The sequence below is a fragment of the Squalius cephalus genome (genome assembly GCF_949319135.1).
Source record: "Squalius cephalus genome assembly, chromosome: 3".
NCBI classification, from domain to species: Eukaryota; Metazoa; Chordata; class Actinopteri; order Cypriniformes; family Leuciscidae; genus Squalius; species Squalius cephalus.
Genome location: NC_137124.1, coordinates 3,638,832 through 3,710,661, shown reverse-complemented (window position 1 = coordinate 3,710,661; position 71,830 = coordinate 3,638,832). Strand labels below are relative to the sequence as shown.

The 71,830-nt window shown below is 43.4% G+C and overlaps 6 protein-coding genes and 1 long non-coding RNA gene across 7 annotated transcripts; 2 read left to right on the top strand and 5 right to left on the bottom strand.

The window, feature by feature from the left end:
* Positions 1 to 45,164: 45,164 nt before the first annotated feature.
* Positions 45,165 to 49,180, top strand: LOC307156312 (Fc receptor-like protein 5; the record flags this gene model as incomplete). Its single annotated transcript, XM_079867603.1, has 7 exons — positions 45,165 to 45,171; positions 45,664 to 45,942; positions 46,041 to 46,325; positions 46,400 to 46,678; positions 46,767 to 47,034; positions 47,691 to 47,972; positions 49,066 to 49,180. The coding sequence occupies 7 exons, from the start codon at positions 45,165 to 45,167 to the stop codon at positions 49,178 to 49,180; spliced, it is 1,515 nt and encodes a 504-aa protein (XP_079723729.1).
* A 1,495-nt stretch (positions 49,181 to 50,675) lies between these two features.
* LOC307155364 (histone H2B-like) lies at positions 50,676 to 51,173 on the bottom strand. The gene has a single exon (XM_079865970.1). It carries the CDS (start codon positions 51,153 to 51,155, stop codon positions 50,781 to 50,783), a length of 375 nt encoding a protein of 124 aa, XP_079722096.1. The 5' UTR covers positions 51,156 to 51,173; the 3' UTR covers positions 50,676 to 50,780.
* A 1,354-nt stretch (positions 51,174 to 52,527) lies between these two features.
* LOC307155368 (histone H4) lies at positions 52,528 to 52,931 on the bottom strand. Its single transcript, XM_079865974.1, has one exon. It carries the CDS (start codon positions 52,910 to 52,912, stop codon positions 52,601 to 52,603), a length of 312 nt encoding a protein of 103 aa, XP_079722100.1. The 5' UTR covers positions 52,913 to 52,931; the 3' UTR covers positions 52,528 to 52,600.
* A 791-nt stretch (positions 52,932 to 53,722) lies between these two features.
* On the bottom strand, positions 53,723 to 54,133 carry LOC307155359 (histone H3.2-like; the record flags this gene model as incomplete). Its single annotated transcript, XM_079865965.1, has 1 exon — positions 53,723 to 54,133. One exon carries the CDS (start codon positions 54,131 to 54,133, stop codon positions 53,723 to 53,725), a length of 411 nt encoding a protein of 136 aa, XP_079722091.1.
* Positions 54,134 to 54,867: 734 nt separating this feature from the next.
* Positions 54,868 to 55,360, bottom strand: LOC307155360 (histone H2A-like; the record flags this gene model as incomplete). Its single annotated transcript, XM_079865966.1, has 1 exon — positions 54,868 to 55,360. One exon carries the CDS (start codon positions 55,358 to 55,360, stop codon positions 54,974 to 54,976), a length of 387 nt encoding a protein of 128 aa, XP_079722092.1. The 3' UTR covers positions 54,868 to 54,973.
* Positions 55,361 to 56,159: 799 nt separating this feature from the next.
* LOC307155355 (histone H1-like) lies at positions 56,160 to 56,812 on the bottom strand (the record flags this gene model as incomplete). The annotated part of the gene is made up of 1 exon (XM_079865961.1): positions 56,160 to 56,812. Exon 1 carries the CDS (start codon positions 56,784 to 56,786, stop codon positions 56,160 to 56,162), a length of 627 nt encoding a protein of 208 aa, XP_079722087.1. The 5' UTR covers positions 56,787 to 56,812.
* A 3,610-nt stretch (positions 56,813 to 60,422) lies between these two features.
* LOC307155379 lies at positions 60,423 to 63,810 on the top strand. Its single transcript, XR_013820500.1, has 3 exons — positions 60,423 to 60,521; positions 61,645 to 61,711; positions 63,734 to 63,810. It is a non-coding gene; the product is annotated as an uncharacterized lncRNA (long non-coding RNA).
* Positions 63,811 to 71,830: the final 8,020 nt, after the last annotated feature.

Here is a 71,830-nt window from a genome sequence, read left to right as displayed (position 1 = left end):
ATATTTACATATATGGAAATACATGAAAATATATGGCTTACACTTGATGCACGCACAGTCCACGCATCAAAAACCCAGTAAAGGCCATCACTGCCCTTAGGCCTCAACTACCATTCAAATGGCTTCCACCATGTCCATGTGCTCAAAGAGGAAGTGGGGTGACATTTAAAGGAAGTGGGGTGACATTTAAAGGAAGTGGGGTGACATTTAAAGGAAGTGGGGTGACAGATATATAACAGTCAGTATCACCCTCTACTGGCTCAGTTCCTTCAGAACAAGTATACTTCTCTCCGTGAACTTGGAACGGGCTATGAAGACAGGTAAGTGGTCTGTCCTATTCGAGGCTTGACGCTGGAGTGCTGTTGTGAGATGGGTTTAATGTGCTGGATAATGACTATACTGATTGGGAACAGGTGCTTGTGATCAATACTCAGGTGAGAGTGAACGTTGAGTGGTGGATGGGACCGAGCTTGATTGGTCCCTGACATCTAAAGATGAAGATTGTTGTTGCTAATTTAAGAAGAGAAGTCTGGATAACAGGGGATAAATTAATTCACTATTCAAACTAAAGATAACTTTAGAAATGCTCCTTTGATAACATTTATAAAACCGAGAATAGGAAATAAAGAGTGAAATAGGAGATTTCAAACTACAATACTTACAAAACACAACCTCACAAACAATAAGCATCAGCTTACTGATTTTCGACCCCAAGGGATAGGATCCTTTAACATCAACATTTATTTAAGTTTGTTGTTTTGACCAGGAACTGGAGGAGTTAAGTGCTTAAATAATAAAAACAATTTTAAAACGTCTCTTCAGCATTCTCTTCTTTTGGGGAGCAGGTTCTTCACTGGACTCAGACAGAGAGTGGAGGATACATATATCTCACAGCATTAGCAGGTTCTTCTCACAGCACTAGCAGGTTCTTCACTGACTCGGAGAGTGGAGGAAACATATAACTCACAGCATTAGCAGGCTCTTCACTCGCATTAGCAGGCCCTTCCAGCACTAGCAGGCTCTTCACCAGCTTCAGGCAGAGAGTGGAGGTCATGTGCAACTCACAGCATCAGCAGGCTCTTCACTAGCCTCGGGAAGAGAGAGGAATAAACATAATTCACAGCGTCCGCGTTCTCTTCTTCAGCGTTCTCTTCGCGTATCTCAGCACCTTCAGACAGAGAGAGGAATGAACATAATTCACAGCTTCCGCATTCTCTTCTTCAGCGAGCTCTTCGCGTGTCTCAGCACCTTCAGACAGAGAGAGGAATGAACATAATTCACAGCGTCCGCGTTCTCTTCTTCAGCGTTCTCTTCGCGTATCTCAGCACCTTCAGACAGAGAGAGGAATGAACATAATTCACAACTTCCGCGTTCTCTTCTTCAGCGTTCTCTTCGCGTTTCTCAGCACCTTCAAACAGAGAGAGGAATGAACATAATTCACAACTTCCGCGTTCTCTTCTTCAGTGAGCTCTTCGCGTATCTCAGCACCTTCAGACAGAGAGAGGAATGAACATAATTCACAACTTCCGCGTTCTCTTCTTCAGCGTTCTCTTCGCGTTTCTCAGCACCTTCAGACAGAGAGAGGAATGAACATAATTCACAGCGTCCGCGTTCTCTTCTTCAGCGTTCTCTTCGCGTATCTCAGCACCTTCAGACAGAGAGAGAAATGAACATAATTCACAACTTCCGCGTTCTCTTCTTCAGCGTTCTCTTCGCGTTTCTCAGCACCTTCAGACAGAGAGAGGAATGAACATAATTCACAGCGTCCGCGTTCTCTTCTTCAGCGTTCTCTTCGCGCATCTCAGCACCTTCAGACAGAGAGAGGAATGAACATAATTCACAGCGTCCGCGTTCTCTTCTTCAGCGTTCTCTTCGCGTATCTCAGCACCTTCAGACAGAGAGAGGAATGAACATAATTCACAACTTCCGCGTTCTCTTCTTCAGTGAGCTCTTCGCGTGTCTCAGCACCTTCAGACAGAGAGAGGAATGAACATAATTCACAGCTTCCGCGTTCTCTTCTTCAGCGTTCTCTTCGCGTATCTCAGCACCTTCAGACAGAGAGAGGAATGAACATAATTCACAGCGTCCGCGCTCTCCTCTCCAGCGTTCTCTTCGCGCATCTCAGCACCTTCAGACAGAGAGAGAAATGAACATAATTCACAGCGTCCGCGTTCTCTTCTTCAGCGTTCTCTTCGCGTATCTCAGCACCTTCAGACAGAGAGAGAAATGAACATAATTCACAGCGTCCGCGTTCTCTTCTTCAGCGAGCTCTTCGCGCATCTCAGCACCCCCAGACAGAGAGAGAAATGAACATAATTCACAGCGTCCGCGTTCTCTTCTTCAGCGTTCTCTTCGCGTTTCTCAGCACCTTCAAACAGAGAGAGGAATAAACATAATTCACAGCGTCCGCGTTCTCTTCTTCAGCATTCTCTTCGCGTATCTCAGCACCTTCAGACAGAGAGAGGAATGAACATAATTCACAACTTCCGCGTTCTCTTCTTCAGCGTTCTCTTCGCGTGTCTCAGCACCTTCAGACAGAGAGAGGAATGAACATAATTCACAGCTTCCGCGTTCTCTTCTTCAGCGAGCTCTTCGCGTGTCTCAGCACCTTCAGACAGAGAGAGGAATGAACATAATTCACAGCTTCCGCGTTCTCTTCTTCAGCGAGCTCTTCGCGTGTCTCAGCACCTTCAGACAGAGAGAGGAATGAACATAATTCACAGCTTCCGCGTTCTCTTCTTCAGCGAGCTCTTCGCGTATCTCAGCACCTTCAGACAGAGAGAGGAATGAACATAATTCACAGCTTCCGCGTTCTCTTCTTCAGCGAGCTCTTCGCGTGTCTCAGCACCTTCAAACAGAGAGAGGAATGAACATAATTCACAGCGTCCGCGTTCTCTTCTTCAGCGTTCTCTTCGCGTATCTCAGCGCACCTTCAGACAGAGAGAGGAATGAACATAATTCACAGCTTCCGCGTTCTCTTCTTCAGCGAGCTCTTCGCGTATCTCAGCACCTTCGGACAGAGAGAGGAATGAACATAATTCACAGCGTCCGCGTTCTCTTCTTCAGCGTTCTCTTCGCGTATCTCAGCACCTTCAGACAGAGAGAGGAATGAACATAATTCACAGCGTCCGCGTTCTCTTCTTCAGCGTTCTCTTCGCGTATCTCAGCACCTTCAGACAGAGAGAGGAATGAACATAATTCACAGCTTCCGCGTTCTCTTCTTCAGCGAGCTCTTCGCGTATCTCAGCACGGTGCAACCAAGGCTTCCGCCCGCAATCCAGCCGAAGTTTTCTCTGTCTCTCTCTTGCTCTCTCTCTCGCGGCCTCCCTCCGCATCAGCGGCCGCGGCCGCTCACGTGCTGCGCGCCTCACATCTCCTCGTGCCCTCCTCTCCTTCCTTCTCTCTTCAAAATGGCCTTTTATACTCAACTTTTGGGAGCATGTGCCCCAATCAGCACTCTAACTCCTCCCCCTCCACACCTGCCGCTCATTTCTTTTCTTTTTCTTTAATCACCCGGTGACAAAATGAACATCACTTAATATTAATACTTTTCGTTTGTTGTACTGTTGTATAAAGTCAATGTCACATTTGCAATCGTGTGGATATTCGTATATGTGATCAACATTAAACACAGGAACTCACACAGGGTATGTTTTTGTATCGAAGATTCTGCATAGAGATCGATTTTGAATCTTAAATCGATCTCTATGCACAGCCTGTGTCTATATTTGATCTTCATGCTAGTAAGTGGTAAATCCCCACTTGTCCAAAGGTACATGGTCGAGAACTGCAGTTTTAGCGATCTGTAAAACAAGGCAGCATAATCTGCACGCAATATGTCATATGCACGCTGCTTGTGTGAGTGCAGTCAGTTTTGACCGCAAAAGATTAGGTAATTTGATCGGATGTCATGTTATTTTAAGGTAGGCTAGAATTAAATGAACGGCAAAATTCAGCATTTTGTTCTCGCACCCCCTTCTGTCACCTCACGTACCCCAGTTTGAGAACCACTCCCTTAACCTATCTTTGTAAAGCGACCTTGGGTGTTGGACAGGAACTATATGTGGCAGGGCGGGGTTAGATCCCGCCCTAGTAAGTGTTGTAATCTAAGTGATGGGCGTGAGCGCCTATTGGCGGCCGTCCCTGGCCTATTTAAGGTGGAGTTCAGGCCACCTGGGTATGCGTCATTGTTACGATTGCCTCTGTTTGGGTGTGCGCGTAACTCTGCGGGAGGTATGTACCTAGCTGTTTGGTTAATGTTGCTGCTAGCGCACATGCACCAGTAAAGTGGTTATGTATCTGTTTTAGCCAGGTTATGGCTGGGACTGGTGTGACCTTGCTTTTTGGTGCAGGCTGTCTTTCACCACAGCTCGTGTATGATCGGATAGAGCAGCTGTACATTTGTGAGTTTCCTATCATGAACGAAGCTGTGAGTAACTGAGTTCTCTTACGAGAGGTCTCTCGTATTGCGTAAGGTTAGCTTACGCATCGGGAAAGTCTTCTTTCTTCGAGATCTGAAGCCAAAAAATTATCCTTAATTTTGTATACATTGTCAACGCAGTGCAGCAGCCGACAGACCTAGGCAGGCTGTATAAGCGTGCTCATTGGCTGCTCGGCGGCAACTGCTTAAGCCTATCGGTGAGCGCTCTGAACGCGGCAACCAATGAGGGCGCTTCGCGCCCTCCGCACCCTTCTAACCGTCAGAATGGGTGTGGCCAGCGTGTATATATTCAGCGCTCATAGGCTAAAATTCTGATTTTCTTGTCTTCAGCGACGCTCTTCGCATCGCTGGATCTTGAGAGCCGCCGCCGTTGAAACCAGCGACCAGCAAGCTTAGGACAGCGCCTGAAGAAGCCGGAAGTCTTCGCCGCCTTCAGCCATCCGTGCCTGCTACGCTATCCGGCGACATATCCTTTACATTATTACTGTTTCTGTGTGTACTCTAAAAGAGCACGAGGCGTTTTTGTAAAAACGCCTCGTTTTTGCGGCTCGTGCCGCGCCCTGCTCAGCAACGGAGACCGCCACCTCTCTGCGCTCTCCACCTGCGAAGAGCTTTCAATGTCGACCCTGCAGGGCTCGACTTGAAGCTTTCGACCAAGCTGTCGCTCCGCCTGTCCCTGCCGGGCCGCGCAATAAGAAGCGCCGCTCGCAGCGACCACCGGAGACTGTTGTGACTGAGGAGCTCGCCGGAACCTCTCCCTCGAGCTCTCTCTCGCCCTCTCCCTCCCGGCCGCTCAACCGCCGGCTCTGCCCGCGCCGCCGCCGCGTCAGGAGATGAGGCGAATGTGATAGATACCCGTACTCTCCCTCTGTTCGAGCCGTGCAACTACGCCGCTCACAAGGGATGGCAGAAGCGGACGGTCTCGGAGCGAGTTTCCTCTCCCTCTGTTCGAGCCGTGCAAACTGAGCCGCTCACGAGGGATGGCAGGAGCGGACGGTCTCGGAGCGAGTTTCCTCTTCCTCTGTTCGAGCCGCGCAAACTGCGCCGCTCACAAGGGATGGCAGGAGCGGACGGTCTTGGAGCTCTCTTTACGTTACAAGAAAGCTACTCCGTCCTCGCGCGTCACTCACCGGTGAAAGGGGAACAGAGTGTTTTCGTCCCGCCGTGGCCTGGACTATAACCTCCATTCTCACACATTTCTCAGTCCCCTCTTAAGTTCAGGCGACTGGAATTGTTACTATTGCAGTATACGAGCCTGTTATAAATACACGCTCGCCTGCAAGCAAACGCCGTCACAAGACATGATGACGCTAACCGAGTTCTAATGTATTCTCCCCTGTGGCTCAGTGGCGGAATCCTAGACTGTCAAGCTAGAGACCGGGGTTCGATCCCCGCTCTCGCGGCAGTTAAAGTTTATGCTGTTCGCTTCTCCGAGCTCGCGGCCAGTTTTTCTTACATACAGAAAACAAGCCCGCTCTCTCCCTCGTTGGGCCGCGCAGATTGCGCCGTTCAAGGGATGACAAAGCGGACGGTCACGAGCAGCGTTCAGCGTGCGCGCCTCACTCGCCGGCGAAAAGAGAAGAGAGTGTGTTAGTCTCGCTACGGCTGGACAACCGCCAATCCTCACACATTTCTCAGTCCCCTCTTAAGTTCAGGCGACTGGAAATATTACTATTGCAGTAAACGAGCCTGTTTTAAACACACGCACGCCTGCAAACAAACGCCGACGCGACACATGAGGTCGCTTTTTATATGCTCGCGCTAACTGAAAGCTTATGTGTTTTCCCCTGTGGCTCAGTGGCAGAATCATACGCTTTCATGCGAGAGATCCGCGTTCGATCCCAGCTCTCGGGGAAGATAAAAATTTATGCTGCTTGCTTCTCCGAGCTCGCGGCCAGTCTTTCTTACTTACAGAAAGCGAACCCGCCTCTCGCACCACACCTTCTCAGGGTGCTCGAGTATTTTTGAGCGTCTAAACACGAGAGAAGAAAAGACGGTTAAATCCCGCAGCCCTGCGGCTGGACCACCGTCGAAGCTTAACGCTGTCAGTCCCCGTTGCCACGGCTACTGCAGCTGTTTACCCCGCAGTCAACGAGCCGGTATCTACCCGCTCGCCTGCGCGCATCCGCCGTTCTCACGGCAACCCAGAAAAATTTCAAAAGAGCATATGTCTGGTTGCACGGCTGACGCCGTATGTGTTTCTAGTACAGTGAATGTGCCCACGTTCTGTGCTCACCCCTGTACACAAGCACTATACATCCCGTGTCTCTCACAGAGCCCACTCTCATGAAGCAGGCAAAAGCCGCTTTAGTGTTAAAAGTAGGTCACGTGTCCACTTCTCCGTGCCCACACCTACTCACTGCCCGCTCTGTCACACGGCCTCGCACGACCGGTCATGTTTTAAATGTAAGTCCTGTGCCCGCCCTCGAGCGCTCACACATACTAACTACATTTTCGCCCCGACGCCGACATCGCGCGTCGCGCCTCACACTATATGTTCCCCGTCCAAAGCCACCGGGACACTGTGTGTAAAACGGCCAGCTATCGCTACGTGCGATCCGCCGTATCTAACCACCAAGAGCGCGCGCGCCGCGCCCGCCCCTGAATGTAAGTCCTGTGCCCGCCCTCGAGCGCTCACACATACTAACGAACATTTTCGCCCCCGACGCCGCCATCGCGCGTCGCGCCTCACACTTTATGTTCCCCGTCTAAAGCCACCGGGACACTGTGTGTAAAACGGCCAGCTATCGCTGCGTGCGATCCGCCGTATCTAAGCACCAAGAGCGCGCGCGCCGCGCCCGCCCCTCCGTTTCGAGCTCTCGAGCCCGCGATGCGCGGCGATCGGAGCCCGGAGGCCATTCTGCCCCTGGCTGCACACGCAAAAGCGTGGGAAACTATTCCAGGCGCATCAGAACGGGTGCTAAGCACAGAAAAACAGGGCTATACTCTGCAGTTCGCTCGCCGCCCTCCGCGCTTTCAAGCGCGTATCGAGACCAGAGTGAATGGGGAAGTAGCACATCTACTTCGAGCAGAAATAGCTACACTTCTGTGCAAAAGGGCTATAGAACCGGTTTCCCCTTCCATGAGCGAGTCGGGCTTTTACAGCCGTTATTTCCTCGTTCCCAAGAAGGACGGAGCTCTCAGACCAATTTTGGATCTGAGACGTTTGAACAAGGCTCTTATGAGAAGACCGTTCAAAATGCTCACAACCAGACAAATTCTCGCGCAAATTCGCCCGAGGGACTGGTTTATATCTCTCGATCTAAAAGACGCGTGCTTTTCAGATCCTGATAATACCCCGTCACAGGCCATTCTTGAGATTCGCCTTCGACGGTCAGGTATATCAGTACACGGCCCGCCTGTCGACACAGCGCGCGCGCTGCATTCGACGCCTGGCCGCGTCCCTCCGGCCGGGCAGCACCGTACCTCTCAAAACATTTCAGAGGTTACTAGGTTGTATGGCCTCAGCCGCAGCAGTGCTTCGGCTGGGTCTTTTACGAATGCGCCCGCTACAACGCTGGCTGAATGCCCGAGTGCCTCACAGAGCATGGGCTTCCGGCGGTATCCGCATCAGAGTGACTCAGAGCTGCGTTTCAGCTCTGAAGCCCTGGTTAGCGGCCGACTGGTACCAGCGGGGAGTGACAATGGGAGCTATCTCACACCGCAAAGTTATCTCGACGGACGCTTCCACCTCAGGCTGGGGCGCTCTGTTCGAGGGCAAACCGGCTTTTGGCCTGTGGTCAGACCGGGAAAAATGCCTCCACATAAACTGTTTGGAGATGATAGCGGTCGAGAACACGCTCAGGCGCTTCCTCCCATTCATACGGGATCACCATGTGCTAGTCCGCTCGGACAACACGTCCGTGGTATCCTATGTGAACCGACAGGGCGGTGTCAGATCCAGGAATCTGTGCAGGCTGACAGAACGCCTTCTCGTGTGGGCTTACCGCTCGCTGCGCTCGCTGAGAGCCGCGCACGTGCCGGGCCACCTGAATGTCGGTCCAGACAGACTGTCCAGGGACAACATTCCCCCGGGAGAATGGTCTCTGCACCCCCAGACAGTCCAGTTTCTCTGGCGCCTATTCGGCAGAGCGGAAATCGACCTCTTTGCGTCGAAAGACAATGCTCAATGCCCGAAGTTTTATTCGAAGAGCGAGGACGCGCTGTCCCAGACATGGCCCAGCCTCCCGCTGTATGCTTTTCCTCCGATCTCCCTGTTACCACAGGTCATTTCGAGGATCAGAGAAACGCACCACTCAGTGCTGCTTATAGCCCCGCGATGGGAAAACCAAACTTGGTACCCAGAGCTAGTGAGGCTGTCGCACTCACCCCCATGGCCGATCCCGGTGAGAAAGGATCTCCTCTCCCAAGCCGGTGGATCGATCCGGCATCCCCATCCAGAGCGCTGGTCGCTGCATGCATGGGTGATCAACGGATACCCGTTGACCTGTCAGAAGGGGTCGTGAACACGATCACACAGTCTAGAGCCCCCTCCACGAGACGGCTCTACGCGTCTAAATGGTCGGTGTTTTCTAAATGGTGCGCTACTAAAAACTTGGATCCGCGCGCATGCGGGGTCCCGCGGGTGCTCTCCTTCTTACAAGAGCTGTTGGAAAAGGGCAGATCCCCTTCCACGCTCAAAGTATATGTGGCCGCTATTGCAGCGTTCGCTGAGACGACGCGCGGCCGGGCAATGGGAAGGAATGAGCTCATTATCCGCTTCCTCAGAGGAGCTAGACGGATGAATCCCCCGCGGCCCCCCTCGGTTCCCTCGTGGGATCTGTCCTTGGTCCTAGCGGCCCTAGAGGCTTTTCCCTTTGAACCGCTTGAATCCGCGGATCTAAAGTATCTGTCGCTTAAAACCGTTTTTCTGATAGCTCTGTCTTCAGTCAAACGAGTGGGTGATTTGCACGCGCTATCTGTTAGCCCTGCATGTCTTGAGTTCGGGCCGAATGACTCGAAAGTCATTCTCAGACCGAGACACGGTTACATCCCCAAAGCGATTGGAACCCCGTTTAGGGCACAAGTTATGTCCCTCTCGGCTCTGCCAGCATCCGACAGTGTGGACAGTGATAACCTCCTATGCCCTCCGGGCGCTGAGAGTTTACATCACGCGCTCCGCCGCTTTCAGGCGTTCAGAGCAGCTCTTTGTTTCCTTCGGCGGACGCACCAAGGGTCTTGCCGCCTCGAAACAGAGCTTGTCCAGGTGGATAGTGGACGCGATAGCAGCAGCTTATGCCTCCAGACACCTGCAGTGCCCTCTGGGCATCAGAGCCCACTCCACTAGAGGCATGGCCTCGTCGTGGGCCTGGTCCAGCGGAATTTTTAATCACGGTATTTGTATGGCGGCGGGCTGGGCCTCCCCATCAACATTCGTGAGGTTTTATAACCTGGAAGTTCCTGCCCTACAGGCAAAAAGACTGTCAGCATAAGTGACATGTATGCTCTGCCCATTTCTCGTGTGCAGACTACGTTCATATGCTGGCGCTATTCTGGTACTATACTCAGGGTGAAGTGTTTGACTCAGACCGGCTGATCCGCTCTGTTTCCTATTTCCCGTTACGCGCTGTTGTCGGTGCTGGCCCGCGCTGCTGGCCGCCTGTATTATTCTCTGTCGCGCGGGAATTTTTCCCTTCATGTGAGACCGACTATGTCGTTTTTCTCCTACCCTTATGAGTGCTTATGTACTGTATGGGCTCGCTCTGCCGGCCCTACTGTTTGTACTGTTATATGTTTATAGACCGGCCGCGCCGCTCTATTTCATATGCTGCATGAAGTGCCTGTACTGCGCTGGCCCGTCTCTCCGACCGGCCACATTTCCCAGCAGAGTGTTTTCCCCGGTTTCCCTGGGATTCATGGGCTGGATGCTCGGCGCACACGGCGTTGACAAAGGGTTCCCGATGCGTAAGCTAACCTTACGCAATACGAGAGACCTCTCGTAAGAGAACGTACTCGGTTACTAATGTAACCTCGGTTCTCTCTAGAAGAGGGAACGAGTATTGCGTAACCTGCCGTGTCGCGCCACGAGCTTTTGCGCTTCAGACTGCGAAAACCAGAATTTTAGCCTATGAGCGCTGAATATATACACGCTGGCCACACCCATTCTGACGGTTAGAAGGGTGCGGAGGGCGCGAAGCGCCCTCATTGGTTGCCGCGTTCAGAGCGCTCACCGATAGGCTTAAGCAGTTGCCGCCGAGCAGCCAATGAGCACGCTTATACAGCCTGCCTAGGTCTGTCGGCTGCTGCACTGCGTTGACAATGTATACAAAATTAAGGATAATTTTTTGGCTTCAGATCTCGAAGAAAGAAGACTTTCCCGATGCGTAAGCTAACCTTACGCAATACTCGTTCCCTCTTCTAGAGAGAACCGAGGTTACATTAGTAACCGAGTACGTTATCTGTGGGTCTAGCGATCGACTTCTGGGTATGTATATCTAACCACTTGAGCATAATGAGAATGGTGATTTTAATTCATTCATAAACTTTCTATCTTTAGTGCATCAATCCGTTTGTGAGCAGTTCGTCTCGGTGGACTGTGGGGCAAATGCTTCCCAGACAACGCTGTTAGGCTGCACTGTTTGTTCTGCTGCCATTTATTCTACGGTGTGACCGTTTTTTTAAATATTTTTTTCTGATACGTCCTTGTGATTTGTTTGTCTTCTGTATTGTTATAGCTTATGCTAATGCTGGTGGTAGAGGTGTAGAGTGGCTAACTATGGTCTCGGTGTTGTCACTTAAACGCGAGCCAGTTAATGGATATGATTAGCCCCACCTGTTGTTATATCACCACCAGCAGTTTGTGTGTTTCCTTGGGTCCAGGTTTTTCCTGGCGACTAGGGAAAAGTGAGTAATATCCTGCACCTGAGAAAACCGACTGTTTTGTTTAATGTTTTGATTTTTCTATTTTTATTTACTAATTACTTTTGGATGTGTTTTGTGTTTTAATTTGGTGGAAGCCCGAATAATTGGGTGTTCATTTGTATTATTTGATTTATTTTGTTCTGTCTGTTATAAAAAGAACTGCTTCATCATTTGGCCAATAATTTGCCAATTGTTGATCCTCGTAGGTTGAACTTACTTTACTATGTTTTGTTAGAATGTGTGCGTATCTGTTGGTCAATTGTGATTTATATATTGTGTTTTCTTGTCCCTTTCTGAAGCTGAAGGCCTCCGGTGTGGGGAGGCTAGCTGCCTTTGTCCTTTTGGTGGTGGTGTCTCCTTCAGTGTTTTTGCCGTTGGCACCTGCGTTTCCATCACTTAGCCAGTGTGAGCGTGTTTGTGTGGAGTAGAGTTTGGTGAGTGGTGTGGTTTTAGGATACTCACTGCCCAGCTAGCCGCCCTACCGGTAAGCCTCAGCTTGAACGTTATTTTGTTTTCTTTATTTAGTTTGGTACACGCCATAGTGGTGTAAACTCTTGACCTGAGTCAATTTTATACATTTTAAATTATTGTTGTGAAAATAAAGTATTTTTGTATTCAGATCCACGTCTCTTGTCCTCTGTGGTAGCGAACCTGTGTGTTCTTGTGAAATTTCCCCGTTCAGTGAAACGGGGTGGTGTAGTCTGCTCTTTATTCTGCTATTCACCTTATTCCGCCCCGCCCACTTTTACTTCTGTCCAGTACTTCCGTTGTAAACCAACTTCCGGTTTAGCGGACCCTCATTCAATTTCGAGGAGAACTGCAGAGAAGTCTCACTGATAAAATGTCACATAAGATAAGCTAATTTGTGCCAAATGTGCTATGTACGTGTGTACCAACAGCACAGCAATGCACTGTTTCTCGGGGTAATTTTTAAAAGACTTTTAGGTGTTTATATGACCCGTCTGCCTGTCTGATCGCAGCCCGGCCGATGTGTAGTGTTTAGCCTACATTAGCCACAAACATCTAATGTTGTAATGGTCTCACTACAGGACACATACACACGCTATACCTTGTTTGAAAGCTATGGTCCTCTAGAATTCAGTTGCTGGATTTATTTTACAGCCATTACTTGTGTTAGAGATCAAACCATAAGAAATTGCAGCTAGCAGTTAGCTAAGCTAACGTTACCCTCTTGTTCATCTAGTTGAGGCTCTACTTTCTTTCTACACCAGTTCGTGGCTATTTTTTTCTCATCTGTTGGCAAATGCAAATGTATCTGGTGATTAAGCAAACAAACTGTGGTGTAATAATGTTTCAAACTTTACATGTAGTAGTGTTTGTGCACATCTTCATAACTAAGTAATAGCTATTAGAAAGACACAGCTATTAAATAATTTGATTGTGGCATTGTTTCAAAAGCTTCAAGTGAAATGTACTTGAGTACGTTGCAGCAGTTGTTAATAACCATAGGCCAACGCATTTGGCTATAATATTATAGTCTATCTACTTATATCAAGACAGATAACAGATTGGACCAGGGCAAACAAAGCGCTAAGTAGCTAAACCAGGAAGTGAGATTACGCGGATGGCGCCACCCAGTGCTACTTCCGGAATAAGGTGAATACTTTTCTCATAAGTCTAACTTTTGCCCTTCCACCACCTCGCCACATATATAAATAAAAATGTTATTATTATTAATAACCACCCAAATTTAACAATTTAACACGCACTGCAGGATTCCCGTGCTCTGTGAAAAAGTCAGTAGTTATTTAACGCCAATATTAAAAGGTTGAGGCATTCTGACACAACACAAACATAATTCACAAACTTTCCATTTTGAGGTCTATGGCGCTATACTCCTCAATCCACTTTTCTCAGGATATAATTTTTTGTCTAGTAATTTGAATGTTGTATTCGAAAGGAGATGCAAATAAATTACACATTGCTGGGTGTTAGATTTTTTTTAGAGTCACTTATTTGCTTTAAAAAAGTCTTTTAAAGTGTCAATGACGCCATACACATCGTACGACCAGAGATACTGCTTCACGGCAATCCTTCAGTCACTTTGGTGCGTTCGCGCTCTGCACTTTCTTTTCTCTCGAGGCATCGACAACACAGCTGACACAGGTGAACACACGTGCTAGAAGAGTTTTTGTTTTGTTTGTTTCTGGTCCTGCTTTGGATGCCACGATGCCATCAAGCGGTATCTCTGGTCATAATCTGTCCTTCACTGACCAATCAGTGTTCATTAGCAGAATGCTAGCGTGTTATGGGCAACAACAACTCAACCTGTAAGAAATCAAAAGGACATAAGTACTCGTTCATTCAACTTTCGACCTATAACCCATGTTGAACTTGCAAAACCTACAATCAAATCTGAGATTTCTCAACGGCAATCGGGTGAAAGAAACAAATTTAGCCGTCTAGCGCCATAGACTCAAATTCATTTTGCACTCGCCCGCGATCACCTCCAGTGGAACTCTGGTGGAACTACAACCACAATTTGGTACAATAGGACTTAATAGGAAGTGCCAAGGCTCTCCGTAGACGGGCTCTGCTCGCACGCACTGCTTTCCTCTATCGCTAGTCAGCTGTCTGCCCTAGCGCCCTCTATTGGCCAGCCGCCCCTGATACATTATATTGATGCATGATGATTGTGTACTCCAGACACCCTTTTTACCAGCTTATATACCAAAGCACAAGACCGGCTCTAACGGGGGTGCACGCCTGGTTTGCTCTCAAGTCAATGCTCAGTCATACTCCAGTTAATTTGAGTTAATACATTTTTTATTTTGATCCAAAATCTAGTGATGCATGATTGATTTTGCACTTTTCACTGATTTTGAACTGGAATTCGGAAGTTCTTATGTACACAAATTAAACAATATACTTATGAACTTTTTTTTAACCGTGCTGGTTCTTGTGCCAGAGGTGGTGAAGCAGCTCCTCCAACAGGGGAACCAATGATGCTGTAACTGACTAGGTTAGACAACCTGCCCACATAGTACATTCTTCTTTTACCAGTCTTTCAATGTTTAAAAGCAGATTTTAACTGCTAGTGTACATCCTGTTTTTAAGATAAAATAATAGTTATAACAAATAATTAGTGTATTATTTGTATATAACAGTTTTTTAGATGAGATATAACTTATTTATTTATACACACTGGTCAGGTAAAGCAGGATAGATCATCAACAAAAATGGGACAAAATATTTTCTGCAGTAAAAAAACAACAATGCACGAATGACTTTGGACTTGGTAGCTGGTTTGTTACAGGCTCAAGGTGGTCTTCCAGCTTTAAACAGTCCGATTTAAATCTACCAAAATTAAAACGTTGCTTGAAAATGCATTGACCGACCGAGCACAGGCACAGAAACTTAGAGATATGGCTTAGGGCCATTGAACTGAAATTTCCACTGTTTAGACTGTTTGGTCACAGAAACCACACACTTAATTTGCCACATACATTAGTTGCTTGTTATGACCTGCAAGAGATGCAAATGAAATGAGTGTTGCATAACCTAAATAATTATGTCACTTGTAACCGCACATAAGGTGCCGCCCGTCCCCTTTGGAGCTCTATTTAAGCAGCAGCCACATCTCACAAACACATCTCAATCAAACACAACTCATCATCCTGACTTGTACCAGACGAGCTATTTTTGAGTTCTTCAGACTAAAGTCATTCATGTGAGTATATTTCAGTGAGCATTTAAGATGCAATTCATGTAGCCAATGGCTTGAAACTTTGTTGGAGGCTAATACAGGGTAATAAATTGTGAAACGTATGTGTGAAGAAAAAAAAAAAAAAAAAGCAAATTAAAATTTCTGTTAATAATGGAATAAGAATAAAAAAGTAATAAAAACTCAGTGAGTGTTTTAGCGCAATTTTCTCACGTCATGGGATCACAACACTAAGAGATAGTAAATCTTTTCCTGGATTTTTTTTTTGTGCGTTCCCGAGATTAGACCTTCCTTAACATAATGCCGAAAACCCGAAGTCTCTAGGTGGTCTGGTTGAGGAGTAGATAGAAGTGCAAGATTGGTGCGCACAGACAGAACAGAAATCATGAGTTAACAATCGCAATTTTGTCCGGTGGAAAATTGCGCTAAAAAGTCTTTGAGTAAAAAATACCATTGTAGAATTAATGCACAAGAGACATCAACATACCTGATTTAGATCTCTGGTGTTAATTCTGATATTAATCTGATATTTACTTTTCAGATCTAATTTCTTCAAAGATGGCATTGATTCTGTCTACAGTCGGTGGTGGAGGAGGTGGTCCGTTTTCATTTACTGGTCAACTCAATAATGCCAGATTGGAGAAGATCTGGGTGTGGGTGGGAGAATGGCAGGTGAAGGCTGTCAAGGTCTGGCTTACAGATGGAAGAAATGAAACCTTTGGACAGCCAGCTGGACCATATCAAGAGTATGCGTTCAAGCCTGATGAGCGTTTCACCTCACTTACTCTGTGGGGGAACGGAGAAGGAACACGTCTTGGAGCCATCAAATTCAAGACCAATAAGAATGGAGAGTTTTTTGCAAAGATGACAGGCAGAAGATTAACAGTTGAATATCCCATTGATGTCGGCTCTGGATCTTGTTTGGGAGTTGCAGGAAGATCTGGTTCCGACATCGACTGCATGGGATTCATGTTTCTCAAATAATACCAGATGATGATAATTCAAGATCTGTTCAATCATTTCTAAACAGATTTTACACTGATTTGTTAATATGTTCTTTGGCACTTTTAACCTCATTCAAAGTCTTCTGAAATGTAACAGCTGTTTCTCTCATCTGATTAATAAATTTAAAATTTATTCTGCCTTTGTCTTGTTTGCTGGTGATTCTGTAATGATCAAGATAAACTAATGTAGTTGAGATTCTTCTAGTTAGTTGCCCAACCAGTTTGAGAGTTTTGGCAGTTTTCCCAATTTTAGCAGTTTAAAGTACAATTCAATGTTTTGCATTATTGTGAACAGAATACATCTCCATCTCTTCAAAGGTGTTATCAATTGTGTGATGTTGAATCATTGGTTTGATTTTATTATGGAAATGTGTGATGATCTTCTCAATAGTCTTGATCATGTTAGATGCTTCACTTGTTCCTACTGCCATTCCCAATGTGAATACTGATAAAGTCAGATGCGCTAGCCGTACAAAAAATGCCCTCTGTAGTTTTCTTCTTTTAATATATTTTTATTTTTTTTTTATTTTTTTTATTGAACAAATATAACAGCAAATACATAGTTACACCTCAAAACAGAATTAAACAACAATAATATAATTATAAACAGTAGACAAAAAGCCAGTAAAAGCATGTAAAATAAACAGAAAAAAAAATAAAATAATAATAATAAATTGAGCCAGGGGTAACATATAATTTAAAATAAATTCAAGACCAATTTTATATGGTTTACCAGCCAAATGGCACATATTCTATTAAAATATATAATCATGAATACATTTATTTTCCCATGAGGTTCATTTCAATATGAGTTTACAAGGAACAACAGACTTTCACATCACTATAATGTTGCGGAACAGGTTTATTTTGGGTTCACTTGTTCATTTCATATGTTACAAAAACAGCCTTCTTCCACCTTAGAAACATTGCTAAGCTACGTAATATGCTATCAGTTTCTGACGCAGAAAAGTTAATTCATGCATTCATGACCTCGAGACTAGATTACTGTAATGCTTTATTGGCTGGTTGTCCTGCATCCTCAATAAACAAGATACAGTTAGTCCAAAATGCAGCCGCTAGAGTTCTTACTAGATCAAGAAAATATGATCATATAACACCAATTTTATCATCACTACATTGGTTACCTATAAAGTCCTGTATTAACTACAAGGTATTGCTACTGACTTATAAAGACCTAAACGGCTTAGCTCCAGTCTATTTAACCGATCTTCTATCGCCCTATAATCCATTGCGCTCTTTAAGGTCAGTAAATTCGAGGCTTTTGGTCATACCTAGGATATCCAGATCCACCAAAGGAGGGAGAGCATTTTCACATTTAGCTCCAAAACTCTGGAATAGCCTTCCTGATACTGTTCGTTGCTCAGACTCGCTCTCCCAGTTTAAAACTAAATTAAAGACGCATCTCTTCAGCCAGGCATTCATATAATATTCTTAATCTTACAGTTCAAACTACAATCCGGCCTCTAGTTCATAAACGCCAGAGGAGAACTGGCCCCCGACTGAGCCTGGGTTCTCCCAAGGTTTTTTTTTCTCCATTAGGTCACCTGATGGAGTTTTTCGGTTCCTTGCCACTGTTGCCTTTGGCTGTATGTCAAGTTTCCCAGCAAACTCCTTCAGTATGTCCTGAAATATCCTGGTAGTTTCAGATTACGATGGTTGCGGGGAATGCAGTTCTGTCTCCCTGTAAAACAAGCTAGATTTGATACAGAAGCCATCTCCACAGATTTGTGACTTCATAACTGAAAATATGCAACCGTTCTCATGTTTCCTTCCGCAAGTTTATACAGGGAATTAGTGGAGGGAAAACCCCTACGTGCAGAAAAACTTGATAAATCATCCAAAGCATGAAAGAATCACTGCTTGAAAACCTCAGGGCATCGAAACTGTGCCCTACAGCAGATCGATGCACTTCTCATCATAGATGTTATCTGACCTGTGATTGGACATAACAGGAACACTGAAGAGGAAATCAGCCTTAGAGTCAGAGGATGTCACGCCTAAATGTCTGGATCATTTTAAAGTTGTATGTGAAGGAAAAACTTTGTATATTCGTTAGATGTATTTTTAACCGCTGTTGTTTGATATGTTCAAATGATCAGCTTAAAAAGTTTTAGAACCGGACTTTACCCTTTTTTTTCTGATATCTTTAAAATAACTAAGTAAAATACATTCTCTAAGTTGGTTTAAGAACACTGACTTTTTTTTTTTTGCTTTTAGCGTTTTTAAATAATGTATGTGAAGGGAAAAACTCTTTTACTTGTTTTTACATTTCTTCTGTTAACGACCTAAAATGCATGAATAGTACTAAACCTTTGTATTTTAACGGTCAGCATAATTTTAAGTTGCATGTGAAAGTGTTACATGCCTGTGAAAAACTGTTTACCACATACATTTCACGCTTTTAAAGTTTAAAACACATAGTTTCAATATTTTCTTTGTCCAAAAAAACACATTCTGAAACAATGGTTCATATTCCTCCATTGGTAGAGGTGAATTATGCTATCGAAGAGTGAATAAATCAGTAATTTAGGGAATATTTGTTAACTTAACTAACATTTCAAAAATTAACTAATGACATGTTTTAATGCACACGAGTGTTTGAAATTTTACCATTTTTTCTGATGTCTTCACAAACTGTACATGAAAGACATAACTTGTTTTGACACTTCTTCTGATAACTTTTTAAATACTAGCCTATAGTATACCTTTCGTATTTTAACTGTAGGCCAATACATCATTTAAAAAAGTTTTAAATGTGATTTTGAACTCTCCAAATGAATGTGAAAAACAAATCTTTCTTTAATAAAAATCAACAGCCTGATCTTACTGCTGTTTAAAGCACACTGTTTAGTGTGTGTGTGTGTGTTGGGAACTAGCTGTGGTAGAGGAGATATGCTTAAAAGTCTTTGGTCTAAACAATTAAATATAACTTTGCCTGTGACATATAGGCAAAGCAAAGCATAACACGTACATTTCATATGGGTATTCAAAGTGCTTCACATAGAAAGGTATACAAATAATCACAAAATAAAACCAAGGAGAATTAAAACATGTATACAAGGAAATAAAAAGAGATAAATGATACAGTTATAAATTGCATTAGAGTAAAATGAACTAAAAAAGCTGATACATATAGAATAAACTTTCTCATTTGACAAAAACACAGGGTGTATCTCATCTTATTTTGCATATAGTTTCACTCCATGGGGTAGCGATCTACCTTAAATTTAAATCAGCCTATCAGCTCTTAGGGGTGTGTTTGGTGGGTGTGGCCTGCGCACAGCATGGGACAGCTGTTATATATGTCATTTAAGACTGGATTTTGAAGTGAACAGACGCTTTTTCTCGAAGCTGCAGCGTGGGAATGTGTTCACCTAAAATCCTCTTACCTGGTGTGGAGGGGATAGGGGTGGAGCCAGTGTCCTGTGCAGACCTTACAGCTGTCAGTCCTGACACACATCTGGAGTGTGTGGACTCTTCACTCTGCTCCAGGAGATTACACAACGAACTCTTTTACACACTTCTTTAAACTTTGAGCCGGATAGTAATAATAATAATAAGAGTTTTTGTTCTCCTTTAACAACGGATATGTAAAAATGTAAGGCTTTTTAAACAATGTTTTTTAAACTAGTTTGTGTTTTATGTAAAATGTAACAGTTTCACAAATACTGTGTGAATGACTGCATTACCATTTCTGTAAATTGTTTATTTTTTAACATCTTAAAATGTTAGAAAACAGGACTGTTGACAGTTATGACAGTTATCTGAGAGGCTTTATTCACTGTCCAGTGCAATGGAAACAAATGGACATTACAAAGTCTTATACTTTCTTTCCTTTGGAAAGTTAGAAAATGTCCACTTACTGCACATATTTCAGCCACCACTTTCTTGGGAACAGATACAAGTGTGTATTATGTAAAAGTGCACAAAAGAGGAAAACACAATGTCATTACAATGAACTACACTCGGGAAAAATGTGGTCAATAACTCATGGCAAAATATTTTTACATTAACATAAGTTTATCAGTTTTCACTTTCACAAGTCAAAGCAATTCATCATTACTCAAGATTTAACAGCTGAAATGACTATACGGCCTTAATTTAATGCAGCAAAATTATTTTATAGTGTAGGCTACTAAGATCTTTTCTTTTTTTTTTTTCTCAGCCTTTTTCTTGGTTGCTTTTATAAACAGACAATTTATTTAACAGTGTCTTTTATAAAAGAGACTATAATATAACTAAAAATTACCATTATGTAGAATATTTTTGTACTTCACTTTTATTTGTTCCCATGGTCTAGTGTGGTGACTCTGACATTACAATGAACAAACTAATTATGCAATTATTAAAATACAAAAATATAGGCTAATAAGTGATAGAAACATCTAACATGGCCACTTCTAACGGATATAAATTGTCTGCTACTTTTTGCCAGCCCTCTCTCCTGGCTTTTGCAGACTTTGAGGTGTTCCCTGGCGTTTTGATTAAACATTAAAATTCCGAATAAACTTCGACTATTAGTTCTTGCTCTGCTGAGGAGAAAAACTGAGCGCGCTCTTTGGTCACGCTGAGTAGCCAATAGCAGCGTCGCTGATCAATGTTTCTACTATCGATACATATCCCCTTTTAACCAGCGCATGAACGCGCAATTATCTCAGATAACTCAATCCAGCGATACTAGAATCTTGAGCGATGCCGCGCTGACGGACCATGAAAGAGTGACTGACATGTATGCACATAAATCACTGTCACACACAAACACTCTCGAAGTAATACACAGTCTCACTTGTAGCCATGTATTTTAACTATTATAATATTTCGAAGGGCAAAAACAGGAACTTTTAATTGGCTTTACATCATCAGCTAACTCGATCACGTCGAGCTAGGTGATTTCAGATAGCCAGGCTCATATATCTATGGCCAGGCTCCTCAGCTCCACTCACGCCCCGCCTGTTTGCCTATTTTCTGTTATCCGGGAGTGACGCAAGGCCAAAATGGCGACGGACGGCTCCGCCCACTTTAGGCTTCAAAAATGCTCTTCAGAAACCTACGGGTGACGTCACGGACACTACGTCCATATTTTTTTACAGTCTATGGCTCTCCCCCTTGTTGGGCCGCGCAGATTGCACCGTTCACAAGGGATGACAGAGTGGACGGTCATGAGCAACGTTCAGCGCGCGCGCCTCACTCACCGGGAAAAGAGAAGAGTGTTTTAGTCCCGCTGTGGCCGGACAAACCGCCAATTCTCACACATTTCTCAGTCCCCTCTTAGATTCAGGCGGCTGGAAATATTACTATTGCAGTAAACTAACCTGTTTTATACACGCACGCCTGCAAACAAACATGAGGTCGTCCTCTTATATGCTCGCGCTAACAAAAAAAGCTAATGTGTTCTCCCCTGTAGCCCAGTGGCAGAATCATAGGCTTTCGCGTCAGAGACCCGTGTTCGAGCCCAGCTCTCACAGCAGATAAAAATTTATGCTGTTCGCTTCTCCGAGCTCGCGGCCAGCTTTTCTTACATACAGAAAGTGAACCCGCCTCTCGCACCACTCCTACTCATGGTGCTCGATTATTTATGAGCGTCTATACACGAGGGAAGAAAAGACGGTTAAGTCCCGCTGCGGCTGGACCACCGTCAAAGCTTCACGCTCTGTCAGTCCCCGTTGCCACGGCTACTGCAGATGTTTACCTTGCAGCCAACGAACCGGTATATCTACCCGCTCGCCTGCGCGCAACCACCGTTCTCACGGCGACCCAGAATAATCTCAAATGAGCACAATGTCTGGTTGCACGGCTCACGCCGTATGTGTTTCAAATGCAGTGAATGTGCCCACTTTTCCGTGTTCACCCCTGCACACAAGCACTATAAATCCCGTGTCTCTCACAGAGCCCACTCTCATAAAGCAAGCAGAAGCCGCTCGAGTGTTAAAAGTAGGTCTCGTGTCCACCTCACCATGCTCACACCTACTCACTGCCCACTCTGTCACACGGCCTCTCACGACCGGTCATGTTTTAAATGTAAGTCCTGTGCCCGCCCTCGAGCGCTCACACATACTAACGAACATTTCGCCCCCGACGCCGCCCTCGCACGTCGCGCCTCACACTCTATGTTCCCCGTCCAAGCCACCGGGACACTGTGTGTAAAACGGCCAGCTATCGCTGCGTGCAATCCGCCGTATCTAAGCACCAAGAGTGCGCGCGCTGCGCCCGCCCCTCCGTTTCGAGCTCTCGAGCCCGCGATGCGCGGCGATCAGAGCCCGGAGGCCATTCTGCCCCTGGCTGCACACGCAAATGCGTGGGAAGCTATTCCAGGCGCATCAGAAGCGCTTTCAGGCGCGTACCGAGACGAGAGTGAATGGAGAAGTAGCACATCTACTTCGAGCAGAAATAGCAACACTTCTGTGCAAAGGGGCTATAGAACCGGTTCCACCTTCTATGAGCGAGTTGGGTTTTTCCTCGTTCCCAAGAAGAACGGAGCTCTCAGACCAATTTTGGATCTGAGATATTTGAACAAAGCTCTTATGAGAAGCAGTGTTAATTTTGGCAGCCATTTTTGATTTAGTCTTAGTCTTCATCTTCAGACGAAAATGCTTATTGGTCTTAGTCACATTTTAGTCATTTTGTCTTTCATAGTTTTAGTCTAGTTTTAGTTGACGAAAAGTCATTGCATTTTTTGTCAACTTTTAGTCAAACTGCAGTTACCGATATTAATTTTGGTAGCTATTTATATGTAGTCTTTAGACAAAAATGTCATAATTTTTCTCTCTAGGCCAATTCAATTAAGCTTATGAGAAAATTAAATTAAGGTACCAGGCTGTATTGACATTGCACTCTTTAGCAGTAGCACTTGTGCATTTCTACATACCCCTATTCCTTAGTTCAGTGGTTAATTGATTTTAGAGTGCCATACCTCTCTCTTCCACTTAGACTGCAGTCACACCTTTTCCATTAAAGGTCCCATGACATGAAATTTTCACTTTCTGAGGTTTTTTAACATTAATATGAGTTCCCCTAGCCTGTATATGGTCCCCAAGTTTCTAGAAATTTCAATCGGTGTAAATCGAGCTTTTGCTATCTTTCTCTGCCTTTGAGAAAATGGAGGCTCATACGCGCTGATCTTGAATCTCCTCTTTATGACGTCATAAGGAGGAAATGTTACCTCCCCTGTCTCTGCTTTGCCTGCCCAGAGAATATTTTCCGCCCATGAGAAAATGCGCTAGGAAGTAGGAACGCGCGCGCGCGATTTTAGTTTGTCCACAAGAGATATCATGGCTTTTGAGCGAGCGAAGCATAACAATTGCTCAATAATTGGATGTACAAATGAACACTGAAGGGTCAATACAGAGCTGGGCTTGCTGAACGTCTGAAACTAAAGTCTGGATCACTCTCTTTGTCTCAGCTACACACCTCGGACAAGTAAGTCAACTAATGATATATAAGTGTGTTGCTTTATTGTTTATGGTTACCTAGATTGTTACACGTAGAATGTGGCTGTAACATTAGCTATGCAGCTATGCAGTTTATGTGTGTGAATACACACACTGTAACGCGAGTGTTGTACACTTCTTTGTTATTTGGATAACCGTTTTCCTGTTGGTTATATGGCGCGCGCTATCCGCATTTCAAGATCGCAGAGCTTGATGTAATTGTAATAAGATAAATACAGATGTTACAGATCTCTCATGAAAAGGCAACAGTAGGTTCGCGTTAGCTACATGATAATAACTGTAAACCATCCGAATAAAGTACCGTATCCAGACATAATATTTTAAACTAACCATTCGGAAACGTCCTGCTGGAGCCGCTGAGTTGCAACTTCTTCATCCGTTGCTTCTCCATCCGGATCAGATTCTGGGTCAAACTGAAATGCTTGAACGACTGCGTGTCTTCGTGCCATTGCAATATATCCAACGTAAACAAACATGCATGGTACCATTGCGCAAGATGGTCAAGGCCACACCCACCCTCCACCTTGCGCCGCCTTTCTCCTCCTTATTAGTATTTAAAGCTACAGACACCGAAACGGCCCGTCTGAAGGAAGCTCATTCTGGGACTGGCTTGTAGTGGCTATAATTCTGCACCGAGGCTGAATTTTTGGAAAGAGATTTCAGATACAGTACTAGGGACCACTAAGGCCTATATTAAAGCCTACAAAAAGTAGCATGTCATGGGACCTTTAAGGGACAGTATTTGCCCCCTTTAATCGATTTTTCAGTTCAATTTTTACCTTTATAAGTATCTTTATGAAATAAATAATGCTTTAAATTAAACAATGTTCAATAAATATGCAATGATGGTAAAAACGAAGTGATACTTTTATGGAGTCATTCATTCATTCATTCAGTAACAAAGCAAGTTGCTATATTTATGAACGGATCACTGAATCTCACGATTCGTTCAAAGCCAAAGATTCGTTCATGAATCACCGCTGTGTGCTGCAGTTCTGCTATGGCTTTCGTTGTAAAATAGAGCAATAAGCCTACTGACAATACTGTTTTAAATGTAGTAGGCTACATCACTTCTGTTTGTTGAACTGTTGTATAAAATCGTGTGGATATTCAGGAAACATTGCATTCTTGTTCGTAGCCTATAATATGATCAACATTAAAAACACTGTTGGATATCAGCCTGCATTTTGCAGCCTGCGGATTTCAGTCGTACAAACAGCGGCTCGTGGCAGAACACAGACGGACTAAATGAGAAATGACACTTTAATTTAAGTAGAAAATCTCAAATGAAGATCTCTAAACTCCAGCTTACTTGTCTGTGTTTTCAGATCATCGGCGGATTCCGCGCTACTTCAGCAGTGTAGATAGAGAGCGCGCGAGCGCACGGTTGCCAGATACTATTAAAAAGACCGGGTAGAAAACGTGTTCTTTTAACAGAAACGCTCTGACTGGGGATTTAAATGATTAAAATCTGGCAACCATATGCCTAAACGTTCGTAAAAACAGTCAATGTGTTGTCGTCTCCTTTATTTGACTCAAACAAGTGGTTTTGGTCAAGTTTAAAATTGTTCTAAACACATTTCAGTCTCGTCTTTTTTCGTCAACGATAATGCGTGTTGATATAGTCACAGTTATCGTTTAGTGATGTGGGTGTCGTCTCTCATCGTCTTGTCTTAGTCAGGGGAAAAAAGGTCGTCAACGAACATTTTTCGTCATAGTTTTCGTTAACGAAATTAACACTGATGAGAAGACCGTTCAAAATGCTCACAACCAGGCAGATCCTCGCGCAAATTCGCCCGAGGGACTGGTTTATCTCTCTCGATCTGAAAGACGCTTACATTCAGATCCAGATAATACCCCGTCACAGGCCATTCTTGAGATTCGCCTTATATCAATAGGTATATCAATACACCGTCCTGCCGTTCGGCCTGTCTTTAGCACCCCGTACATTCACGAAGTGCATGGACACGGCTCTCGCTCCCCTACGAGAGGTCGGGGAATGCAAATTTTGAACTATTTGGACGATTGGCTGATTCTAGCACAGTCAGAGGCCGAGCTCATCGCCCACAGAACAGTGCTTCTCAGCCACCTGGAAAGCCTGGGGCTCACGGTCAACTGGACCAAGAGCTCGTTAGTGCCCCGCTAATCAATTCGAATCGGCATTCGGCATTCGAATCAGAGTGACTCAGAGCTGCGTTTCATCACTGAAGCCCTGGTTAGCTGCCGACTGGTACCAGCGGGGAGTGACAATGGGAGCCATCTCACACCGCAAAGTTATCTCGACGGACGCTTCCACCTCAGGTTGGGGCGCTCTTTTCGAGGGCAAACCGGTCTTTGGCCTGTGGTCAGACCAGGAGAAATGCCTCCACATAAACTGTTTTGAGATGATAGCGGTCGAGAACGCGCTCAAGCGCTTTCTTTCATTCATATGGGATCACCATGTGCTAGTCCGCTCGGACAACATGTCCGTGGTGTCCTATGTGAACCGACAGGGCGGTGTCAGATCCAGGAACCTCTGCAAACTGACAGAACGCCTTCTCGTGTGGGCTCACCGCTCGTTGCGCTCGCTGAGAGCTGCACACGTGCCGGGCCACCTGAATGTCGGCCCAGACAGACTGTCCAGAGACATCATTCCCCCGGGAGAATGGTCCCTGCACCCTCAGACAGTCCAGTTCTTCTGGCGCCTATTCGGCAGAGCGGAGGTCGACCTCTTTGCGTCGAAAGACAATGCTCACTGCCCGATATTTTTCTCGAAAAGCGAGGACACGCTGTCCCAAACCTGGCCCAGCCTCCCGCTGTACGCTTTCCCTCCGATCTCCCTGTTACCACAGGTCATAACGAGGATTAGGGAAACGCACCACCCAGTGCTTCTTATAGCCCCGCGTTGGGAGAACCAAATATGGTACCCAGAGCTAGTGAGGCTGTCGCACTCACCCCCATGGCCGATCCCGGTGAGGAAGGATCTCCTCTCTCAAGCCGGTGGATCGATCTGGCATCCCCATCCGGAGAGATGGTCTTTGCATGCTTGGGTAATCAACGGATACCCGTTGACCTGCCAGAAGGGGTCCCCCTCCACGAGACGGCTCTATGCATCTAAATGGTCTGTGTTTTCTAAATGGTGCGCTACTAAGAGCTTGGATCCACGCACATGTGGGGTTCTGCGAGTGCTCTCCTTCCTACAGGAGCTGTTGGATAAGGGCAGGTCCCCTTCCACGCTCAAAGTGTATGTGAGCTATTGCAGCGTTCGCTGAGTCGACGCACGGCCGAGCAATAGGAAGGAACGAGCTTATTATCCGTTTCCTCAGAGGAGCCAGACGGATGAATCCCTCGCGCCCCCCCTCGGTTCCTATTTGGGATCTGTCCTTGGTCCTGGAGGCCCTGAAGGCTTTTCCCTTTGAACCGCTTGAATAACCTCCTATGCCCTGTTGGGGCGCTGAGAGTTTACATCACGCGCTCCGCCGCTTTCAGGCGTTCCGAGCAGCTCTTCGTTTCTTTCGGCGGACGCACCAAAGGTCTTGCCGCCTCGAAACAGAGCCTGTCCAGCTGGATAGTGGACGCGATTGCAGCAGCTTACGCCTCCAAACACCTGCAGTGCCCTTTGGATATCAGAGCCCACTCCACTAGAGGCATGGCCTCTTCGTGGGCCTGGTCCAGCGGAATTTCTATTCACGATATTTGTATGGCGGCGGGCTGGGCCTCCCCATCGACATTCGTGAGGTTTTATAACCTGGAAGTTCCTGCCTTGCAGGCTAAACTGTTATCAGTATAAGTGGCATGTATGCTCTGCCCAGTCGCTCATGCGCAGACTACGTTCATATACTGGTGATATTTCTGGTATGGCACCAAGGGAAGGAGTATTTTGCACTCAGACCGGCTGTGCCGCTCTGTGCCTTATTCCCCGTTACGCACTTGTGTACCGGTGCTGGCCCGCGCTGCTGGCCGCTCGTCTTACACTCTGTCGTGCCGGGGTTTATTCTACCCACAAATAGACTGGTAAATCCGCTCTATTTCTTTCCCTAATATGTGCTTATGTACTGTGTGGGCCCGCGCTGCCGGCCGCACTGTTTATACAGATATGTGTAGACCGGCTGTGCTGCTCTATCTATCTATCTACGAAGTGAAGTGCTTTGTACATGTGTTGGCCCGTTTCTCCGACCGGCCACCTGTTTTCAGCGTTATGTTTTCCCCGGTCTCCCTGGGATTCATGTGCTGGATGCTCGGCGCGCACGGCGTTGACAAGGGGTTCCCGCAGCGTAAGCTATACTTACGCAATACGAGAGAACCTCTCATAAGAGAACGTACTCGTTTACCTAATGTAACCTCGGTTCTCTCTAGAAGAGGGAACGAGTATTGTGTAACCTGCCGTGACGCGCCACGAGCTTTTGCGCTTCAGACTATTAAAACCAGATTCTCCAGCCTACGAGCCCTCCTTATATACACACTGGCCACACCCATCTTGACGGTTAGAAGCGCCCACATTGGGCGTGACGTCACGCAGGGCTCACTGGTAGGCTTAAGCAGTTGCCGCCGGGCAGCCAATGAGCACGCTTATACAGCTTGCCATGGTCTGCCGGCTGCTGCACTGCGTTGACAATGAATACAAAATTAAGGATCATTTTTGGCTTCAGATCTCGAAGAAAGAAGACTTTCCCGATGCGTAAGCAACTTAGCAATACTCGTTCCCTCTTCTAGAGAGAACCGAGGTTACATTAGGTAACCGAGTACGTTTTGTTGGGTTCTCTCTTTTGTGAAAAATCACTTCTCAGAGATCTTTGATGCCAGAAATATTAGACTTTATTTTGCAATAAAGCCGAGCGTCTCCTGCAGAAAACCACTCCAGATTTTTGCTCAGCTCACACATATATACCATACATCCTTTTCCAAAGATGGTAACACACTCTATAGATATTTTGGGTAAAAGGTCTTTGTACCGTGTGATATACTAGAAAATAATAGACATACTAGAATATAATTTTCTGCTTTCTTCAGGCTTCAGAAAGTCAAACCAAAGTCACACACAGAGGAGATAATAATGTACTATGTACAGTATGTAATGTAATTTAGCTATAATATGTATCTAAATTACTTATTTTCTAAATAATAAAATCTTCTACATTGGCCTATAATGTCATATGATGTTGTATGTTGTGAAGCTCAGTGTTCAAACTGCTTAATTGTTGTTGAGCATCAGTGAATCAAACAGTGAATCAAACAGTGAATCAAACAGTGAATCACTGAATCGACTCTTGTATCAGTTCACGAGTCCTGTGACGTCAGTGTGTGTGATGATGTTAAATGCTGGAGAATAATCCATCAGTTCTCCCCTGAATGAGCATCACAACAGAAAAACACTTTCAGTTCATGTAGAATAAACCTAGACATGTTTCAGTGTGTGATTTACATTGTGTTGAATGAATGGAAAAGCTTCATATCTGTGTTTCTTCTGCTTTTAGTGCTGATGTCCCTCGTTCACTCTGGACTCAGTCAAGGTACTGTGCTTTACTGCAGTGAACTTTAGTTTGTTAACTAATGTGAATATTTCACAGAATCATCTGACTGTAGTTCCTTATGCTGCAAAACATCACATAAATCTGCTATTTATTCAATCAATCAAACAAACAGTCTTGCAGTCGTAAAGTAGTTCAGTCAGACATTGATTTCAAAAGATCAGAATCCACTGTATAAAACAGAAATGAGTTCTGCACAGTTTTTAATTTTTTTTTATATAATAATATTATTTTGCTGCAATATTAATTATTGACTGTGTCATTAAGATCTTGAGCACCAATGCTTAGCTTTATTCATTCAGTGTGGTTTGGTTGGAAGGGCTGGAAGAGAAAAGGGCTTGAGAACAGACAGACTGAAGTTAGTAAGTTCAGTACAGATCTTTAAACACTCAGACTGTAAACAGCATCATCTACTGGTCAGAACTGGAAGATCAATAATACAAAGGACATGCGGACTGGATAAATACATCAGTTTCATTTAGTTTTTACAAATGCATGCATTTTGATGTTATCATTACAATTTATAAGCAAACAGGTTTTTAATTTAAGTGTTTTTCTCTTGATGAAGACTAGAAATATCTATATTGCAGTAAACGAGCCTGTTTTTAATACACGCACGCCTGCAAACAAACGCTGACGCAAAACATGATGACGCTCACCCCTTCCTGCGCTCTCCGCCTCTGTTCGAGCCGCGCAAACGCGCCGCTCACAAGGGATGTCAGAAGTAGACGGTCACGGGCTGGCTTCCTTTACGTTATAAGAAAGCTACCCCGCGTCTCGGTCACGCGCGTCACTCACCGGCGAAAGGAGAGACCGGACCCACCTCCATTTCTCAGTCCCCTCCTAAGCTCAGGCGACTAGAAATATCTATATTGCAGTAAACGAGCCTGTTTTTAATACACGCACGCCTGTAAACAAACGATGTCACAGCACATGATGACATCTTCCCGCTCTCTCTCCCTTTGTTCGAGCCGCGCAACTGCGCCGTTCTCAAGGGATATCAGAGCGGACGTTACGAGCACCGGCGATAAAGAGGAAGAGAGAGTGTTCTCTTACGAGAGGTTCTCTCGTATTGCGTAAGGAACTTACGCTACGGGAAAAGTCTTCTTTTCTCGAGATACTGAAGCCAAAAAATTATCCTTAATTTTTCATAATTTGTCAACGCAGTGCAGCAGGCAGCACAGCAGAGCTAGAGCGGGCAATACTGCGTGCTCATTGGCTGCCGCGCGGCAACTGCTTAAGCCTACCAGTGAGCCCCGCGTGACGTCACGCCCAATCAGGGTGCGCGCGCCCTCGCGCGTCACAGCCCGCCAGAAGGGGCGGCGTCAGAGCGTATAAAAACAGGGCTCGGAGGCTTAATTCTCTGATTTCTGTTTCTTCAGCGAAGCTCTTCGCATCGCTGCTCTCTGAGAGAAGCCGTCGCCGTCGAAACCAGCAACGAGCCAGCCTAGGACAGCCTGAGGAAGCCGGACGAATCTTCGCCGCCTTCAGCCTGCCGTGCCAGCTCAGCTATCCGGCGATATATCCTTTCTCATTATGTGTTTTACTGATGTATCTTTTCACGAGGCGTTGTTTCAAATGCCTCGCACCACTCCCCGCTCTCTCTCTCCCTCTGTCGAGCCGCGCAACTGCGCCTCTCACAAAGTGTGTTAGAGATGCGGATGATTACGGGGCTCGCTCTCTCCCTCTGTTCGAGCCGCGCAAAACGTGCCGCTCACAAGGGATCGCAGACGCGTACGGTCACGGGGCTAGCTTTCTTTACGTTACAAGAAAGCTTCCCCCCCACCCGCCGTCTCCCGGCGAAAGGAGAAAAGAGTGTTCTAGACCCGCCAAGGCCGGTCTAACCTCCATCTCTAACATATTTCTCAGTCCCCTCCTAGTTCAGGCTACTGGGAATATCTATACTGCAGTAAACGAGCCTGTCACAGTACACGCACGCCTGCAAACAGGATAACGCTCTCTGGCTACTCGCCCTCCCCGCACTCTCTCCCTCTGTTCGAGCCGCGCGGACTGCGCCGCTCACAAGGGATTGCAGAAGCTGACAGTCGCGGGGTTAGTTTTCTTTACGTTACAAGAAAGCTACTGTCCCCGCGTCCGTCACTCGCCGGTGATAGGAGAAAAGAGAGTGTTCGAGTCTCACCGAGGCTTGGCTACCGCCTTTCTCACATATTTCTCAGTCCCCTCTAAGTTCAGGCGGCTGAAAATATTAATATTGCAGTAAACGAGCCTGTTACAGTACACGCACGCCTGCAAACATGATAACGCTCTCTGGCTACTCGCTCTCCCCGCACTCTCTCCCTCTGTTCGAGCCGCGCGGACTGCGCCGCTCACAAGGGATTGCAGAAGCTGACAGTCGCGGGGTTAGTTTTCTTTACGTTACAAGAAAGCTACTGTCCCCGCGTCCGTCACTCGCCGGTGATAGGAGGAAAGAGAGCGTTCGAGTCCCACCGAGGCTTGGCTTCCGCCTTTCTCACATATTTCTCAGTCCCCTCTAAGTTCAGGCGGCTGGAAATATTAATATTGCAGTAAACGAGCCTGTTACCTTACACGCTCGCCTGCAAAACATGACGACGCTCCGGCTACTCGCCCCGCTTCCCGCGCAAACTGCGCCGTTCTCAGGGATGTCAGAGCGGACGGTCACGAGTAATGCTCAGCACCCCGCGTGCCTCACTCACCGGCGGAATGAGGAGGGAGATGTTTGTAGCCCCGCTGAGGCCGGGCCATTCTCCAATTCCCATACGTTTCTCAGCCCCCTCTGAGTTTAGGCGGCTGAAAATGTTAATGTTGCAGCAACGAGCCTGTTATAATACACGCACGTCTGCACGCTATCGCCGACGAAAAACATGACCCGCACTCGCTCGAGCGAACCGATAGCCTATGCACTCTTCCCCTGTGGCTCAGTGGCAGAATAATAGGCTTTCACACCAGAGACCCGTGTTCGATCCCGGCTCTGGCAGCAAAATTTTTTATGCTGTTCGCTGATCCAAGCTCGCGGCCAGCTTCTCACACGCAGAAAGTGTGTGTATTGCAGCCAATGAGTCAGTTATACAACTCGCTCGCCTGCACACAAACGCTGTTCGTACAGCGGCCCAGAAAATCTGGCAAAGAGTGTTAATTCTGGTTATTCGGCTCACGCCGACGGTGTTTGAGTGTAGTAAATATGCCCACGACCCAGTGTTCATTTCTACACACAAGCACAATTCCCCCTGTGTACCCCACAGAGCACACTCACATAAAGCGCGCACTTGCCGCTCGAGTGTTAAGTGTAGGAAAGGTGCCCGCTCACGAGTGCTCACAACCACACGCTGTTCGCTCTGTCTCACACGTTCAGGGTTCAGATATCGCCACTGCCACCGGCCGTGTTTTAATAAAGAGTCCTGTGCCCGCTCCCCTGCGTTCACACTCTGCTATAAACACTCACGCGCGCTCTCTCAGCGCAATCCGGCCGGTCACTGCTATCAGCGAGTCCCCGTCTCGCAGCACTGTCTCAGCGCGCACCGCGCGCCCGCCACTGCAGGTCCCTCGTCCCGCGCTATGCAGCGGGCAGGACTCAGAGGCCATTCGACCCCTAGCTATGAGTGCGAATGCATGGAAAGCTATTCCGGGTGTGTCGACATGGGTGCTGGACACGGTAATACAGGGCTATTCGCTACAGTTCAGTCGTCGGCCTCCGCGCTTTCAAGCCCGGACCGAAATGAAAGTGAACGCAGAAGCAGCCCATCTGCTTCATGCAGAAATAGCGAAGCTGCTACGAAAAAAAAAAAAAAAAAAAAAAAAAAAAAAAAAGGCGATAGAGAGAGTTCCTCCTTCTCTGACCGAGGCGGGCTTTTACGGCCGTTATTTCCTCGTGCCTAAGAAGGACGGTGGGCTCAGACCCATATTAGATCTGAGACATTTGAACAGGGCTCTCATGAGACGGCCGTTCAAAATGCTTACGACCAGGTAGATCCTCGCGCTAATTCGCCCGAGGGACTGGTTCATATCTCTCGATCTGAAAGACGCGTATTTTCAAATCCAGATTATACCCCGTCACAGGCCATTCTTGAGATTCGCCTTCGACGGCCAGGTGTATCAATATACCGTCCTTCTGTTCGGCCTGTCCCTAGCACCCCGTACATTTACGAAGTGCATGGATTCAGCTCTCGCTCCCCTGAGAAAACAGGGCATGCGAATTCTGAACTATCTGGACGATTGGCTCATTCTAACGCAGTCAAAAGAGGAACTCATCTCTCACAAGATAGCGCTTCTCAGTCATCTGGAAAGCCTGGGTCTTTCGGTGAACTGGGCCAAGAGCTCACTTATCCCCAGTCAGTCAATTTCCTTCCTAGGAATAGAACTGGACTCGGTGGCGATGACGGCCAGGCTGTCAGAACAGCGCGCGCGCTGTGTTCGACACCTCGCCGCATCCTTCCAAAAGGGCAGATACCTCCCTCTGAAACGTTTCCAGAAGCTGTTAGGCCATATGGCATCAGCCGCAGCGGTCCTACAGCTGGGTTTACTTCGAATGCGCCCGCTTCAATGCTGGCTGAAATCGAAAATACCCCGCGGAGCGTGGGTTTCGGGCAGCGCTCAAGTCAGCGTGACTCAGGTCTGTGTCTCAGCCCTGCAGCCCTGGCTAGCGCCCGAATGGTACCGACAGGGAGTGACAATGGGAGTCATCTCACACCGCAAAGTGGTCTCGACAGACGCGTCCAACATGGGTTGGGGAGCGCTTTACGGGGGCAGACCAATCTGCGGCCCCTGGTCGGGCCCAGAGCGGAACCTCCATATAAACTGTCTGGAGATGTTAGCGGTCGAGAAGGCTTTGAAGCATTTTCTCCCATACTTGCGGGGACACCACGTGCTAGTTCGCTCAGACAACATGTCAGTGGTGTCCTACGTGAACCGCCAGGGCGGACTCAGATCCAGAGCCCTGCGCGCTCTAACAGAACGCCTTTTGGTCTGGGCTCAGGGCTCGCTGCGCTCGCTGAGAGCCGCGCACGTGCCCGGCCACCTGAACGACGACCCGGACAAACTGTCCAGGGACAATGTTACCCCAGGGGAATGGGCGTTACACAGCCAGACGGTACAGACATTGTGGCGCCGCTTCGGCGAAGCGAAATTGGACCTTTTTGCCACAAGCGAGAACGCTCAGTGCAAAAGGTTCTTTTCGAAGAGCAAGGATGCGCTGGCCCAAGTTTGGCCCAGTGTCCCGTTGTACGCTTTCCCCCCGATCTCAATGCTGCCTCAGGTATTAGCAAAGATCAGGGAAACGCGCTGCGCAGTGCTCCTCATAGCCCCGCACTGGGAGAACCAACCCTGGTTCCCGGAGCTGGTGAGCCTGTCAGACACAGCCCCGTGGCCGTTTCCGGCGAGGAGAGACCGTCTCTCTCAAGCCCGAGGGTCAATTCTGCATCCCCATCCAGAGCGCTGGTCTCTGCATGCGTGGGTAATCAACGAATATTCGCTGATCTGCCAGAAGGGGTAGTTAACACGACCTCGCAGTCCAGAGCCCCCTCGACGAGGCGGCTCTATGCGTCTAAATGGTCAGTGTTTAACAAATGGTGTGCAGGGAAGAGTTTGAACTCTCAGTCCTGTGGGGTTCCACAGGTTCTGAACTTCCTCCAAGAGCTCTTGGACGCGGGCAGGTCCCCCTCCACGCTCAAGGTGTATGTTGCGGCGATTGCTGCGTTCGCCGACTCGGCGCGCGGCCGCGCACTAGGAAGAAACAAACTCATTACCCGTTTCCTGCGAGGCGCCAGGAGGCTGAACCCTCTGCGGCCACCTTCGGTTCCGATATGGGATCTGTCTCTGGTCCTGGAGGCCCTTAAAGCTTTTCCCTTCGAGCCGTTAGACTCTGTGGGTCTCTAATACCTCACTTTCAAAACCGTTTTTCTGCTGGCCCTCGCCTCAGTAAAACGTGTGGGTGACTTGCATGCGCTATCAGTTAGCGCGTCGTGTCTCGAGTTTGGACCTAACGACTCATTAGTCATTCTCAAACCTAGACATGGCTATGTCCCTAAAGTGTTGGGTACTCCTTTCAGAGCACAGGTTATCTCCCTCTCAGCCCTGCCGCCGGCAGCCAGAGAGGTCGATAATAACCTCCTTTGCCCTGTCAGGGCGTTAAGGCTTTATATTACGCACTCTGCAGCCTTCAGGCTCTCAGAGCAGCTCTTTGTTTCGTTTGGTGGGCACACCAAGGGTCTCGCCGCCTCGAAACAGACGCTATCCAGATGGATAGTGGATGCTATTGCGACAGCATACGCGTCCAAAGACCTGCAGTGCCCTCTGGGCATACGGACTCATTCCACCAGAGGCGTTGCCTCATCGTGGGCATGGTCCAGTGGGATTTCCATTTATGACATTTGTACGGCAGCAGGCTGGGCCTCCCCGTCTACATTTGTTAGGTTTTATAACCTGGAAGTTCCCGCCCTGCAGGCTAAACTTCTTGCAGTCTAAAATCATGTTCATGCCCTGCTCTTCGCAGGCTGGATATTAGATTTGACTCTTCTGGTCGAGCCGCACTTTCAGGGAAAGCTTTTATATACAGACCGGCTGCGCCGCTCTGTTTCTCCCTACGGGTGCTTATGTACATGTGTTGGCCCGCATTGCTGGCCACCTCTCTCCCCACTCTTCACTCCCCGGGTCCCCTCCCCCTGGAGTTGTGTGTGGATGCATGGCGCGCACGGCGTTGACAAAGGGTTCCCGTAGCGTAAGTTCCTTACGCAATACGAGAGAACCTCTCGTAAGAGAACGATACTCGGTTACTCACGTAACCTCGGTTCTCTCTAGAGAGGGAACGAGTATTGCGTTCCCTGCCGTGCTTGCGCCTCGAGCTCATGTCGCTTCATTCGACAGAAACCAGAGAATTAAGCCTCCGAGCCCTGTTTTTATACGCTCTGACGCCGCCCCTTCTGGCGGGCTGTGACGCGCGAGGGCGCGCGCACCCTGATTGGGCGTGACGTCACGCGGGGCTCACTGGTAGGCTTAAGCAGTTGCCGCGCGGCAGCCAATGAGCACGCAGTATTGCCCGCTCTAGCTCTGCTGTGCTGCCTGCTGCACTGCGTTGACAAATTATGAAAAATTAAGGATAATTTTTTGGCTTCAGTATCTCGAGAAAAGAAGACTTTTCCCGTAGCGTAAGTTCCTTACGCAATACTCGTTCCCTCTCTAGAGAGAACCGAGGTTACGTGAGTAACCGAGTATCGTTTTCGTCCCGCCTAGACCGGACTAAACCTCCAATTCTCACATATTTCTCAGCCCCCTCTAAGTTCAGGCGGCTGGAAATACTAATACTGCAGTAAACGAGCCTGTTTTAATACACGCGCCTGCAAACAAACGCCGAAACGAAACACGACGCTCTGTCATATGCTCGCGCTGACTGAAAGCTTATGTGTGCCCCTGTGGCTCAGTGGCAGAACATTAGGCTTCCGCGCCAGAGACCCGTGGTCGAATCTTTAATTTAAGTGTTTTTCTCTTGATGAAGTTTTGAGTTCGTGACAGTGATCTTGATACTGCAATGCTATCAATATTTACTTCTATGTTTCTCAGTGAAATCTGTAGTGACGGTGAAGCCAGATCAGTGTGTGTTCAGAGGAGAGAGAATCACTCTCACATGTGACATACAGGGAGGAGGAGACATTCAGACATACAGCTGGTTTAGAGATGGTGACTATCCATTTACAACAACAACAATAACAACAGAGATCAGTTTAACAGTGTTTGTGTCTCTCAGTAGTGAATACAGTTGTAGAGTAGAGAGATCAGACTCACACACAGACTTCAGTGATGCTGTTACACTGACTGTATCAGGTGAGTCTTCATATTCACATCTGTTTAATGATCATTTAAATTCATATTTCAACACTTATAATCTTCAGCCACATCTGTTGTTGTAAGAGGACTGAAGAAATTCACTTTTAGTCATTATTCAGTAACTGCACGCGTCGTGTGCGTGCGTGCGTGCGTGCGTGTGTGTGTGTGTTGCGCGTGTGTGTGTGTGTGTGTGTTGCGTGTTTTGTGGAGGTTTTGGTTTATTATAAAATCATGTAAATTGTGACTTTCCAGTCTTATGTGCGTCTCCATCTTTAATATTTAGTCACTGTCACTATTGGTTACAGGAGATATTCATGAGTATCATGAGAATAGAAAAGGACTTGAGCGATTGAGTTCAGTTCTGATGAGTTTTGTACTGAAGTCAGAGAGAATGACGTGATTTACAGATTATTAGTGTTGAAGTCAAAACCACAAACCCAGACCAGAGTGTTTTCACAGATGACACATTTTTGTTTTGGTGATGGAAACTTTAAAGTGTTTATTTTTCTTAGTGCTAGTGGAGCTTATTATTATTATTTTTGGAAGGTTAATATGATGTTCCTGAAATATCATTTTAACTTAATTTGTATTAACAACTCAAAAGTCCTCCTCCAAAAAACTTTAATAATTAATCCAATGGGGAAAGTTATAGTGACGTGATACACAGCAAAATCCTCAGTGTTGAATGAACTCGATGTCTAAATGGGTCCAAGAGTGTTAAAGATGAATAAACTACAGTTTTTGTGCTAATTTAGAGAACATTATTAAAGAAACAAACATTTTATTAACATTTCTGGAAGAATTTTTGTTCATAACTTTGAGAGAACAGTTAGCCAAAGTTATGCGAACGTTCCCTGTTCTCTTACGAGAGGTTCTCTCGTATTGCGTAAGTAGCTTAGGCTGCGGGAAAGTCTTCTTTCTCGAGATACTGAAGCCAAAAAATTATCCTTAATTTTTAGTAATCTTGTCAACGCAGTGCGGCAGCATGCAGACCTAGGGCAGGCTTACTAGCAGCAACTGCAGCAGCCTATCGCTGAGCCCTTGGCGTGACGTCACGTCCAATGAGCGCGCTTGGCGCGCTTCATGCGTCACAGCCCACGAAAAGGGGTGTGGCTTAGCGTATATAAGCTAGGCTCAGAGGCTGCTTCACTGATTTCTGTCTCTTCAGCGACGCTCTCTGCATCGCTGGACTCTGAGGAAGCCGCTGCCGTTGAAACAAGCGACCAGCACGCCGAGGATATCAGCCTGAGGAAGCCGGCCGTCTTCGCCGCCTTCAGCCTTCCCTGCCTGCTCCGCTATCCGGCGAATTATATCCTTTTCTGCTCTGTGTTGTGTGTGTTGTGTGTTCGCCTACCGCGACACACTGCATCTAAAAGAGCGCGAGGCGTTTGTTGCAAAATGCCTCGCAATTCCTGAGGCTCTTCCAGAGCCCCGCTCAGCGACAGGGACCGCCATGTGATCTGCGCTCTCTGCCTGGGTCGTGACCGCGCAGCCCTCGCCCTTACTCGGGCGGCTGCGAACTCTGCAAAGAACTGCCGATGTCGACCCTGCGGGCTCGACTCGCCACGTTCGACGCTTCCACTGTCTCTCCACGGATGCAGCAGCTGAGCGCTCGCCGGAGCCCCTCCCACGATCCTCTCTATCTCCTTCTCCCCCCACCTCCCGACGCGCAGCGGCCGGCTATCGCCCGCACTGCCGTCGCCTCAGGGGATGAAGCAGACAGCGCTGCTATCATAGACAGCTGCTTACCCCCCTCTGTCAAGCCGCGCAAACGGCGCCGCTCACAAGGGATGTCAGAAACGGACGGTCTCGGGCTATAGCTTCCTTTACGTTACAAGAAAGCTACCCCCCCATCACTGGCGAAAGGAGAGAAGAGTGTTTAGCCCCACCCAGGTCGGACTAACCCCCATTCTCACATATTTCTCAGTCCCCTCCTAAACTCAGGCGACTGGAAATACATATATTGCAGTAACAAGCCTGTTTTTTATACACGCACGCCTGCAAACAAACGCTGACGCAAAACATGATGACGCTCACCCCTTCCTGCGCTCTCCGCCTCTGTTCGAGCCGCGCAAACGCGCCGCTCACAAGGGATGTCAGAAGTAGACGGTCACGGGCTGGCTTCCTTTACGTTATAAGAAAGCTACCCCGCGTCTCGGTCACGCGCGTCACTCACCGGCGAAAGGAGAGACCGGACCCACCTCCATTTCTCAGTCCCCTCCTAAGCTCAGGCGACTAGAAATATCTATATTGCAGTAAACGAGCCTGTTTTTAATACACGCACGCCTGTAAACAAACGATGTCACAGCACATGATGACATCTTCCCGCTCTCTCTCCCTTTGTTCGAGCCGCGCAACTGCGCCGTTCTCAAGGGATATCAGAGCGGACGTCACGAGCACCGGCGATAAAGAGGAAGAGAGAGTGTTTTCGTCTCGTAGACCGGACTAACCTCCATTCTCACATATTTCTCAGTCCCCTCTCAGTTCAGGCGGCTGGAAATACTTATACTGCAGTAAACGAGCCTGTTTTAATACACGCGCCTGCAAACAAACGCCGAAACGAAACACGACGCTCTGTCATATGCTCGCGCTGACTGAAAGCTTATGTGTGCCCCTGTGGCTCAGTGGCAGAACATTAGGCTTCCGCGCCAGAGACCCGTGGTCGAATCTGGCTCTGGCGGCAGATAAATAATTTTTTTCTGCTGGCTTCTCCGAGCTCGCGGCCAGCTTTCTTACATACAGAAAGCGAACCCGCATCTCGCACCCTCCCGCTCACAGGATGGTGCTTGAGTATTATGAGCGTCTAAACATATGAGCCATCAAAGCATTTCGCTCTATCAGTTTCCTATAACGCCGATGGTGTTATAAGTGTAGAAATGTGCCCACTCCCACGTGCTCACTGCTACACACAAACACGGTCTCCCCGGTAATGCTCACAGAGCGCACTCTCATAAAGTGGGCACGCGCCGCTCGAGTGCTAAGCGTAGAGAATGTGCCCACAATTCTGTGCCCACACCTACCCAATGCCCGCTCTGTCACACAGTTACCCCGGGTTGCAGATCCTCTAAAGCTCACAAACACTGGCCATGTTACGAATGTAAGCCTTGCGCCCGCTCACGAGCACGGGGTTTCCCGGCTCACGCCGAAGGTGTCATAAGTGTAGAAAATGTGCCCACTCCCATGTGCTCACTGATACACAAAAACACGGTCCCCCTGGTAACGCTCCCAGAGCGCACTCTCATAAAGCGGGCACGCGCCGCTCGAGTGCTATGCGTAGAGAATGTGCCCACAACTCTGTGCCCACACCTACCCACTGCCCGCTCTGCCACATAGTTACCTCGGGTTACAGACCCTCTATAGCTCCCAAACACTGGCCGTGTTATAAGTGTAAACGCTGCGCCCGCTCTCGAGCATGCGCGCTCACTGTCAAACACGTTACCCCCCGCGCCGCTTTCGCGCCACGGGTTTTTAACAGCAAAATGCGCTCCATCCATGGGGATCAAGCCATCATATGCTGTACAGTCAGTCACCACTACCTGCCAGCCCCCGTATTCGAGCCCCATCTTCTCTGATACAGGTTCCAGCTGGGCTTATTGCGCATGCGCCCGCTTCGGGCGGCCGGCGGCTCGCGAGTCAGAGTGAATCAGGGCTGCATTTCAGCCCTGCAGCCCTGGCTGGCAGCCGAATGGTATCACACAGGAGTGACTATGGGAGTGATCTCACACCGGAAAGTTGTCTTGACAGACGCTTCCAGCCAAGGTTGGGGAGCGCTCTTCGAAGGCAGACCGGTCTATGGCCGCTGGTCAGACCAGGAGAATCTCCTACACATAAACTGTCTAGAGATGCTTACGGTCGAGAAAGCACTCAAGGACTTCCTCCCATTCCTCCTAGGTCACCATGTTCTAGTCCGCACGGACAATGCATCGGTAGTGGCCTATGTGAATCGCCAGGGCGGTGTCAGATCAAAGACGCTTTGCACCCTGGTGGAACGCCTCCTCGTGAGGGCTCAGCACTCTCTGCGCTTGCTGAGAGCCGCGCATGTGCCTGGCCACCTGAACGAGGGTCCTGACAGACTGTCCAGGGACAACGTTCCCCCTGGGGAGTGGTCTCTACACCCCCAAACAGTCCAGTCACTGTGGCGCCGTTTCGGCAAAGCGAAAGTCGACCTTTTTGCGTCAAAAGACAACGCTCACTGCCCAGAGTTCTTTACGAAGAACGAGGACGCGCTGGCCCAGACCTGGCCCGCTATATGCTTTTCCCCCGGTAGTGGTCAGGGAAGCGCGCCACACAGTGCTCCTCATAGCCCCGTACTGGGAGAACCAAGCTTGGTTCCCGGAACTAATACGGCTGGCATACACAGTCCCCTGGCCGATACTGGCGAGGAGAGACCTTCTCTCTCAAGCCCGCGGCTCGATCTGGCATCCCCATCCAGAGCGCTGGTCTCTGCATGCATGGAGCCTCAACGGTTACCCGTTGATCTGCCAAGAGGGGTTATGAACACGATCATACAACCTAGAGCCCCCTCTACGAGGCGGCTCTACACGTCTAAATGGTCTGTGTTTAGCAAATGGTGCACTGCCAAGGGGCTCAATCCACAGGCATGTGGGGTATCGCACGTATTGTGTTTCCTTCAAGAGCTGCTGGACGCGGGCAGGTCCCCCTCCACGCTCAAAGTTTATGTTGCGGCCATCTCAGCTTTCACTAACTCAGAGCTGGGCCGCGCATTAGGAAGGAACGAGTTCGTCACCCGCTTCCTTAGAGGAGCCAGAAGGATGAACCCCCAGCGACCCCCCTCGGTTCCTATGTGGGATCTTTCACTGGTCTTGGAGGCCCTGAAAACGCATCCCTTTGAACCCTTGGAAACTGTGGATATGAAATACCTCACGCTCAAAACCGTTTTTCTGATAGCTCTGTCTTCAGTCAAACGTGTGGGAGACCTTCACGCGTTATCTTTAACACCGCGTGCCTCGAGTTCAGACCTAACGACTCTAAAGTTATTCTCAAACCGAGGCATGGTTACGTCCCCAAAATATTGGGCACTCCCTTCAGAGCGCAGGTCATTTCCCTCTCAGCCCTGCCAACTTCCGGCAGCGAGGCCGATGGTAAGGGCGCTGAAAAACTACATCACACGCTCCGCCGCTTCAGGCCCTCGGAGCAGCATTTTGTTTCGTTGGAGGGCGCACCAAGGGTCTCGCCTCCTCGAAACACAGCCTGTCCAGATGGATAGTGGACGCTATCGCAGCTGCTTATGCGTCTAAGACCTGCAGTGCCCACTGGGCATTCGAGCTCACTCCACCAGAGGCATGGCCTCGTCGTGGGCGTGGTCCAGCGGGATTTCCATTCACGACATTTGTACAGTGGCAGGCTGGGCCTCCCCCTCTACATTTGTTAGGTTTTACAACCTGGAAGTTCCCGCCTTGCAGGCGAAAGTTTTATCAGTCTAAGTCTCGCGTAGATCGGCCCACTATCAGTGCGCGGGCTACGTTGGTTGATTTAGCTCTACTGGTTGAGCTGCACTATGCAGGGAATTGTCAGTTCGGACCAGCTGTGCCGCTCCGTGCTCCCTAGTATGTGCTTGTGTACTGCGCTAGCCTTCTTTTGGCCGCCCGGCTCCCTGCTATCACGTTCCCCGGGCTTTCCCTGGGATTCAGTGGATGCTGGGCGCGCACGGCGTTGACAAGGGAGTTCCCGCAGCGTAAGCTACTTACGCAATACGAGAGAACCTCTCGTAAGAGAATGTATCGGTTACCTAACGTAACCTCTGTTCTCTCTAGAAGAGGGAACGAGTATTGCGTAACCCGTCGTGCTCGCGCCACGAGCTCACTCGCTTCAGCGACAGAAACCAGTGAAGCAGCCTCTGAGCCCCGCTTATATACGCTAAGCCACACCCCTTTTCGCGGGCTGTGACGCATGAAGCGCACCAAGCGCGCTCATTGGACGTGACGTCACGCCAAGGGCTCAGCGATAGGCTGCTGCAGTTACCGCAGGGCAGCCAATGGGCACGCTAGTTAGCCTGCCCTAGGTCTGCATGCTGCCGCACTGCGTTGACAAGATTATTAAAAATTAAGGATAATTTTTTGGCTTCAGTATCTCGAGAAAGAAGACTTTCCCGCAGCATAAGCTACTTACGTAATACTCGTTCCCTCTTCTAGAGAGAACAGAGGTAACCTATACGTTATCTGGTTATGGTTGTGGTAAAAGTATATTCATCACGAAGGTTCAACACAAAGTTGGCACACCACAGCTCCAATAATAGAAACACATGTATTTCATGTTCTCAGTGGCCATTAGACTCGAAACTTCACCTGTGGTGAGAACATGAAATAAATATATTTACATTTGTAGAGCTGTGGTTTTCTAACTTTCTATTCCTTTTTTCAAAAGTATATTTATCATCATATGACCAAGACCAGTGTAAGGTATTTCTGTCACAGAATGGCTCCATGAACTAAATCCCTCTGGAAACCGTTGGTCAAATGCTTTGCTCGAGGACACAATAGTGATGATCATTCACTGCAGGGTTTATACCATTGAGATTGAGATTATCCACTTACTCATCCGTAAATTTACCCGGGTCTGACACATAACCTGTTAAAACTGTGAACTATAAATATTCCCTGAAATTTCCAGAGACTTTAACATTATTCTTTGAAAGCTCTGGAATTTTCTTCTCAATCTATAATTTTGTTATTCTGTTTGGTGGGTTTATACCAGCATCATTCCCATTTACAACCAGCGTTTACAACCGAAGGTCCTTCTGAACAATCAGTTTTATTCCCTGAAAGAGCAGTTTGAGTCTTTATGTTTCTGTTTCTTCTCAGATTTACCCACATCTACAGTGACTGTGACACCAGACAGTCCTGTATTCACTGGAGAAACAGTCAATCTGAAGTGTGTGATAAACTCTGATCACAGTGACTGGAGATATGAGTGGTATAAAGACAGTGTAATATTACAGACGTCTGATTATCGTTACACTGTAAACAGAGACACTCTCACTATCAGAGGAGCTACTGAGTCTGATCAGGGTCGGTATGGGTGTAAAGGACAGAGAGATGGAAGACCAAACTCATCAACATCAAGCTCTGCTGTTTCTCTCTCTGTGAAGGGTGAGTTGAACATCATTGACCTCATAAACTCTCTCTATATGATCATGATCACACAACCAATCGAGACACTGCAGGGTCACATGACCCACAGGTGGGACGTTTGCCATTATATATTTTAAACAATAATATTTTAGTAAAAACATAAAGTAATATTGACAAACTATATATAATTTGAAAGCTTGCTGATAGATTTTCAAAATAAATGACATAGGAGCAGTAATTTATCAATTTGCAACTAGAATATTTAATACGCATTAGGCATGTTCAGGCCTTTATTTTGAAATAGCTATGAACATGATAAATCATGAAAGATTGTTAGAAACTCGTTTTCATGCCAACAGTTCAAAAGATAAAACCAATTCAATTTTATGTGGAAAAAAGGTCTGAAAAGGTTTTAAATATAAAGAAACACATGATGGATTCTTGATTTGTGATGTGGCGGCGAGCTGTAACGCACCTACGTGTTTTTTATGCGTTTAAAAATAGATTCTCAATAGATCTCTATTTCATAAATTGTATGAACATTATGGAAATATATGGTTCAGAGCACTCTAAACATGTATGGAAATGGAGGCGTCCTTATATGGTCATTAACAGAGCTTGGCTGGCCTCTAGTCAAGTCAAGTCAAGTCAACTTTATTTATGTAGCGCTTTTCACAATACAGATTGTATCAAAGCAGCTTCAGTATTCAATTAAAATAATACATCAATGTTTGTTTCTAGTGTAAAACGTCCACGTTTGGTAATGCTGATCAATAGCATTGTTGATTGATTAATTAAATTAAATTAAGTAAATTAAATTAAGTATCCCAACTGAGCAAACCAAAGGCAACAGTGGCAAGGAACCAAAAAACTCCATCAGGTGACCTAATGGAGAAAAAAAAAAAAAAACCTTGGGAGAACCCAGGCTCAGTCGGGGGCCAGTTCTCCTCTGGCGTTTATGAACTAGAGACTGGATTTAACTGTAAGATTAAAAGTATTATACGAATGCATGGCTGAAGAGATGCGTCTTTAATCTAGTTTTAAACTGGGAGAGCGAGTCTGAGCAACGAACAGTATCAGGAAGGATTTTTCCAGAGTTTTGGAGCTAAATGTGAAAATGCTCTCCCTCCTTTGGTGGATCTGGATATCCTAGGTATGACCAAAAGCCTCGAATTTAGTGATCTTAAAGAGCGCAATGGATTATAGGGCGATAGAAGATCCGTTAAATAGACTGGAGCTAAGCCGTTTAGGGCTTTATAAGTCAGTAGCAATACCTTGTAATTAATACAATGTAATTAATACTCTAGTGAAAATGTTTGGTACTGCGCCCGAACTAAATCTCACTGAAAGCTCATGTTTTGAGATATCAACCTAAAATTCTGGAACACAACTTGGCTTTGATTTTCTTGCAGTTTTAAAGTAAAACATGTTTTGTAAAATATATATTTTAAATAATTGTTTACATTATACATTTTCATAAACTAAAACTTCTATAACCGTTTTTCTGTTTCACTTTCATAATTTTTACTTCTACAATAATCTTCCAAATGTCTTCTTTAAAACAAGAGCAGTCATAGGTCTATATTCCAAAGCATTCTTGAATTACAACTATTTAAGTTTGGATAGTGATGTTCATGTCTCTGTGATAAAGAGGGGTGACAGTGAAGGGGCAATGTGTAGCTCAACTCTTTTCTTATGCACTTCTGTATCAGCCTCATCTGTTCAAATAAGAGGACTGAAGCAATTACTTTAGTAATTTAAATGCTCATTTATTTGAGTCTTGAGGATCTGAATCTGTTGTTCTCCTGCAGATCTAAAGCCGAAGCCTGAACTCACATCAGATCCTGCAGGAGCTGCAGTGACTGGAAACACAGTGACTTTGACCTGTCGCATGGATCCGTCCACTGGAAACTGGGACTCTTACTGGTACAAACACACACTGAACTCTGAGACAGAGAAGAAGAAAACAAACCCCTACAGCCTGAAGATTGATTCAGTGTCTGATGGAGGCCAGTACTGGTGTAGAGCTGGAAGAGGGAAACCAGTCTATTACACTCAATACAGTGATGCACTGTGGGTAAATGTTACAGGTGAGAGAGACTGTAGTGTGTGATGCAACAAATACAGATCAGAGACAATATCTACACAACTTCTGAAACTATAAATGCAATAATCTGTGTTTGTACAGAGAGTCCTAAAGCTGTGCTGACGGTACGACCTGATGAACGAGTGTTTAGAGGAGAAACAGTCTCTCTCAGATGTGATATAAAGTGGGGAGGAGACACTGAGTGGACATACAGATGGGAAATAGAGGGAACCAACAACCAATATAAAAACACTGTCAGCCGAACCTCAACACAAGAGTTGAACATCAGCAGTGTTGATCTCTCTCACCGCGGTAAATACACCTGTACAGGACAGATACACACTCAAAGCTCTCAGCGCAGTGATGCTGTTACACTGACTGTCTCAGGTGAGTGTGTGTGTGTGTGATCAGCTTCTCCATCAGTTTCTCTACGGCTCTGTAACTCGTGATGTTTTGTTCAGCTGAAGCTCAGGCATCAGTGCGAGTGTCTCCACAGCCGTGGCTGACTGAAGGAGAATCAGTGACTCTGACCTGTGAGGTTTCAGGCTCCTCTAAAGGCTGGACGTTCAGCTGGTTCAGAGATCATGATCATCTGTCAGACAGCAGCAGAGGAGCTGGAGGATCTTACACTCTCAGTCCTGCTGCTCTACAGCACACAGGAGTTTATACGTGCAGAGCAGAGAGAGGACGACCAGCCTATTACACACACAACAGCAGCTCACACACACTGTGGATCACTGGTGAGGGTTTATGCTTGTGCTCATCCGGATCTGTGTTTCACTGCAGTCTCTGTGCTGTCAGTTTTGATGGAGATTTTCCTCTTTTCAGGAGTTTCTGCTTCAGTGTCTCTGGTCATCAAGCCCAGCAGAAGTCAACACTTCTCATCCGACTCTCTCTCTCTGAGCTGTGAGGATCAGAGTAACTCTGCTGGATCGACAGTGAGAAGATACACAGACAAAGACACACACACTTGTGCAAATCAAACAGGATCTGGATGTGTAATGGACTCTCTCAGCACATCTGACACTGGAGTGTACTGGTGTGAGTCTGAATCTGGAGAGAAACGGCGTCCTCGAAACATCACTGTACATGGTGAGTCCAATCACGCTTACAACTATAAAACACAATACATAACAATCTGTTCAAGATTAAAAATTAATATAATTGAGAATTCAGTCTTATGATTATGCATAAACTAACTGAATATCAGAAAACTGCACAGTGAATATCAAGATTTAAACTCTATAATAAAATAAAATATTCAGAAGTTTGGGATTGGTATTTTTTTATGTTTTGGAAATATGTTTGATACCAAGGCTGAATTTATTTTACCAAAAATGCATGAAAACCTTCCTTTTCCAGTATTATTACATATGAAATGTGAAAAAAATTATATGTGAATATATTGTAAAGTGTAATTTATTCATAGCTGAATCTTAAGCATCATTACTCCAGTCTTCAGTGTCACATGATCCTTCAGGAATCAGTATAATGATTTGCTTCTCAAGAAACATTTATGATTATTATCAATGTTGAAAAAAAAAACTATTGTGGAAAACGTGATGCTTTTTTTCTTCTTTGATGAATAGAAAGTTTGAAGAACAGCATTTATTTGAAATATAAATCTTTTGTAACATAAATGTCTTTTTTGATCAATGCGTCACATTTGATCATGAATCCTTGCTGAATAAAAGTTTCTCAGATTAAAGGTCGTGAAGATTTTGACCCTCCAGATCTTATTAATAACTGAAGTATGGCTCTGATTAACACAGCCTGTATCGTCACTACATCTGTTGATGTGTTTCTTGTGTTTGTAGACGGTGAGGTGATTCTGGAGAGTTCTGTTGATCCTGTGATTGAGGGAGAGACTCTGACTCTACACTGTTTCCATCGATCTACAAACTCCCCGATCCTCAGCGCTGATTTCTATAAAGACGGATCACTGATCCAGAATCAGACGACAGGAGAGATGAGCATCACTACTGTCTCAAAGTCACATGAGGGTTTCTACTACTGTAAAACAGAGAGAGGACAGTCACTCCACAGCTGGATCTCAGTCAGAGGTTATTTTATTCATGAGCATCTGATGAGATACGCCACACTATTCATATGAGTCTCTGTCTCTTATTTCTGCTGGAGACAATCAGGTGTTGACAAATACAAAGTTCTGTCATGAAACTCTAGATGGCGCTGGCGGACCGGCCTTTAACTCAGTCTGAAATCACATCATTCTCTATAGGGCACAGCTGATTGGTTCCTGCTGTATCAGCAGCCAATGAGCTTGTGCGCTTTCAGAAACCCTCCCCCTTCCCCAGCTCCACCTGTGTAGATCTGCTACAGGTAATTCATGTGTTTTGTACAGCATGTCTTACTTGCTCACAGCAGCGTAGCAGATCTATTCCTTCAAGACCGAACATATCAGCATTGTCATATCCATTACCATGCCAAACACTCAGAGAGTTCATGACAGAAGTGTGTTTGTTTCACAGTTGAAATATCAAATCACATGCAAAATATGCAGAAATATAGTGAAATCAACACCTTATAAAAAACATCACACAATTCAATGAAACTGACTTTTCATAAATTCAGTTTTTCATTTGAAAGCAGGAATGAATCTGATTGAGCTCATATATGTTCAGTGTCAAACATACAGTTTTGGTCTGAAGAGGAAAACAATTGTACGTACCTCATAAACATTAAATTGAATAACTTATATTAATATACTATGATGTCATTATTTACTCCCCCTCATGTCGTTCCAAACATGTGTGACTTTCTTTATTCTGTGGATCATATAAGAAGGTGTTTGGAAGTTGTTTTTTCCATACAATGAAATTAAAAGTTCCTTCAAGATATCTTTTATTTTCCACACAAGAAAGAAATTTAAACAGGTTTGAACAGCATGAAGGTCAGTAAATGTGGCAGAATATATATTTGTGAATGAACTCTTGCTTTAACACAGAGCTGTAAGAGGGAAATGGTGGTGGAATAATATGAGATGATAAAAAATATTTCAAAGCTTTTATATTCACTCACAAATTTTGGGTTCCTGGAGAAACTTTCTGAAAGCCCTTCAGAGCTCTGTAATGTTGCTCAATAATGTTCTTGTGTTTCTGTTTTCCAGTGTCACGTTTGGGTCAGATTTCTGTCCTCAAAACCCTCAGTTCTCTTCTGGCCGCTTCTCCGTTTCTGCTAGCGACAGTCGTGCTGCTTTACAAGTGTTACAGAGCGAGAGGTAAAACTTCTGTCTGATCTCTCTCCCTCTCTCTCTCTCTCTCTCTCTCTCTCTCTCCCTCTCTCTCTCTCTCTCTCTCTCTCTCTCTCTCTCTCTCTCTCTCTCTCTCTCTCTCTCTCTCTCTCTCTCTCTCTCTCTCTCTCTCTCCCCCTCTCTCTCTCACTCTCTCTCTCTCTCTCTCTCTCTCACTGAATCAGTGATTTATGTGTATTTCAGTCTCATCTGCTGAAGACCAGAGTCAGTACGCCGTAACAGAGGAAGAAACTTCAATCTGATATTAAAGAGTTAATTCTGTCCACATGTGTGAATGTTCTGTCAGCATTTATTTGTCCTTTAACATGGTTAGAAAATATTGTAGTTCGTTCTTCTTTATATTAGCTTTATATTTGTCATAACCTTGTGTTGTTAGTCTGTTCTTCAATAGTGAAAGCTTGACAATGATACTGTTGCTTGTTCTAGTTCGCTTGAGTAAATACATAACAGTTTTATTCTGTATCAAATGTTCTGTATAAATGAATAACTGTTGAAATTAAGTGTTTATTAGAGGTGTTTTTCTTGGTTTTGTACATTTGTAAACCATCATCTAATTCAAAAACTATGTTTTAATGTTTCAGTCATAATTGAATAATAAATCTTTATATATTTAGTGTCTGTAATTAAATCATTTGTAAGCATTTCATCATTCAAATTATTTGTTGACAGTTTCCCTTTAAAGAACCTCTGGGACAAAGAAAATAAATGTATTTGACAGTTTATAACAGACTCAAACACTCAGAAAGAGTTGAACCAGCAATACTTGCCTCTGATCAAGACTATAATCAAAAGACTTTAAAAAAAAAAAAAAATTGGCTTGACTAAGAGACTAAAAGAGAAGCTTTGGGTAAAATTATTTAGTAATTATTATTTTTTTTTTATCCTTTATTTATCCAGGTAAACTGAGAACCACTTCTCATGTACAAACATGACCTGGCCAAGAGGCTACAGGAATAAATAGAAACTGTACAACTGTACATAGTCACACATGACATAGAACAAGCAATTGAATTAAAAAGGTAGACAACAAAGACAAAAATAATAAAGTGTCAATGTTTTCATTATGAAGCTCATAATAAATGTTACTCAAAGTGGAAATCTGATCTGTGGTGTGTGTTTGGTGGAGGAAGATGTGAACGTTGACATGATCATGTGTGTAAATCCCAGCACTACTAGAGCACAAGTTTCACATCTACATCTTCATCATCATCATCATCATCATCATCATCATCATCTTCCTCTACAGGATCAACAATAGTGTTGAGAGTATTTCTCAGAGTTTCTGCTACTGTAAAATAAAGCTGATTATACAGAAAAACAATATTCAAAGCTAAATGTTAAAAAAAATCTTGAACTTAATTTCATTAGCTGCAGATCAAAGCCAATATGGTGTTAGAGTGAATACAGATCTTAATCAGAAGAAAAAGGATTGCAACTTTTTCATCAGCAATACACAGAAGGACGGATGATAGGTTTTACTTTTGCCTGAAAAGATAATGTATGATCAAAGCTCTTTCACAGATAATATGTGTGGCTCTTAAAAGAGCCTTTGTGTGTGTTGAGCTCCTCCTCTACTTGGAGCTGGTGTATTTGGTCACAGCCTTTGTGCCCTCAGACACGGCGTGTTTGGCCAGCTCTCCGGGCAGCAGCAGACGCACGGCGGTCTGGATCTCGCGAGATGTGATGGTGGAGCGCTTGTTGTAGTGAGCGAGACGAGACGCTTCACCGGCGATGCGCTCGAAGATGTCGTTGACGAAAGAGTTCATGATTCCCATCGCCTTGGAGGAGATCCCGGTGTCGGGATGAACCTGCTTCAGGACTTTGTACACGTAGATCGCGTAGCTCTCCTTCCTGGACTTTCTGCGCTTCTTCCCGCCCTTGCCGGCGGTTTTAGTGACGGCCTTCTTCGAGCCCTTCTTGGGTGCGGACTTCGCTGGTTCAGGCATGATGATTCAGTCAGAGAAACTCAGAGAACATAAAGCTGAATCACTGCAGGCGGGCTTTATGCGCTGCTCTATGCTAATTTACAAAGGGAAGAACGAGCCTCTGATTGTGAGTCTTCAAGCCATATAATGACCTCATTGGCCACATTACACATTCACTGACTTGTAGGCGGACCAATCAGAAGCTTTAAAATATTAATCACGCCCATCTATTAATACCGTCCATCCCCCACATCGACTCCATTCCTTTGTTTCATTTTCCCGCATTTTTTTCGGAATGAATAAGAAAATGTGTGAATATTTTCAGAAATCTTTAACCAGGAATGCTGCGGATTCAATCATTTGAACGTTTATTTGGAAGCAGAAATAGCACAGTGTATTATTACTCAATGTAAACTCCACGAATTCACTATAATCGCACAATACTGTGCATTGTCATTCATTGTTTACAGCAGAAGATAACATACGAAACAGATCGAAACATTATATTTTATTCATATGCTATGCTGTGTCCAGTTGTTTAAAAATAAAATGACAAGATATTACATGTTTAGGCAAAAACTATGGGAAGTTTCAGGATTTGTTTAATCAAACGTTGTGCAAAGATGATTCTCAGCTATGTTATGAAAGATATAATGTAATGTATACTTCATGCACTTAATTATGCCTGTAAACATGGCCATAAATGCCATTCCCATTCAACACAATGTATCTAACTGTATCTAATTAGCATTAATGTGTTCTTGGGGCAACATGATGACAAAAGTGTCTACATTCATATGAATATCGATGTATAATTTCCTTCCCTAGACACCTCGTCTCCAAAACCCCATATATGTTTCCTGAGATGATGATTTATGACAAACAACTTGAAAGCAAGTCTGATTTAAATGATAATTACAAAATATTTTAATTTTCCATATGAGTGCTAAATTAATGCCAGTCATTTTTAAAGACTAAGCAGAAGTTGTAGTAGTCATGATAAAACCTCCAAACATTTGGTATCTGAGAGATCAGACAGAAGTGTTACCTCTCGCTCTGTAACATTTATACATTTTGGAAAGCCCTGAATTTGACTTTACATCCAGGCTGAAAAACACGTTCTGTGATAGAAATTCACTAAAATATAAGGTGAAGAATAAACTGTATTTTGAAAGACATGCATATACAAATGTAAGAACAATAGTGAACTACATAAAATGTTGCACAATGACAACGAACGCCCACAACTCTGTGAAAATGTAGTTTTAACTGCAAAGCACAATAGTGAGAATAACAGTAGTTTATTATTTGTATTTGCTTAATAAATCATTTTGAGGTAACGTTTAAGGAAAGCACAATAATTATTATATTACAAAATATAATTTCACCACCTCGTAACTTGTTCTTTGTGTGATAATGTGTGTGGCTCTTAAAAGAGCCGTTGTTTTTTCTTCTTCGTGGATCTCTTAACCCCCGAACCCGTACAGAGTGCGCCCCTGTCGCTTCAGCGCGTACACAACATCCATGGCGGTGACGGTCTTTCTCTTGGCGTGTTCAGTGTAAGTCACAGCATCACGAATGACGTTCTCCAGAAACACCTTCAACACACCGCGAGTCTCTTCATAGATCAGGCCAGAAATACGCTTGACGCCGCCACGCCGAGCAAGACGACGAATAGCGGGTTTAGTGATTCCCTGGATATTATCGCGAAGAACCTTTCGGTGCCGCTTAGCGCCTCCTTTCCCGAGTCCTTTCCCGCCTTTTCCTCTTCCAGACATGACGACAGATACTCTTCAACTGACAGATGGTCAAACCACTAGGGAAGAGGAGTTATAGTCAGCTAGCGGACCTAGTTGAAACCACATTTATGGGCGGTTCTAGTAAACGTCACCAGTTACACATTACTGAAGTCGAGGTCAGTCTTCTGATATATTTCCTTTGTGAAGTAAAATATTTAATTAAATCACTAAGAACAACTGATAATAGAAAATGTACGTCTTTTCTGAAAAGATATGATGAGATCTTTCATGTACCATGATTCATATCTTGGCTGTTTTTTTTTTTTAGTATTTATTTTCTGTTTTTTTATTTCCTTTTTGTGTCCTGTGATTATGCAAAATTGACTTCATTTGTTCTATATTTCTAAGAAATGTATGTTTGCACTATTGTAAAGCATTTCTTGAATTTTTTTTTTTTTTTTTTTTTAAAAAGGGTCTGTCTTTTGATGCTTGATACTAGTGGAAATAAGTAGAATGTAAGTAATATTATTAATAACTATATAATTTAACATATATATATAGGGCTTCAGTCATTTTGACCTGCGAGGGAAGGATTTGTTACAGGTAAGGAGAGGATGAGGGTTAATGACCGTACATGTAAACATTAACTATAGTAGCATAACACTAAAACCACCGTTCATTTCCTTACATTTGCTTTTAGATTTAAGTAATACATAAAACGAGCATTTTATAAGACAACCGTGGCATATGAAGTTCCGATATCAAAACACCATAATATGGAAATCATCTTTCGTAGAGTTAATGAGGTGGCTCTTAAAAGAGCCGTTGGGTTTGTGTGTCTGCTGGGGTTTAAGCGCGCTCTCCGCGGATGCGGCGGGCCAGCTGGATGTCTTTGGGCATGATGGTGACTCTCTTGGCGTGGATGGCGCACAGGTTGGTGTCCTCGAACAGACCCACCAAATAAGCCTCGCTGGACTCCTGCAGGGCCATGACAGCCGAGCTCTGGAAGCGCAGATCCGTCTTGAAGTCTTGAGCGATTTCTCTCACCAGGCGCTGGAAGGGCAGTTTGCGAATCAGCAGTTCAGTGGATTTCTGGTACCGGCGGATCTCTCTCAGCGCCACGGTACCGGGCCGATAACGATGAGGCTTCTTAACGCCACCGGTGGCGGGAGCGCTCTTACGGGCGGCTTTAGTGGCCAGCTGCTTCCTCGGGGCTTTACCTCCGGTGGACTTACGAGCGGTCTGCTTAGTTCTGGCCATTATTTAAAGTGTTCAGATGCTGATTTAATCAGATCGAAAGACTGAGTAGTTCAGGCGAACACAGCGCGTATTTAAGCCCAGGGCTGCCGTGCGCTCATTGGATGGCTTTGCTTCAGATGCATTTGATTGGTTATTGTCTGGCGTCTGTAAATGACAGTTGGCCAATGGCTGTTTTCAAACAAGTGACGTCAGTTTGTGGTTCCCGCCCAAACGTACTTTGCTTTTTCTCTGTATCCACGAAATCAGTTTTAAATTTCAACCAAAATAGGTGATTTTTAATGTTTCTTAAAAACGAATTGGACGTAGTTTGACTTGTGGAAATATAGTAAAAAACTTAGACAAGTACAGATACTTATATCATCATGATATATATTAACTTTTTACTCAATATATCAGCTTAAATATTTTAGCAATGCCAATAAAATTACATTTTCATAGTGCTCTCATTAAACCCTCACAAAGTGTAGTGGTTAGTTAAATGCTTTACTTTAAAAAAATAAAAATAATAAATAAATATATATATATATATTTGAGTACCATGTGTATTTCTAGTCAAATTTTAATAATTGAAATGGACATGTTTAATAGAATCTCAGACAAGAAAAACTTCAGCCTGTGGGATTTTTTTTTTTTTTTATGTCAATCATTGTACAATAACTATTCATGATTAATATTCATAAAAGTCTATGCATGTGCATTCTGCAGCAACTTTCTTATTTGTTTTCTCAAAGGGACTTAAATAGAAAATCTAATAAAAATCGGGTAAATGAATTCACTCTTTCTTGGGGAATTGTGTGGCTCTTAAAAGAGCCTTTGGTCTGAAGAGAAGCTTCCGTCAGTCTACTTGGCCTTCGCGGGCTTCTCGGTCTTCTTGGGCAGCAGCACGGCCTGAATGTTGGGCAACACACCGCCCTGAGCGATGGTCACGCCACCCAGAAGCTTGTTCAGCTCCTCGTCATTGCGCACCGCCAGCTGCAGGTGTCGAGGGATGATGCGGGTCTTCTTGTTGTCCCGAGCGGCGTTTCCAGCCAACTCCAGGATCTCAGCGGTCAGATACTCGAGCACAGCGGCCAGATACACCGGAGCTCCGGCACCGACGCGCTGGGCATAGTTGCCTTTGCGGAGAAGCCTGTGAACACGGCCGACGGGGAACTGCAGTCCCGCCCTGGAAGAGCGACTCTTGGCCTTAGCGCGAGCCTTTCCCCCGGTTTTACCTCTTCCACTCATTATTAAAATCAGAAACTAAAAGAGAAGAATACCGTGACGAAGATAACAGAATGAAGATCAGTGTCGGCTCATACTAGCTTTAAACGAGAGTGCCAGTCGCCCATTGGTTTAGACTGTGATAAGTTTTAAACCAATCACTGAGCTTCCCCTTAAAAGCCCAACCCCTTTTTTGGAACGATCACATGTATTGACTAGACAGAAGAGATTAAATCAAGTCATCCTCATTTATATAGCGCTTTTATATATGTAGATTGTTATCTCAGCTTTACAGAGATAAACGTATAATGTATCCAGAGACTGAATCACTGAAATGTTTTATAGAAAATTCAAATAAGTACAACAATGGATATTATACGCTGTTTCTACCAAAAGTGCTACACATTTCACACACTTGTTCACACTGACCAGATCTGATACTGTAGAGTATTATTACCCTTAATGTAATATTATAATTTTATCACTGCCATTATTGTTTGTGGGGTTGTTTGAGTTGCCACGTTTCTCCAGCATTATGGTTTGTGTATAAAATACAATATGTACTGTTAATCAACATCCTTGAGTCGAACTGTGATAACTGTTTGCTTTGAAATATAACAAGCTTTTTGGCAATTTTCAATCAATTTCTTGCGAATAAATATGATTTACTTGAGTTTTACCTAGACTAAATTTGTTGAGTCACATATTTGGCTATTTGATTCCAGAACTAACAAATCATTCAGAAACATGAGTTTTGCTCTTTACTGGGAGTCAGTGGTTGGCTCTGAAAAGAGCCGTTGAGGAACACACAGTAACGTTAGATTTATTTCTTCTTGGGAGCTGCCTTTTTAGGCTTGGCGGCTTTAGGTTTCGCTGCTTTAGGTTTCGCCGTTTTGGGTTTTGCTGCCTTTGCCTTTTTTGGGCTCTTGGCTGCTTTCTTAGGAGTCGCCGGTTTCTTGGCCTTCTTGGGGCTCTTCGTCGCCTTCTTAGCGGCGGGTTTCTTCACCTTCTTCGGGGATTTCTTAGCGGCGGGCTTCTTCGCTGCTGCAGTTTTGGGCTTCTTAGCGGCAGCGGGTTTCTTGGCTGCGGGCTTTTTGGCTTTAGGAGCCGCTTTCTTGGCGGGCTTCTTCTTGGTCTCGGCTTGCTGCTTGTTGAGTTTGAAGGAACCTGAAGCACCGGTCCCTTTGACCTGAACCAGGGTGCCTTTAGTCACCAGGCTCTTGATGGCGATCTTGACGCGGGAGTTGTTCTTCTCCACATCGTATCCGCCGGCAGCGAGCGCTTTCTTCAGGGCGGCGAGGGACACACCGCTCCTCTCCTTGGATGCGGACACAGCCTTGACGATGAGCTCGCCGACGCCTGGACCTGCTTTCTTGGCTTTCACAGCGGACTTCTTCTTGGGCGCTTTGGCCGGGGCGGCAGCAGCGGGGGCTGGGGCGGTTTCTGCCATCTCTGTCTCTCTGATCGGATCTGATAAACTCTGTCTGGTATTCAGCAATGAATGAAAAGCGCTCGAGCGGCGCCGCGGTCTTAAACGACACATGAGAACCTCGTAGACTCAACCTGTCCCGCTCGGTGTCTGCTGCTCGCTGACGCTTGTGTTTTCTTCTCTTACATTTGGGGCAAAATTGGAGCTGTTAACTAGTTTGTCACAATCAAAACTAAGTGAACACCAAGCAGAGGTTCTGGGCTTTCATTAGAGACTAAAAAACGCGAAGAGGAAACGTTACTTTTGCCTTCGTCAGACCAAATCCAAGGCGAGCATCAGCCGCGGGGGAAAGCCGTGTTCAAATCTGATGGATAGTTTTAACGGAACAGTTGATAAAAGCCTGAACGCGTAATGTGTGTGCTCAGAAAACAGTCTGAAAGAGACTTCAATGTAATCAGCATCAGTGATGAGCGTTAGGAGGCTTTCATACAGCTGTTGTTTTGGGCAGCTTGAAGCACACGAACATCATCCGGAGTCTCAGAGTCTGTCTGGCCCTTATCTTCGGTCAGCAAATTATCACTATGTTATCTCATTAAACACGTTAAATAAATCGTTGATGTAGGCCAGCATCATATCACAACATAAATATTTTAATTGTAATAAAGAATTTGTGTCTACTGATTCGCCATTCATCTCTTAGGGAACATGTAAATGGAAATTATTGCTAATTTAAAGCAAGAGACAGCACATGTCATGATTTCCTTAAATAACCACTTCGTGTAATTCAAAAATTTTTAACAATGAGTTAACTGGTCTCGTCTGGTTTGTTACAGTTTCAACCAAATCACTGCATCTGTCTCCACTCGAATTTGTGGATTATATACACTACCGGTCAAAAGTTTTAGATCGGTAAGATTTTTTATGTTTTTAAAAGAAGTATCTTCTGCTCACCAAGGCTGCATTTATTTGATTAAAAATACAAACAAAAACAGTAATATTGTGAAATATTATTACAATTTAAAACACCTGTTGTCTATGTGAATATACAGTAAAGTGTAATTTATTCCTGTGATCAAAGCTGAATTTTCAGCATCATTACTCCAGTCTTCAGTGTCACATGATCATTCAGAAATCACTCTAATATGATGATTTGATGCTCAAGAAACATTTATGATTATATCAATGTTGAAAACAGTTTTTTACAATTTTATTTCATGATGCTATGATGAATAGAAAGTTCAAAAGAACAGCATTTATCTGAAATGGAAAGCTTTTGTAACATTAAACACTACCGTTCAAAAGTTTGGGGTCAGTAAGAATTTTAATTTTATTTTTGGGGGAAAGAAATAAAATAAATCAATACTTTTATTCATCAAGGATGAGTTAAACTGATCAAATGTTACAGTAAAGACATTTATAATGTAGAAAATATTCTATTTTAAATAAATGCTGTTCTTTTGAACTTTCTATTCATCAAATAATTTTGAAAAAAAAAAATTGTACACAACTGTTTTCAACATTGAAAATAATAATTCATGTTTTTTGAGCATAAAATCAGCATATTAGAATGATTTCTGAAGGATCATGTTATCATGCTAACCTATTGTCTTTAATGGCTCTTGGAGCAAGAGCCACAGTCCAGACGTTGAATCGTTAGGCTGATTGGATTAGCACATGTTTGAATGGTTATGCTGATTGGATTGAGACTGGTAACACGCTGGAGTCTGGGGCGGGTTTCCTTAACCTGTATACTCATTTACATGCTTTGTTTGAATTTGTCTCCACCTTCAAAAGTCCCTCCTCCTAAAATGCCTATAAGACACCATGTAAATTTATGTACATTAGATTTTGTTGGACGAATCCGCAGCCGCGCTCAATAAACAATAACTCCAACGTCTCCTGGTCTGCTTTGAAGAAAGAAAAACTTTACAACATACCGATAATTTTTACTTTTAAAAGCATGCACTTTGGGTTGATATATGAGGTGAATACATTTTCATGACCTCTAAAATAATTTGTGATTTGTGCTCTCGATGCGCCTGTAATTAGTCATGTGTATGGTTACCGTAGTAAAACCATTGTTATTTTTTTTAAAAAGAGAGAGAAATAGAAATGTGTGTGAAGAAAGAAAGAAAGAGAGTGTGTGAGAGAGAGGCAGTAAGAGGAGTATAGGAGTGGCTCTTAAAAGGAGTGGCTCCGTTGGTTTTCTTATGAAGAGATACAGGTAGCGGTAAGCTTCCTGGATTATATGTTACCGTAAAACCATTGTTATTTTTTTAAAGATTGCCACTGTTGTACCCCAATAGGTAAAACTTTTGCACGTTTCATTCTGACAGATTTATTAACAACAATTACAGAACATAACACAATCCATTTGAACTTTAACGATCAATCAAAATAAATTTAATTGCACAAACTAGCAAAATTATAGTAAATGTTACATGCTAGTTTTCAAGAGTTTGGGGTTGGTAAGATGTTTAATGTTGGAAGAAGTCTAATCTGCTTACCAAGGCTGCATTTATTTGATCAAAAATACAGTAAATCTTTGTAAAAACAAATAGCCTACTGTGAAATATTATTGCAATTTAAAACAATATGTTAAAATCGTTTAATCAATTTAATGCATACTTTCTGAATAAAATAAATTCGTGCTAAATAATTAAACTGGTTTATTAAATGACTGGTTTAAAAAAAAAAAAAAAACACCTTAGGATCGACATTTTTTATGTGTGGATAGATCCTATAGAATATACAACATCAGTATCGATATTTCAGGATCGAAATCCGCGCATATATCATCGTCAACAAGCAGCGGGGTTTATCTAAATTACTTCCCATCGACCATAACAACTTTTTATAAACGTAATATAACCTAATATGCAGTCTCTGCAGCTTTCTGTGATTAATTAACGTAATGACCACGGTAACGTTAACAGCACCATAGATTAAAAAGCTCCACAGTCCACACACACACAAATATAACGTTAGATAACTTTAATAAGCATAAAAATAATAAAAATAAAATAAAAGGATAAAAATAATTAAGCAGAGGCAGGGATACATTGACCAGAAAGGGGGAAATCCCACGCATCCCCCCCGGCAAATCGCACCCATAAGTGTTCATGTCAGGTTTAAATAATCAATTGTGAAAGAGTATTCATTGAGATGTTATATTTGACTATTAGTTCGAGTCATTAACTTGTTAAATTAAGTTTATTTTTGCGCTGTTAATGAGTGAATAGTGCGTTGCGTGAAATGGCGGCGGGGTGTGTGCGTCACAAGTGAGAGATGTGTTAGTGCACTGTTAGCAATTGATGTATTTTTTACAATAAATTTTACAACAACATATTGTATTCTTGTTTTTATTGTAAACGCAAATGCATGATGGGAAATTTATGGACAGTCCTGTAATTTTATTGTAACTACACTGTAGAAGCATTCTTTTACAGCCAACGCATAGCATTGTGGGATCGCTGCTGTTTGAATTTTGAAATTGCGCGCGGCCAACGGTACCAGAGAATCAAACATTTTTGGAAGAAGAACACATCTCAGGTATGAAACGTTAACATGAAATCTATTTTATAAGTATATGGATATATTAATACCGTTGATATGAGTGAGTGCTGCTGATTGTTTCGTTTGGTATATTTCAGTGACGTTCGCCCCGAGTCGACTAAAAACAACCTGAACTGACCGCGGTGAAGTGGCGTCTTCTTACTCAATCCATACGGAAAAGGAACCACATGCAGGTGTAAGGTACGAGATATTCACAATTTTTTGTTTGGTATATTTCTCAGTGACATTGGCTAGAGTAACGTTAGATCCCTATAACGTTAGCTCAACTCGCCCCGACTCGACTCGCTCACTCCCGGTATAAACAACCTGAACTGACCCCGCTGAAGTGGCGGCGTCTTCAATCCATAAGGGAAAAGCATAACGTTAGACTGTGGGGAAAAGGTAGGCTAAACCACATCACATCAGGTACAAGACACTAGATATTCACAATGGAAAAACAAACATGGTGAGTAGAATCGAGTCGAGCTGAGCTTGTAACGTAACTGTTAACGTTAATGGAAAACCACCACAATGACGATAGCTCAAATAATGTTAGCACAGACTGTAAAAATAAGCATTAACGTTAGCCCCGTAAGCTTCCTTAGCTCAGATTATTATTGCATTGATTACACGTGCTACCGGACAGGCTGTTGTAACGTTAGCTAACTATTAGGACTTCTGTTTTGCTGTTTTGTAATCGGGGGTCTTGAAGTCGTGGTGGTTTACACACTTAACTTAGCATAAACGTAACGTTAGCTTGTAGATTTTACGGTCGCTGAATACTTACAGAATTAAATTAAGATACCAGCAGTCATTTAATTAAAGCCCATATTTCAAATAACGTTTGCTTGTTTACAAGCAAACGTAAACGTTATTTGAAATATGGGCTTCAATTAAATGACTGCTGGTATCTTAATTTAATTCTGTAAGTTAGCTATAGCTGTGATAAAAGCTGAATATAGCATCTGTTCAGATGTTATAACTTTACTTTGTGCTTGGCCAACCAGGGTGAAAGAGCAGTCATGTAATCTGTCTATATAAAATAAACTGCGCGTGCGCAACTTAAACCTCCAACCAGCATCGTCATTAAATATTTTTTCGGAGCCTGGGTTCTGTTGAAAAGCTTTCACTGCTCTCTTTGTCTTCAGAGAATGCAGCAAATAATCAGTAGTATTAAAATCAAGTTAACCTTTTTGTTTTTCTCAAATTATATGTGGCTGCCTGGCAGACTGTATGGAATATTAAAATAATAATAGATTTGTAATTGGTATTTGTTGTGTAATTGGTAATACATTTGGTAATGTTTACATTTTTTATTCCCTAGCCCTCTGCCACAGCTGCTGATATCCAGAGAGAGACCCTACCCAGCACATCTTGCTTAATTGTACAAGGTATATTCATCCCTTATTTTGTTAAAAGGGTAGTTCACTTTTAAATGAAAATTACCCCATGATTTACTTACCTTCAAACCATTCTTTCTGACAAATACAATCTGAGTTATACAAAAACAAAACCTGACACTTCCAAGCTTTACATTGGCAGTGGATCAGTTTGAAGCTCAAAAAAGTGCATCTATCCATCATAAAAGTGCTCCACACTGCTCTGAGGGGTTAAAATAGGCCTCCTGAAGCAAAGAGTTTGTGTAAGAAAAATATCCATATTTAACACGTTACAAAGTAAAATTCTAGCTTACGGCCAAACAGCCATACGCAGTCTACTTGCATTCAAAGTGCAACTTGTGCAACTCATGACGTCAGAAGTATGGCGTAGTGTATATATCAGCAGTACGTTGCATTACTCGCATAAGTTGCGCTTTAGAGTAAAATCTGTATGTTATTGTTCTTTTGGCCGGAAGCTAGTTATTTTACTTCATGTACGAAAAATATTAATATTTAAAACTTTACAAACTCTTTGCTTCAGAAGGCCTTTATTATTAACCCCTCAGAGCTGTGTGAATCACTTTTATGAGGGATAGATGCACTTTTCTGAGCTTCTGATGTTGCAATCCACTGCCATTATAAAGCTCTGAAGCATCAGGGTGTTTATTAATATAACTCCGATTGTAAATATATTGTGAATTATAACCGTTTCAGCCAGGTCAGGATTTCTTTTTCAAATGGTTAAAATGTGCATTAAAAAGTTGGATGGAGACCCAGCTATTACTGTTAAGTGTCTGTTCTACCTCGAGTTGGTATTCCCATACAGGACATTTATGTGTAAACAGAAGAGTCTGACGGACAGCAGTTTAACATTCCGACTTTCATTAATTAATTAAATAAAACACTTTGAAGTGTGGTTAAGGTATTTAGCAGATGCTTTTGTCCAAAGCGTCATTCGATATACAGTGCATACATGCATGCAATGACGTTATATATTTACAAAAAAACAATGTAAAAGCCAATGTAATTCTAAATTTTAAAGGGTTAGTTCACCCAAAAATGAAAATTATGTCATTAATGACCCTCATGTTGTTCCAAGCCCGTAAGACCTCTGTTCATCTTCGGAACACAGTTTAAGATATTTTAGATTTAGTCCGAGAGCTTTCTGTCCCTCCATTGAAAATGTATGTACGGTATACTGTCCATGTCCAGAAAGCTAATAAAGACATCAAAGTAGTCCATGTGACATCAGTGGGTTAGTTAGAATGTTTTGAAGCATCGAAAATACATTTTGGCCCAAAAATAACAAAAACTACGACTTTATTCAGCATTGTATTCTCTTCAGGGTCTGTTGTCAATCCGGGTTCACGACTCCGCAGTGACGCTGCTGACGTAAAACGCTGTATTCAAGCTATTTTACATTGTTCCTCTGTGTCGAAATCCTTAGACATGTTTGCGAAGATTGTTTTGTTTACAGCGTGCGTCTGTAAACGAAGCTCGGGCGCACCAGATAACACGTCAGCAGCGTCTTACGTCAGCAGCGTCACTGCGGAGTCGTGAACCCGGATTGACAACAGACCCTGAAGAGAATACAATGCTGAATAAAGTCGTAGTTTTTGTTATTTTTGGGCCAAAATGTATTTTCGATGCTTCAAAACATTCTAACTAACCCACTGATGTCACATGGACTACTTTGATGATGTCTTTATTAGCTTTCTGGACATGGACAGTATACCGTACATACATTTTCAATGGAGGGACAGAAAGCTCTCGGACTAAATCTAAAATATCTTAAACTGTGTTCCGAAGATGAACGGAGGTCTTGCGGGCTTGGAACGACATGAGGGTCATTAATGACATAATTTTCATTTTTGGGTGAACTAATAACAAGTTAAGTTGTTAATATTAAATAAATACATCAAAATCATTTTTGTTTATGAGCAAGTAGCAATACTTTTGTTTTTTACACAGTATTTGTCATTATTTAACAGATATAAACACTTAAAACTTTTTTTCCTCTCTCTCGGTTTTCAGAACTTTTTGTGGAATCAACTCCCAGACGGGCTGCAAAGCAGAGAAGAGATATGGGCTCAACGCACCTGTTTACACCCTCTTAAGAAAACAGTTTTTAATAAAAGATTAAAAAGATATCATTGTTGTGTTTTTAATTGCCTAATACGGATAATTACAGGCAGCATTGTATTGTAATATTTACAAATAACAGGATACAGTATATTGAATTACAATATTAAATTGTAATTCTGTCCTGTGAAATTACAGGAAATTCCTGGCAACTGAGTTGCAGTAAATATACAGTAAATTGAAATAAATTACAGCATTTTACTGTAATAATGCTACTATAATCACAGTACAACTGCTGTATAAATACAATACTTTATTGTAAAAGTAAACAGTAATAATCCTGTATATTACTTGCTGTAAATTTACTGCAATTAGTTGCCAGGAATTTCCTGTAAAATTACAATAAATTGTTAACAGTGTGGCTAAGCGGCTAAAGTCTTGATTAAATTAGCCTATAGCCTATATAATTGAATCAAGACTTTAGCCGCTTTATATATATAATTGAATCAAGACTTTAGCCGCTTTATATAATTTAATCAAGACTTTAGCCGCTTAGCCACTAACACATCTCACTTGTGACGCACACACCCCGCCGCCATTTCACGCAACGCACTATTCACTCATTAACAGCGCAAAAATAAACTTATATAGGCCTATATTAAACTTATATATGTGTGTGTGTGTGTGTGTGTATGTGTATGTATATGTATATGTGTATATTTGGTACGCATACTAAATATATATTCCAGTGTATTAATACATATTGTACATTGCATTTGCTGGTTTCTGTAGTTAACTTACTCTGGTGTATTTAAACATGTATTTTGTGCTTAACGGGTAACGTTAAAAGAGCTGCGGTTTAACCTGTCTGTTTATGTGTTTTATCACACAGGTATGTTAATTGGGATCTAAGAAACACTGTAATGCTGTTTTGAATTATTTGCATACAATTACATTTTTGTTATTATTATTATCATTATTTATACTATTGCTATTATTATATATTGTGTATGTGTGTGGCGAAGTGTGTGTCTCTCTTTCCTGCAATGTCACTTGAGGAGAGGTTAAAAGAGCTGCGGTTTAACAGTGCCTGTCTGTTTATGTGTTTTATCACACAGGTATTGTAATTAAATTCAACTTTTGCACGACCAGCTTTGTGTGGAAAATTATTTTATTCAAAACATTTAAAAATATCTACACCGCTACACATGCATCTCGCGCTGATCACCGGTGATCGGTTCTGCGCAGATTTTGCTCATCTCAAACAAACCTTATAACGATCAGTCTATAATCCCACCCACTTTGAAGCGGTACTAACTGCAGTGGAAAAACAAACCAAGCTAAAGCGAAACCAGGAAAACCACAACCCCCCTGTCTTAGCCACTCCCATATCCGTCAAAGTGCTGTATTTAATGGCATGTCTCAGGGATATTACTGGAGAGATCAACCATTTCTGAAGACAGGAACACCCAGGTTTTATAATTCCAGTCATTTCGTTCAGGTAAGGAATCTAAATCTAACTGAAAATATCTATTTAGATGGGATAAATAGTTTAATTGATTTTATGCAACTTTATGATAATTTTTCAAAAACATCAGTCTGATTTCAGATCGATTCTGCTGCTACTATTTGTTAATTAGGCTATGGTTTCTACATATAGGCCTGCATTTTTTTAGAAAACACCAGAAGGATATCCACTTAAACTTTTAATAAAAACAACGGGCTCAGCAGTGCTCTGTAAATTGTATTGCCTTGAATCAGTAGCGGCTCTTTTTTTAATTTATGAGAAACATTTTGTAAGCTTAATTTTCTAAACGATGAACACACTTTTGGCAGAGGTTGCGGGAACTGCAATGTTGATTGACACACACGCATAACGCTATAGCCTACTACCCAGCAAACATTTGGACGTTTAATGACCGTTGAAAAGACGTCCGTCCGAGACGTCCCGTCATGGTTGAAAAATAGTTCCAAAATGGAAGTTGAACCGACGTCTTTTCTGGCCGTGAATTCCACGTCTTTTCTGGCCGTGAATTCCACGTCTCTTCTGCGCGTCCCTGGACGTCTAAATGCGTCGTCATATGTGTTTAAATGTGTTGCTGCATAATTTAAGTGTATAAGCCTGCATATAAAATAATCACACACCTATTGTGTAACATCGTGAAAGACAATCAAGTCTTGAGGTTTACACATCTTGACAAAGGTTCTAAAAAGGTCCAAAATTGGTCCAGTCAGACCTGAACGTCAATAAAACGTTTTAATCACGTGGTGTACATCAAAAACAATAACACATTATTTGTGGACATAAGCAAAAAAGAAGCATGTTCTGATTAAGCACAACATTTTATTGATCTTGAACAGCCAAAATTTCTCTTTATTTTTTTCAATGTTTAACATTTCGTGAGCTTAGAATTATAAGGTTCTATCTCCACTTTTGGTCGAAATTGAGTTTTTGACAATCTGATTCATTAGGTGTTTATTAATGCCTGTGTGGTGTTATTTTTGTAAAAAAAATATTTTGTTAGTAGTTATTAATAAAATAAAAGGTTCCATCTCACAAAACATAAACCGAGTTTAAAAACTTTGATCCTCAATAAACTACAATAAACGGAGATAGAACCTTATAATTCTAAGCTCTCGATTTGTTAACCAAACTAAATACCAATAGCAAAATACTGAATTATTATATAAAGATAGTTCACCCAAAAATGAAAATTATGTAATTTACTCACCAAATTCCAAACCTGTATGAGTTTCTTTCTTCTGCTGAACACAAAAGAAGATATTTTGAAGAATGTTTGTAACCAAGCAAATAGAGCATCCACTGACTACCATTATTGGAGAAAAAATGATTATTAATGGGAAGCGACATCTGCTTGGTTACAAACATTCTTCTAAATATCTTTGTGTTTAGCATAGAAAGTTATACAGGTTTGAAACATGAGGTTGAGTAAATGATGACAATTTTCATTTTTGGGTGAACTATCCCTTAAACACATTGTTTGGCTCATTTTTTGTATCCACCACCCCCAGCTCTTCCAGGAGCGTGTTTCAGGTGTTCTGCCATTGCTGCATCAATTTCAGTGTCTGTAGCATGTGGGCTCCACCTCTTCACAGCATCTAAGGGAAGAGAATATATTTCTTTTTAAAATAAATGAAAATTAAAAATGAGGTAAATGACATGCACTTATTTTCAAAATATTTTTATGGTCTTCAGCTAAATTCAAAACAGCATTTGTCCCCTGCCTCTTCAATACCACTGTGGTGCCCTTGAGAAAGACCCTTAACTAGGTGTGTAACAGTGAGAAAGTGAACAGGACATTTCTGATAAAGACAGGTGGGCTGTGATGTCCCCTGAATAGACATGTTTAGCAATTCTAAAATTACAAAATATTTTTAAAGCAGTTACTGAAAACATACATGTTCAAATCCAGCTAATTTCATTCTACTTCAGATAATTTACTTTCTGAAAGAAACTCTCAAAAGGCTACATTAATAATTTACAGTAATAACTTTGACTGTATCATTAAACATACTTTATACTATGGTATACCGTTGTATAAGTTCAAATTAACTTTTAGCCTACTAGCTAATTTTAGCCAAACTCAGTTAGCCAATTTCAGTTGACAATGTGGGCATCATTTCTTTCGGTTCATTCATGTCAAACAAGTAAAACTCTAGCACGTGAATCTAATAATACAAAATGTACGTAACGTTACCCAACAGATTTCTAATAAAATGGGCCTCAATTCCTCCTCTCTCCGTGGTTGTTCAAACTTCAGTGTTCCGGAGTGAGTCTATGGGGAAAACGCGTTAACATCTCGTGAGATAATCTAACCTATCGCGGGATTTGGTAATGTCGGGAGATCTTTTGTTACATCTTGGCAGCACAGTTTTGGCAATTACATCCAACTCAGACATAAATGGTGACCAGATATATTTCTGTTTTACATGTATATGCATACATTCCATAAAAAAAAAAAAAAAAAAAAAAAAAAAAAAACACACAACGTATCAGGTAGGCTACAGGTTGAAATAATGACTAAAATGCAGAGGCTTTGCATTCACTTAACCACACTAGGAACTGTGTGATTATAATTTATTTAAACAAGATAAAGTAAATATATTTACTTTGTATACAATTCGTGTATTTCATAAAGATAATTCCTGGGTTTTTTTTCTGTCTTGCTTGACTAGACGTGTAAAAGACATCAGTGGACGTCTATTCACAGCCTTGACGTGTAAAGGACGTCAGTGGACGTCTTCACAACCTCTTAAAAACTACTTGGGCAATTAAATTAATTTTTACAGTATTAACCATGCAAGGATTAAGCACAGCTTTTGCATATTTCACAAGGATTCCATGATGGAGGGTCATGATGGACTATAAATGCACGTGTAAAAGACGTCGCCAGGTGACGTCCTCTCACCCGATACACTATATTGAACTACACGTAGCTAAAAGTCAAAATAACAATTATACATGCAACCCCAGAGAACTGTAGACATGTACAAATGTATCTGAATGCATTTTTAGGAAATGTTCTGTGTTACATATTTTTACCGATTTATGCCGTCATACCGCGACTATTTTTGGCCAGGGACACGACGTTGCCGTCGGACCAATGTTTGCTGGGCTAGAATGTTGCCTACGAAGCCGGCCCGCGGAATAGGCAAATGCTATAGGGCTCCACTCAGCCATAGGGGCGCCAAAATGAGTGAACGACTGATTTTTTTTTATTTTATTGTTTTACTAATACTATTTTAAACCATTAATTCGAAATACTACCAAATAAAGCAAAAAAAAAAAAAAAAAAAAAAAAAAAAAAACACACACAAAAACTTAAAGGGATAGTTCACCCAAAAATGAAAATGCTGTCCTCATTTACTCTCCCTCATGTTGTTCCAAACCTGTATGATTTCCTTTCTTCTGCTGAACACAAAAGAAGATATTTTAAAGAAGGTTGGTAATTAAACAGTTGCTGGTCCCCATTGACTTCCATAGTATTTTTTTTTTTCTACTATGGAAGTCAATGGGGTCCATCAGTCGTTTGGTTACCGACTTTCTTCAAAATATCTTCTTTTGTGTTCAGCAGAAAAAAAGAAAGTCATACAGGTTTGGAACAACTTGAGGGAGAGTAAACGAGGACAGCATTTTCATTTTTGGGTGAACTATCCCTTTAACTAAGTCCCCCGACTCCGGTCCGGCGCATCAATCTTCCCCGCCCCGCGAGTGCTTGAAGTGCGTCAGAAACAGAGCGTGCTCGATCAGTTTTTGGTAATTTGTTGTGTGGCGTCGCTTTTCGCCGCATCCAATGTAGAACAGCATTGCTTTTGTTTTAGGGCGCTTAACACACTCAGAAACCCTGTAGAAACGCAAATTCAACTCGCAGTCCAAGAATATAGGCTAATCGTCCAATCATTCAATTAATGATATTTACATGGTTATTAAATGCTTAGTAGGCAGACTGACTTACTGGATGAGCTTCTGCCAATATCTCAGTACAGTATCCTACAAAATGATTTAAATAAATAAATAAATAAATAAAAACTACTGTAGACTTACCAGGGGCGCAACCGCACATTTGCTGAGGGGTGTGCAAGATCAGTGTTAGCACCCACACTCATTACCCAACACGATACTACTACTACTAATAATAATAATAATAATAATAAAAATATTTTAAATTGTTATTGCTTTTGTTGTTTTGGCCCATGAAACCTTTTGTTCAAATAAATAAGCTACAAAATGTTAGATAGGCCTGCCAGTGACATATTTGATACCACAGCAAAAGCCAAAGACTTAACTATAAAGTTCAAATGTTATTAAAGAAAAGCAAACATTCAGTAATAAAATTATTATAACAAATAAACTTAATTACAAGCAATGGACAAAACCAAATTTAATAGAACAAAGATGAAACAAATGAAAATAAACACAGCTTTAAGATTTTCAGGTAGGTCTAACAGTATTCACGTAGATATTGAATTATCAAATGTAAAAGAATTCATTCCGGGATGATTTTTGGTGGTAGCCTATAAATATTTCATTCTGAAGCAATATATTCTCATCAGTGTTCTATCAGCTTTTACATAGTAAATCTGCATATTTGTGATATTTACCCCGCAGGGCGTTATTTACATTTATAAAAAGGCAGATTTTCTTTTTACCTTATTAAATGTATGCATCATCTTTCATGTCAAATTCTTACATTTGATCAATAAATTAAGTTATAATAAAAACGGGGCTATTACCAATCAAATTAAATAATGTACACTGCAAAATTACAACTGCAATAAATAGCATAATGTTATGAGGTGAATGTTTTAAATAAATCTTTGAATACACAAAAAAAAATCAATGATACTTTTAAACATGAAACTAAACCGCCAATAAGTGGCGGCAAGTGACGATCTTAATGAGTCATTCATTCAAACGCTAAATCATAATCATTCAATACATTTACATTTACATTTATTCATTTAGCAGACGCTTTTATCCAAAGCGACTTACAAATGAGAACAATAGAAGCAGTTAAACTAGCAGTAGGACAACAAAATGCAAGTGCTATGACCCTTCTCAGTTTAATTCAACGCATTTTTTTTTTTTTTTTTTTTTTTTTTTTTTATAGAACAGAATAGAGTAGTAGAGAGAAAGTGTTAGTATTACTGGATCAAGTGCAATAGGCATTCAATAGACCTTCCTAAAATAATTGCCAAGTCAGTTGATCATCGAAATGATCGTGACGCTATGGAACTATTTTCGTCGGTGAAATAGAACTAAAACAGTCAATAATGTGCCTAGTAGCCTAACTTAATATTAAATAGGCTACTTGTTTATTGAACTAGGCCTAAAATGAATCTAACATTTTCAATCTTGATATTCATCAAAATAGCTCATGCAGTGGTGTTATGTTAAATAACTATAATATGTTATACTTTTTTTTTTTTTTAACTCAACATTTTGATTTTGATTTTTTTTTTTTTTTTTTTTTTTTTTTTTACTCAACATTTTGAATTTTTACCTCAGTATTTTATCACTAAAGTTGTAAGCTACTTGTCTGGTCAGGCAAGCAAAATTATCTTTCACTTTGCCCCTTTAAAAAATAATAAATAAATAAATAAATAAAAAAAACTTAAATTTTGATGTTAAATTATTATCAATTTAAAGACTTGCAGTGATTAATAAAAAAATAATGAAAATAAAAAATAATAATAAGAATAACTGGTTAAGCTTATCAGTTATCATGTTACCTTTTCCTTTTTCTGCACTGAACTGATGATATTGATATAATAAAATAATCATTTAAAATGCTAAACAAAAGTGAAATAAAAACGTTTCCTCTCATAATTTTTAAAAATATATTGATTTTTATTTTATTTTTTTCATGCTAACTCACCAAGTGTTTTTATTTTTTATTAAGATTATTAGTCAACACCTGCTCTCTCCTCATCTCCATCAGTCTTTCTGTTTCTCTCAGTCTCGTTATCTTGCTCTGTCTCTTCCCCTCCTAAAGCTGAGCTTTGACTGATAGTCTTTTCATTTCCGTCTGTGTCAGTGTAGAAAGCAAACATAGGGTCAACTTATATTTATATGTTTTATGAATCATTTAATTTACTGAAAGTAATTTACTGAAGGCTACCATGAAAGCTAAGTTTATGAAATGTTTTCACAATACGTACATATTCATAAATCGTATGCCCAATATCAATATGATAAAAAAAAAGGCTTCGTTAAGGTTTCTTGCATACGTTGATGTTACGTAAATTATGTAGGCCTATTTTCAATTCAAAATGGTGAAATTAGTCAAAAGTTGACTTGTTTGCCTGATTATATTTTTTGGTCGTTTAACATTTATATCTCAATTATGAAATGTTTAGTTTAGCATCTTATCTCACACTTTATGACCATTATCAAATGATCTTGATGCTGTGCAATATCCTCGCAGCACTAGAGTCGAGTTTATACTATATTATTGCACAGCCTTTATTATACACACCTCTAAATAATACAGAGGTCCAGACCTCGTCGACCTCATAGCTACAGAT

Excerpts from the sequence above, each read along its gene's own strand:
- LOC307155364 (XM_079865970.1), bottom strand. The coding sequence starts at position 51,155 with ATGCCTGAACCAGCGAAGTCCGCACCCAAGAAGGGCTCGAAGAAGGCC.
- LOC307155368 (XM_079865974.1), bottom strand. The coding sequence starts at position 52,912 with ATGTCTGGAAGAGGAAAAGGCGGGAAAGGACTCGGGAAAGGAGGCGCT.